This window comes from Sinocyclocheilus grahami, unplaced genomic scaffold, assembly GCF_001515645.1.
Source record: "Sinocyclocheilus grahami isolate Dianchi unplaced genomic scaffold, SAMN03320097.WGS_v1.1 scaffold707.1, whole genome shotgun sequence".
Lineage (NCBI taxonomy): Eukaryota > Metazoa > Chordata > Actinopteri > Cypriniformes > Cyprinidae > Sinocyclocheilus > Sinocyclocheilus grahami.
The window spans coordinates 1,480,443-1,535,454 of NW_015505886.1; the positions used below are offsets into that span (position 1 = coordinate 1,480,443).

Consider the following 55,012-nt stretch of genomic DNA (forward strand, 5'->3'; position numbering starts at 1 on the left):
GGGGGGGGGGGGGGGGGGGGGGGGGGGGGGGGGGGGGGGGGGGGGGGGGGGCGTGACAGTTAAAGGGTGAATATAATTTTTTGTGATTTTAGTATTTTAAACATTTGATTTCAGTTTTGGTTTTAGTCTTCTAATTTTTATTTTCATCTATTATATTTGATTTCAGCTTTATTTTAATAATAATAATTTTTAAAAAACACAATAACAACACTGGTCATGGTTGCATAAAATACTTCTTAATAGTTGTCTTTGCTGAAACCTTGAGCCAAAAGATCCACATCCACACAGTGGACTAAAAAAAGGAAGTGATCCTGTATCTTCCCTCTTTTAGTCTTTGTTCTGTGCTGTAAGCACCAGCTCTCATTTAATACTCTTATCGTAAATGATTGTTTCTCTGAGCTTTGATGAGACATTTTCATGTGACCTCATTGAAGGTTTACTGCAGTAAAATGATTACAGCTGCAGCGGAATTAATCTTTCACCAAAAGCCTTTCAACTATAAACTCATTAATCATTAAGCTTTTCAGCTTGTTTACTTTCCAGCAATCTGTAGGTCAAAAAATGTCCAGGGTTCAGTTGCTCTTTCTGGATGAGAATGAACTCGGAGCATTGAATTAAAGAGTTGGGATGAAGTGGGAATGCTGGGATAACACTTGAGCATCAGGAATGTGGCTTATCTTCAGACTGGACTGTGTTTAGTCAGCAGTAAATGCATGAATGCTTGTGTGTCACGGGAAATCATGTGCTTCTCATTTGTTCTCCATTCAGACAAGAAATGAGGACACCAGGTTTAGTGCTGATGAATAAAATAGTCATTCTATTTGAAATACTTAGCACTTAAATAGTTATTACCGTCAATGTCATTCTTTGAAACACATAAATGTGCATTTGTACTCTCCGTAGAGAAATTACACAAATATCCTTTTATGTAACTTCTCCGAAGTCTATTATAGAGTTTATTAAAGATGGTAAGTGTTTATAAATGAGAGATCTCATGACTGACTCGCGAGTAAATGACAAACAGATACTGGGTTCTTTAGCCCTCAAATAAAAAGGTTTTATTTGAGTCCGGAAGTAGGGGGCGGGACATTCTCATTCTAGAGAGCATTTGATTGGACAAAAAAATAACGATTATGTCATTTATATTTTTAATCGGTCAATTTATATATATATAATTTTTTTTTTACTCTCTGGCAGTTGGTTTACCTGTAATATCAGTGTTTTTCCTATTGTAATTGTATTATATAGTATTCGATTAATTAATAAACGAATAAACACGATTTACCAGGTCCTTAACAGTTAATCTTCAAAATCATGCCGTTCTGTATGAATGGCTTTATTTCTCTCAGCTGTCTGTGTGTTTGTTTGGAGGAGGAGCTCATCGTTCAGCTCCAGCAGATCGCAGCTGGTCTTCAGGTCAGTCAGTGATCTGCGCGCTTGTGCTGGAGATGTTGGATCATCAGTGTGTGTCTCCAGTCATCGAGGTCTTTATTCCGGCTCTCACGAGGGAAGTGGACGAGACGGGAAAGTTGCGCAAAGTAAGTCAAACAGAAACTGCTTTATATTCGTGGTTCCTCGGGGCTGCTCTATTATACAGCGCGAACGTGCGTTTGACGTTTTGCACGTGCTTTTGGAGATGTCATTAATTTTTAAAGCTGATCATTATTATTATTAGTCATTCCGTGAGGCTTCCCAACTTATTATGCTAACCACAGGTGCACCCAAAACACCATACGGTTATTGCTGCTAGCTTATATTAAATGAATGAGATATCAGTCTATAGTTATTTCTATAATGATACTATAGAGACTATACTTTTATTTTAGATTATGTAATCAGGTTATTCTTCATGCAATAATCTCTTAAACATACTGTACGAGTTCTAAGATGCACGGTCAACATTCTGTGACAAAAATGTAAAATGATTGCTTAAATAGAATGTATTAGAATGCATATTCTGTTTTAAATGCATGCATAACAAAAGGTAGAAGCATTTATTCATTTAGCAGACAACACAACAAACATTTATATTGTGGCAATTCTTTTTTTGTACTATTGCAACGTTGGTTGTAACAATGTAGAAATGTAATATGCAAGAGAGCTGTAGCAACATTGCTGCTCTACATTTAGATGACCTTCTGACTAGGGATGGCTAATTTATTGTGCACTTATATTTTCAGCATGTTGTCGTAACGTTGATAGAAGGTTTGATTGCATTGCAGCAATGTTCTGATTACTAGGGACCAAAAAATGAGAAAAATACAAGCTTAAGTGATTTCAGAGTACTGGAACGATAGACAAAGGACTTTTTAAATGCAATAAAGTATAAGGTAACAAGTTTGTTAAGTGCTTCCTTCAAAGGTGTGTCTCCAGCCGATTTTAACGCCTAAGGAAAAATGATGAAATATGCAATTCTAAAGAAGAGAGATGCACTCCAGCAGCTCTGCGCTACTGTCATCACTTACAGGAATGAATAGAGCAGGGATATGACGGGACATGTTCCACGCAAAACCTTTTGAAACATCTCGACTCATTTAAACAAGAGATCTGAATGTTTTTACTCTTGATTCTGGATGATTTGAGTGTTTTACATCATTCATAGCACTGCAAAAGAAAAAGATTACAAAAGTAATTGCACATTTTTTAGATTTAAAATATTTTCTTACTTTTATCTCAGAAATAGCAGTTTATATCTCGCAATTGCAAGTTTACATGCCGCAATTCAGACTTTTTTTCTGAGTTAATATCTCATAATTGTGAGTTAACATCTCCCATTTCTGACTTTTTTCTGAGAATTATGAGTTTATATCTCTCAATTGCAAGCTTGTAATTCACTTTTTTCACAGAATTGTGAGTTTACAGTGGGTACGGAAAGTATTCAGACCCCCTTAAATTTTTCACTCTTTGTTATATTGCAGCCATTTGCTAAAATAATTTAAGTTAATTTTTTTTCCTCACAACTGAATTTTTTCTCCAAAATGTGTTTATATCTTGCTATTGCAAGTTTACATCTCGCAATTCTAACTTTTGTCTCAGAATTGCAAGTTTATATCTCATAATTGAAAGCTTGCATCTTGCCATTCTGATTTTTTTCACAGAATTTTAAGTTTACGTCTCGCAACTCTGACTTTTTTCAGAGAATTGTGATTTTATGTCTTTTCAATTGCGCATTTATCTTGCAGTTCTGACTTTTTTCTCAGAATTGCAAAGTTTATATCGCAATTCTGACTTTTTTCATTGAGTTCAGAGTTTACATCTCACAATTATAACTTTTTTCTCAGAATTTTGAGTTTACATCTTGCAGTTCTGACTTTTTTCTCAGAATTGCGAAGTTTGTATCTCCCAGTTCTGAATTTTTTTCATAGAATTCTTGCAATTTTTTCAGAATTTTGAGTTTACATCTCACAATTCTGACTTTTTTCCTCACAATTTTGTATGTGCATGTAGTCAGGTTAGGTGTCAAAAAGTTTGGGGGGGGGGGAAGAAAAAAAAACTGAATTGCGGGATGTAAACTCAGAATTCAGAGAAAAAAAATAGAGAATTCTGAAATGTGAACTCAGAATTCTGAGAAAAACAAATCACTGAAATTGTGAGTAATAGTCGCACTTGTGAGAAAAAAATTGTCAGAATTGGGAGATAAAAAGTCGCAATGACCTTTTTTTATATTTTTTATTCTGTGGTGGAAATAAGCTTCCATAGATAAATAGTAGAACCAGTGTGTTGCGTGGAGTCTGAGCCAGTTCTGTAGGACTGTCCAGCTGCAACCAAAACCGACCCAGCCAAGAGTGAAGGAAAGAGAGTCATAAAAGTTGTGTAAAAATGTTTTGTGTGTCATCTAGATCAGTGGTTCCCAACCCTGGTACTGGAGGCACCCCAACACTGCACGTTTTGCATGTCTCCTTAATCAAACACACCTGATTCAGGTCATCAGCTCATTAGTAAAGACTCCAAGACCTGAAACTGGAGTGTCAGAGAAAGGAGACATGCAAAATGCGCAGTGTTGGGGTGCCTCAAGGACCAGGGTTGGGAACCACTGGTCTAGATAACATGATGTAGTTTTAGTTCATTTATCAGATCAGATGGAGCCAAATCAACTGACCAAACTAGAATGTGTGCATTTTACTTATTTTACTTACATCATTCGCATCAGTGGATTTGTCCAGTATATTATCAGAAATGGATAACGTGGAGCTGCATGAGGAGTTTTTGTGGTCCGAATGAGAGGGTTTAACGGGAGCAGTTGTTTGTGTGTGTGATGCTAAAAGTAGAACAGCTAGATCACAGCTGAATCACAACCACACGGCAACATGCTGATGTCAGTCAAAGCTGTCAGACTGAGCAGGCCATGAAAACATCTCTGAACACTGAGAGCTGTAGAAGTTCAGAAGAATGGAGGTCAGAGGTCACCGTCGAGAGCGATATGAGTATTACTGTACTGGAGATGAATAGAGAAAGAGAGCTCTTCATCTTAGTGGAAATATCCAGCCCTGAATATCAGCAACAATGAGAGCTCTATAAGATCGAGAGAGGGAGGAACTGGGTTTAAATTGAGTCCTCGTGACCCCGATAAACACGACACAATCTGGTGCCCAAAAGAGACATGTGTCTTCATTGTTAACCAGGAATGCTCTCCACCCGCCTGCACTAACTCACGTTACCCATAAAGCTTGTGAAGCATTCACTGATTTAAAGGGATAGTTCAACTTAAAATGTAAATTCTGTCATTTACTCTGTCTTTAATAATAATAGCTTAAGTAAAAATGGCTTTTATATATACACACACACACACATTTTTTTTATAATGTATATATATATATATAAGCCATTTTTACTTAAGCTATTATTTATGATTATGATATATGTATTATTATACATATATCATTTACATATTATAATACATATTATAATAAATGTAATATTGTAACAATAAATGTAGTATGGAAAAGTCCATTCATATTTAATATATTTTATTTTTTATTAAAATGTATTTAGATGTATAAATATTACTTATGCATTTATTTTAAAAGAATATATATATATATATATGAATACATTTAGTATATGATATATAATATAGTATATAATACACAGTATATAATATATTTAATTAATTTTTTAATTTTATTCATTTTTAATGTTTATTTACATATTTATATTATAATATAAATAAATGTATATTTATATTAATTAAATAGTATATATTTAATAGTATATTTTATTGTATGGAAAAGAGCATTACTATTTTAATATAATGTATTTAATATATTTATTTACATTTATATTTTTAATAAATATATTAATATTTATGAATAAATGTATATTTATATAAATGCACATGAATGGTGTTCAATATTTTCTCTTTCATTTTATGGAAAAGAGCAGTGTGAACATTGTCTAGCATCATCTTTTGTGATTAATGGAAGAAAGGACATCATACAGGTTTGGAATGACATGAAGGTGAGTAAAGGATTTATGATTATCATTTTTTGGGTGAACTGTCCCTTTAAATTCTTGAACAGCTCTTGATTTCCTCAGTTTTTTCAGTTCATAACATTGCATGGATAGTTCCCATCACCATGTTGAGCATGCTTGAGCACCGACTTGTCCAAACATGCTTGAGACACAATCATTTTGAATTCCCTCTCCCTCTCCCTCAACCCAGAAAATATTTGAGGTATTGAGAAGCGAACGATTGAGCTCACAGTGGGAAATATTTGGTGGAACTGAATGTTCTGTGTTCCTTTGTTATGGGTGGAAAACGGGAAACTGCTAATTCTCAGATCCCCCCCCCCCCCCATGCACACACACACACACACACACACACACACACACACACTCACCAAGGTTACACTGGCAAAATAGCACTAACTCAATGCATACTGTGTAGTATACACTCAATTCTGCATACTATGTTTTAAAAATAGTATTTAAAGTAGTACTGGGCAACGATTAATCATGATTAATCGCATCCAAAATAAAAGTTTTTGTTTATATAATATATGTGCGTGTGTGTACTGTGTGTATTTATTATATATACATAAACACACACACACATACAGTATACATTTAGAATATATTGACATGTATTTACATGTGTATATATTTATACTCATATAATTTATATTATATATAAATATATATAAACATAACATATTTTTCTTAAATATATACATGCATGCATACACAGTAAATATACACTGTACACACACATATATTATGCACTTAAAAAACTTTTATTTTGGATGCGATTAATCGGCCAAAAATAGTTATTTTGTAATAGTTATTTCACATTTTTAACATCTCTCCTCTCAGAGTCATAAAGTCAATAAATACTGTAAATGAAGTCAACATCATGTTTTTTGATTCCCAGTCGCTTCTAATTTTCGATGAAAGGTCACTCACATGGAGCTCAGATTTATGACACTGTAAAACACTGTTGTTCTGTCACGTTACATTTCTTTGTGTTGTGGACAATAACGACCCATGAGACTTTATAGAGACACTCAATGCTTCAGGGTGCGATCTAACCTGAAGAAGGCCACACCTGTGGAAACTCATGACCTATATAAGACTAAACTGTTGCACGGTCATATGTGTGTGGGTTTGATGAGGTCATTCACTGTGAATAGTCATAGTATTTCTGAATGATTTTTGGAGGCAAGAAAAATTAAAGTTTGGTTAAATATTAATATCTGCTGTTTTAACCTGTCATGACCATGTTAGAGCTACCTTTATTATAAGGCGAACAACCCTTATAATAACAATACGTTTTATTGACGTCTGTTCTGTGTGTTCTCAGGTTTTATGCCCAGTGTTGGGGAAAGTTGCTTTTAAAAGTAATGCATTACAATATTGCGTTACTCCATAAAAAAGTAACTAATTACGTTACTTTTTATGGAAAGTAATGTGTTACGTTACTTTTGCGTTACTTTTTAAATCTGGACAGGGCTTGCTTGTTTGTTTTTAAAATAAAAAAGTAATATTTTTGGCAAATATAAAAGCCTTTTCACACCAAAAGTGAAATGAATAAACCTCAGGCTGAAGGGAAAGTAAATTTACGTCCGTACAGCATTTCTATTTAAAGAAATTTCAACACACTTCAGCAATAAAAAGAGAGACACAAATGTTTGTCTAGAGTAATTTTTGCTTATTAGTAGGGTTGAACTGGATCATCGAAGGTCAGAAGCAAAGACATTGGTTAATAGAAAACATAAAGGATATTTGTGTTGTTTAACATTTAATTATTGTTTTAAAATAAAAAAGTCATATTTTTGGCAAATATAAAAGCCTTTTCACACCAAAAGTGAAATGAATACGCCTCAGGCTGAAGGGAAAGTAAATGTAAGTCCGTACAGTAGAATGCAGAGGAAGACATTTCAACACTTCAGCAATAAAAAGAGAGACACAAATGTTTGTCTAGAGTAATTTTTGCTTATTAGTAGGGTTGAACTGGATCATCGAAGGTCAGAAGCAAAGACATTGGTTAATAGAAAACATAAAGGATATTTGTGTTGTTTAACATTTAATTATTGCAGGTTTGCGTCATATTCCGAGTTGCATTATTTTTATTCATTTTGAGGAATACTGAATCTGTGTTTTTTTTGTGGGTGAGATTAATGCATATTCATATTTATTTTAGAACTACAGTAACATCTTCTGATTTCTCTCAACATGAGGACAGGAGAGCTGTCAGTAAATACATTGGGGGGGAAAAGTAACTTGCGATACTTATTTGAAAAAGTAACTCAGATATGATCTTGTAAATTAAAAAGTAATGCGTTACTTTACCAGTTACTTGAAAAAGTAATCTGATTACGTAACTCGCGTTACTTGAAATGTGTTACCCCCAACACTGTTTATGACACAAGGTTTTATGTTTTTTCAGCTCTTCAGATTGGAGATTCTCTTCAATGGAAGGAAACACTTTGTTTTGCGGCGACACAGTGAATTTCAGACGCTTCACCGGAAGCTGAAGAAGATTCTGCGAGCTCCTGATTTCCCCAGTAAGAGAAACCAGCACCTGCGAACCAAACCGCTGGAGCAAAGACGACAGGAACTGGAGGACTACATCCAGGTAGAGATGTATTTAGTGTTTATATTATATTGATATATTTTATTATTTTATTGCTATTATATCTTATTGTTTTATGCTATAAAGTATTTATTATACTATTAATTTGAGTATTTATTCATATTTAGCTTTAATTTTTGTATTTTCAGAATACATTTTAATTTTAGTTTAGGTTTTAATCATTTTATTGTGTGATATTTTTTGATTTAGCTTTAATTTATTTATACGAGTAATTTTATTGTGTGATTTTATTTTGATTTAGCTTTCATTTATTTTCGATTTCCATGTTGGTACTTAAACTTGTTTCAATTAGTTGCAACATTTCTATTTTAATTTTTTTATTTCAGCTTTATTTCAATTACCGAAATCAATTTTTAATAGTTTTAATAGTTCCCAATAATATATTTTAAATAGTACTTATGGGGGGGGGACATATTATGGGATACTGTATTGTATCTTTTTGTATAAAGCACACTTTGGTTAGTTTTTAACCTTTATGAAGACCTGTGTTCTGAAAGAGCAAATGTATTTGGAAATCAGAGTATTCAGTATATACAGAAAAATCACACACCAAGCACAGTATATGTACAACATATTGTTGTTGAGTATTATGCTATTCCAAATATATAACCCTTACCCCTCATCGCCTTGTTTAGAATGTAGATTAGAATGTAATTATGTGAAATAAAGAATATTAAGAAATTAATACTTTTATTCAACAAGAATGCATTAAGTTGATCAAAAGTAAAGTAAAGACGCTAATAATAATTTTCAATTTCAAATAAATGCTGTTCTTTTGAACTTTCTATCCATTAACAAATCCTGAAAAAAATATATATCATGGTTTTCACAAAAATATGAAGCAGCACAACTGTTTTCAACTGATAATATTCAGAAATGTTTCTTGCGGCAAATATTAGAATGATTTCTGAAGGATCATGTGACACTGAAGACTGGAGGAATGATGCATTTCAGCTTTGCATCACATGAATAAATTACATATATTTTACATTTCATATATATATATATATATATATATATATATTTTTATATAATATATATATATATATATATATATATATATATATATATATATATATATTTGTACGAAGTATTAAATCAATTTCAGTAAGCGTGTTCAACACTTTTTCCCTGGGTCATTCCATTTTATTACACTGCACTTAATTTCTGAATGAACTTATTTGTTTTGTTTTCTTTGCATGTATGGATTATTTAGGTTGTTACTGACATATGGTGAAAATTTCATGTCAGCAGCAACTTTGGAAATATATTTACTGAGAAAAATGGTGATGTGTTCAATACTTATTTTACCTGCTGTATATATATACATACACAGTGTATATATATATATATATATATATACATTTAGCAGACGACTTACAGTGCATTCAGGCTATACATTTTTTTTATCAGTATGTGTGTTCCCTGGGAATTGAACCCATGACCTTTTGCGCTACTAACGCAATACTCTACCACTTAGCCACAGGAACATATATATATATATGTATGTGTGTGTGTACTCTCTAAAAAAATGCCAACCGCTGGGTCAAAACAACCCAATTGCTGGGTTTGTCCATATTTGACCCAGCACTGGATTGTATTTAACCCAGCATTTTTTAGAGTGTAGTATTGACCTTATCATATTCAACTTGTTAAGTGTGTGAAAGTGTATTCTAATGTATGAAACTATGTTGCAATATATCAATCATCATTTTAATGATTTAATTGAATTAATAAATTCAGTATAATGTCATACTGAGGTTGTAACTTTTTTTATTGGCTGCCAATTGCAGGAGATTCTGTATCGAAATGACGTTGTTCCTCAAGAGCTCCTGGATTTCCTGCAGGTCAAACATTTTCATTCGGCGAGCAAGAACTGCAGCTCTGAGTATGTATTTATCTCACTGGAGCACCATAATTGTAATTTAGCAATGTATCTAAATATTTACTATGGAAATTCAGCTAATGAATTAACAATAACAATAAGTAGTCTACATAGTAATAATATTAAAAGTGCTTTCAGGCTTGTTATTAATGCCCTAATCATCATATTTCAGTGAAAACCAGTCAGATGACTGTCAAGAGCAGGGATACAGGTATGTTCATCCTCATCTCTTTTAACCTGTTCATAAACTTGGAATCAAATTTAGATCAATTGATTCTGAACATTGTACATTGTCTTCCTGTAGTTTTAAGTTATTCAATCAGCGAGTAGTTGGTTTCTCGGCTGACCCTTACCAGCTTGAATCCAGATCAGGTAAACCGTACAGATTACTGTGATTGTCATTACAGAATGTTTTTTTTTTTACACCCAAATGAAACGTTCTATTGTGGTCATTTTCCCATAGACCTCCCTGATATCGTGGTGGCCGGCGTCCTGCAGGGTTTGTACCCCAGAGACGTCAAAGTGAGTTTCAAAAAGAGCTGCGCTAAACCCAGCAGCCTCACCTGTGCACCAGAGCTGCCCGTGCATCCCAAAATCCCCACTATTACCATAAACAGAAGCAATATCAGCTCACTGCCAGAGTCACAGAGAATATGAGTGCAATCACTGCAGTGTTGCCTAGCAACTCCATCTGCTTTAAATGTGCCTTCACATGTTTATATCGACTGAATCTTTTCTCTTTAGGTTTGTCATATTTTATGTGAATCTTACAAAAACGGTCTAGGTCATTGTCATCTCAAAAGCTTAGTTAAAAAAAAATTAAAGACTATTTTGACTGCCAACTTTACCATGCACAAAAAATGGATTTAAATGTAAATATTTAAAGTACAGCTGCAATTATTCATCATTGCAATATGTTGTTCTGAATTTAAATTATGCTAATTTCTGTAGTTTTTTTTTACCATATTAAAATCAAGTTTTTGTGCTTAATTGTAATAGTCACAAAAATCTTAATGGACCTAAACATTTTTTTTTTTTTTGCATTTATTTGGCATTCATTTAATATATTTCTGAAAATGTGCATTTTTTCTAAGAAGCCCTGCCAACCATATAAGGCACAAAAATATTTAAATTTTAAATAAAATCCAAATGCAGTTATACATCATTGCAATATGTTGTTCTTAATTTGATTTATACTTTTTTAAAGTTTTTTTTTTTGTTACCTTACTAGAATCTCATTTGTGCTTAATTTTTGTCATAAAAAAATCTTAATGGTCCTAAAAATATTACATTTAAACTTTTTTTGCCTTAATTTCTTATGCATTCCTTTTATGTATTCATTATGTACATGCTATGTGTGTATATGTATTTTTTTTATTTCAGTGTAAAACAAACTGGACATTTCTTCATGAAATTCACATTGCAATCCCAGGTTGTCACTGATTTTGTTTTACTGTGCCAAGATATTTACCTGTACTATAAAACAACTTAAGCATTTTTGCTAAGGGTATTTCTATTGAATAAAGAGAGTGTCTGATTTGTTCATGGTCAAAAAGGCAAGGCATTTCTTCAAGCAACACAACAGCATTAAGAAAACCTGGGTCCTTTATTGAAGATATGTTTACAAAAGCAGGTTGAAGTGGGTCAGGAATCTGACCCTGTGGAATGCTGGTTGGAACTGGACCCAGGATATGCCGCTCTGCGGATCAGGACTGGTGTGTGACGTCCCGGCGAGGGGGCGGAGCTCCAATAAGCACATACACACACACTCTGCTCCCACTAGCACCCAATTCAATCCCCTTAAACCCAGAGTCCTGTTGTCCCCCCAAACTTAAATTACTCTTTAGCTACTGCGAAAGGGTTTTCCACCTCGATCTTGCCGCAGTCGTGGACAATGACGTCCTTGAGAGGTTTATCTCGCCCATCTGTCTTTGTGCTCTCAATCTTTCTCACCACATCCTGGAAGACAGCAGGACAAGTAGCATAATCACTGGAGTAAATGCACTTCTATGAGTATGAAGGAACATAACTTCTTTTTAGATGAATAAAGTTGAGATACTCACCATGCCCTCCAAGATTTTGCCAAACACAACATGTTTGCCATCCAGCCATGGCGTCTGGATCGTGGTGATGAAGAACTGGGAGCCGTTGGTGTCTTTCCCGGCATTGGCCATGCTGAGCCAACCAGGACCATAATGCTTCAGCTTGAAGTTCTCATCAGGGAAACGGTCTCCATAGATGCTCTTACCTACATAAAGAGGTGGTAGAAATCAGGTAATACTTCTTGAAATAATAAACTGAGGTTTATCGCTCACGTCTGGCATCTGAGAGACCTCAACATACTTAAGAACATTAAGATAAAACATGGTATTCATCTTAAACAAAAGTGTTTTTAGTATTTTGATACCTCCAGTTCCATCTCCGCTAGTGAAATCTCCTCCCTGGATCATGAAGTCTTTGATCACTCGGTGGAACTTGCTGCCCTTGTAACCAAATCCTTTCTGGAAATCAAAATTGCATGCATTTAGACTCATTTTTACTGTGAATCGTGAATACTGAATGGCAGAGGAAGAAGAAGAAAAAAAACTTCACCTCTCCAGTAGCCAGCTGGAGGAAATTTTCTGTCGTTTTAGGGACGGTCTTTCCAAAGAGTCCAATGACAATCCGTCCTGCATCCTCATCACCGATCCTCATGTCAAAGTACACCTGTGAAAACGACCAAATCCAGAGTCACATCACAAATCAGTTCTGCACATGCACTATGGTGAATCCACTTCATAAGCTACCATAAACCATATTTAGACAAATATTGATGCAACACTTTTTGATTAAATTACAAAACATTTGCGTGGTGTTACCAGCCTTTGTATATTTTGCACAACACCAATGAACTTTGGTAAATGCACAATAAAAACAAAAAAAAAAACTAGATGGTTTTCAAGCAAAAACCACTAGGCTACGCGAATCTAGCACGCTGAATCTAAGTGTAAACGCAACATTAGATTCGAACTGGAATTCGAATTATGCTATTTGTGTGCAATAGGCCAGACACGGCGTTGCAGTGAATGTAGAGCAGAGCAGCGTTTTTGTACCTTGGCCGTGACTTTCGGACCTTTTTTCTTCTCATCCGCTTCTGACCCGCTCGGGAAAAGCAGGAAAATCACCGAGCCGACGATCAATGTGACTGCCACCAAAAACTTCATCCTCCTCTCGCAGATCCGCACCATGAACAACCCCCCAAAAAACTGTATGTGTGGCGATGACTGTGTGTTAGGGTTTCAGGGGCATCCGGGGAGGAGATTTGAGCTGCGCCCAGAATTCCGCATCAACCCCGGCGAGATTTGAGCGCTAGAGCTGATCCAGGAACAGTTAAGTTAATCTACTCACTGTGGGAACCTACGACGCTGTGCGCACGATGAACTGATCTGAGAACAGGCGCCGGGAGCGCACTCCGCTCTATGTGACGTGTCCCGACCCATCGGACGCTGATTGGACAAGCGTTTGTCTGTCAAGGAATCAAGAGCCAATCAGAGTTTGAAACGCGTAAGGAATGGACGGAGCCACAGCGGCTTCTGGAGACGCATCAGCATTAAAGGCGCACGACGCGACAAAAGCACAAAGAATGCTCCCTGAAGGAGTTATTCGCCATTAAACAAGAAGAAAAGCAAAAAGGTGATGTTTGTAATTGCTCTCAGACATTTAACAAATGTAATAAAGTTAAAAATGCTTACGACATAAATATAAGTACCTCAGTACAAAACAAAATACATCACAAATAATATATAGGCTACTACAAGTAACAAAAAAAAACTCAATTTCTGTCTTAACATCTGACATGTTGCTTTATTTCAAGTTTTAACACGGTTTTGGTGAATAATATGAATATATAACAACTCATTTCTGTGTAACATTCCCACTTCTATACGAGTATTTTTAGTATTATTTATGAAGCAATGTACTTGTAGGCCTATCCCTCTAAGGTAGTGGAATAACAAATTTATGCTATTCAAATACACATACTACATTCTTAGTTGACACTTTAATGTGTTTATTTTTTATTTATTTGGATACAAACATTCAAAAAAGGACCAGTACATGTACAGGACAAAGTGAACTTACACTTCAAGTAGGTTTAATGTGCTTAGTCTAGACGGTCTAGACCCAAAATACTGCATGAAGATGTCTGGATGGCCCTTATAAAACTGCGCCAGGAGTCGTTTCTTCTCTTTCAGGGAGTATATGGTGTTTTCGTCAATGCTTTTCAAGAGAGAGTACAGCTCATTTTTAGTCGAGTCCTTTATGGTCTCTGTGTACATGTCTCTTGGCACTCGCTGACAAAACGGGGTATCTAACATATTCAGAGAAAACAAATACTTCAAATCACTTGTCAAATTAAAATTATGAAAGTTAAATGGTCACACAATAATATATAAATATACATGACTAAAATTACTAACTGTAATTATTATTTTTATATATATATACACATACATACACACACACATAAATATAAGTACCTCAGTACAAAACAAAATACATCACAAATAATATATAGGCTACTACAAGTAACAAAAAAAAACTCAATTTCTGTCTTAACATCTGACATGTTGCTTTATTTCAAGTTTTAACACGGTTTTGGTGAATAATATGAATATATAACAACTCATTTCTGTGTAACATTCCCACTTCTATACGAGTATTTTTAGTATTATTTATGAAGCAATGTACTTGTAGGCCTATCCCTCTAAGGTAGTGGAATAACAAATTTATGCTATTCAAATACACATACTACATTCTTAGTTGACACTTTAATGTGTTTATTTTTATTTATTTGGATACAAACATTCAAAAAAGGACCAGTACATGTACAGGACAAAGTGAACTTACACTTCAAGTAGGTTTAATGTGCTTAGTCTAGATGGTCTAGACCCAAAATACTGCATGAAGATGTCTGGATGGCCCTTATAAAACTGCGCCAGGAGTCGTTTCTTCTCTTTCAGGGAGTATATGGTGTTTTCGTCAATGCTTTTCAAGAGAGAGTACAGCTCATTTTTAGTCGAGTCCTTTATGGTCTCTGTGTACATGTCTCTTGGCACTCGCTGACAAAACGGGGTATCTAACATATTCAGAGAAAACAAATACTTCAAATCACTTGTCAAATTAAAATTATGAAAGTTAAATGGTCACACAATAATATATAAATATACATGACTAAAATTACTAACTGTAATTATTATTTTTATATATATACACATACATACACACACATACACACTAAAACTGAAAACGTAAAAGCTAATTTAATGCTAAAATAACACTGTAAATATCATACCAGTTTTGGAAGGATCTCGGTGTTTCACAATGTCATCCAGTTTCTCACTGACCAGTTTGTGAAGAGAACCTGGAATCTAATAAAAGCAAGTATGATGCAAAACAGCCACAATTAATTATTTCTGTATTACATCATTATTGACCAGTGCTGTCTTAATTCATTAAATAAAAGAAACCTTGAAGATCTCCTGGTGGTTGTCGAGCATGAAGAGCATCAGCAGGTCTGTCTTTTCTTTCATCAGACTCTTGCTCTGGATGATGGCTCTGGTGAATGTCTTCTTCACAACCATTCGATTTTCAATCTGAAAATCCAAAACAAGTGTAAATAGTTGACAAATGTATGAATAGCACATCACATGCATTATGACTCCTTACTTCTTTGTGCAGCCGGACGTTTGCAGCATCTGCAGCTGTGGCCATAAACTCCAGCAGCCTGCGCAGTTCCTCACGTGCAGACGCAGACAGCAGCTTCAGCGTCAGCTGCAGGACTTCCAACGCTCGTTCAAACTTCCCATTCACTAGATATACAGGTAAACAGAGGAAAAATTGCCACAAAGCATAGTTGTTTATTGGAAAGAATGAATCATTTGAGGAGCGTTATTCACTCAGGAGTTCCATGATCTCAGTGTAGACGTCTGCTATGCTGTCACAGAGGAGAGGCTTGTGCTCCATGTGTCCGTAGTGTTTGTCCAGCACATGGAACAGCAGTAGTTTACATTCATCCATCCCCTGGCCATCCTCTTCCTCACAGGAGAACTTGGGCAACTCTCTGCTCACCTCCACCACAAGCTGATCCGGAAGGAAATCCAGCAGGTCTATGGCTGCCGACAGCCAAACATCAGCTCTGGGTGGAGGAAAGCGAATTAGGTCTATCTGAGCCTCATGGTTTGATTTCTTGAGTTTAAACGAAGATGTCTCACTGTGATTCTTTGAAGGCCTTGAGAACCTCTCGTTCGAGGTAGTTGCTGGTGTAGAGAAGGTCAGGCTCACTATTACTGCCACAAGAGGGGGGTGAAACAATCTTTGCGCAGTTCAGCACTCCCTCCAGCATGGGGAGATCTATCAGCCGAGACAGCTTCCGTACGGTCTGCTCGTGCCACACCACTCTGACCACTGAAGGATAGTTCATAATAATATTGTAAAAGTTGCACCTAATGGTCTACTGATGTTAAATATATACATACATATATATATATATATATATATATATACACACACACCACATGTCTATAATATAGTAGGCATAAAAGCATTTAAATATTTGTAACTATTATTATTTTATTCTCTTTAAAGGGGTCACATGATGCGATTTAAATTTTTCCTTTCTTTTTGAAGTGTTACAAGCTCTTGGTGCATAAAGAAGATCTGTAAAGTTGCAAAGACTAAAGTCTCAAATCCAAAGAGATATTCTTTATAAAAGTTAAGAGTCAGCCACACCTACCTAAAACGGCTCGTTCTAACACGCCCCCACATGTCTACGTCACGATGTGGGAAGATTTGCATAACGCCGCCCAAATGTTCACACAAAGAAAGGCGGCGTAACTTTTATTCTCGCTGTAGTATTGTCGTTGCCGCCGCCGCCGCCATATTGTGGAGACGCTGTTTCGTTGTGAAAGCGAAACTTTGTTTGGTCTTCCAAAAGAGGACACGACTAGAAATCAGTGGTTAAGTTGTATTTACAACACTGTTCCAGAACAGTTCAACCCAAATATTCAGATGTGTGCAGCACATTTTATGGAGGACTGTTTCCTGATCCTGGGAGAGTAGACTACAATGCCAGCTGTTCTGACTGAAAAGTACGTTTTCACTTTTAAAGGATTTGCCACTGATGATTCAAACGTGAGTTTTGAGCAGTGTAGAGTAGCGCTTGTTGTACATTAACATTTCATTACACCAAATAATGTTCTTTTTAGCAACATCATATGACCCCTTTAAGAAAAAAATAAGGTTACACTATGAATAATAATTATGAGATGGATAGATAAGAAATAAAAGTTACAATATAAAGTTTATTTACATCATTCACTGAATTAAATATGCAACATGAAAAATAGTTGGTACATTACAAACACAGCCTTTGTACCTCAAACAGAAGCAGAATCTGAACAAAGCTCTTACCAGATGGAGGAAGACATTCAGTGGGAGGAGAACCGACAAGTCCGGTCAAGTCCAGCTTCTCCATGAGACGATCCAGCACGTGGTCTGGTTTCACAGGTGTACTATGAGAGAATAACAGGATGTCCTGCCTAAAAAGGTCAATAACTCAAATCATTAGAATTCAAATTTAGAATAAAATCATTGAATGCTACACCATAAAACATCTACAGTGATCTGAAACACCTGCATGGTGTGACGTTCATCAAACTCTCTTCACTGGGAGGGAAAAGCGCCATTTCCAATACATCCAGGCATGGATCCTCCATCTTTAGGAATCTGTAGAGACTGCTGCTGCTGTCCTGGAAGCCTGCTGGTTTACTGGTCTTCCCCAAAACTTTGGTTCCCACCACCTCAAACACCTTACAGTCCAACAGCACCTGGCACAGCCTCGACACCATGGCTCTGGAGACCTGGGCATCTCCAAGAACCTTATTCTGGGTCAGATAATCCTGGATAACATCCACTGCATCGGAGCCCAGAAAGCAGTTATCGTGAGATCTCAGATGCTGCCTGCGTTTCTTGACCTTCACTTGGGCTTGTAGAGCAGCAATGACGTGGCTCCAGACTTCTTTCTTTTCAACCTTGTGGGTTTGTACATCTTGAGTTCTGTTGATCAATCTGTGATCTGAACAAACACACAAAAAAGTATTTTACTGTGCTCTTAATTGCTTCAAATGAAAACACATGACCTTAAACCATAAAACAGATGTTACCAAGAGGTGTGTTGTGGGGACTGTAGAATTTCCCCACAATATTTAATACAGCAACTTTATCTTGAACTGAAGCCATGTATTCGTTTCCTCGCTGCAGATGTGGCTCACACTCATCAAGCGTTCTCATTAATCAACAGCAGCTCATTAGCGACCTCTGCATGATTGGCTAACAGTGAACAAGTGAAAATTTGTGCAAAATAACAATACCCAGATGCAACACTAGAGAGCAGCAAAGCATCTTTACATAATTGGCTGCATTTGGAACAGCGTATTATCATACTGTCTACTATATCTGCAGTGTACAGTTTAAATATTGTGCACATTATGCAGATTAGTTGGGATTAAATTTATCTAGCAAATTTATCTAGATTTACTAAATGTGACATAATGTGCAGTATACAATTTAAGCATACTATAGTAGGTTCTGTATGCCTCAATGCAATCCCGTCCACTGTGCAATGATAATAATTGCATTGAATGTAATATCAACCATTATTAATCATTTCTTTTTCCTTTTTTTTCATTATTTGATTGGCTGCTATGATTAAATAAATTTTTACACAAAAGTAGACTTAAAAAATGGAAAATAATTGTTTTATGATAAAATAATGTTTTAACGGTCATGTGACACATGTGACCCATGATCAAACGCTGGTGATATACCATTCTGTTATCTGCGTTTCTCTGGTCACCTCAATCACTTTCTCTCTCACACACACACCCCACGTCTTTCTTTGTCCTTTGTGGTTCCTGCTGTTTTTAATTTGTTAAGTGTAGGGAATGTTTCTGTGCAGAACTTGAAATAGTTGTGGCAAAAACTCTGCCAGATGCCTGAGGGGCTGAAAATACCTGAATGAAACATCTTAAAACAAATCTTTGTTTGATGTCTAGGAGAAAAATTAAACGCAATGTAAGGATCAAGGAAATGCTAGCATATAAATAATTCAGCAGTCCTTTTGTTTGAAATCTTTTTTACATAATTTTTTTTCAGTACTGTCAATCACACAATACAGGTTAGAGAGGGAATCTAGTAGAATTTTTATCAAATACATTCTATACATTATGAGAATTATTTTGCTTTTAAATGGGCTGACATAAAAACAAAAGCTTGAATTTAAAACATTCAAAGAATCAGAATTGTTGATTCAAACATTTGGATGATCTGAATTTGTTTGCAATATATTAAGACACATGATGCTCTTGGCACTGCTGAGCTGAATAACTGTGACCTACACATGCATTTCCACCGCTAGGGGGCAGTTTGTCTCTCATGATACCTGATTCCAGGGTGCATCTGAGGCCAAGTTTCATCTGAGATGCAAATCTTGGAGCAACACACATGCACACAGTTACTGCTGGAGTCTGAAATCCGCTGCCCGACCGCTCACCACAACACAGGACCGTCCAGATTCCCAGTGCTCTCCAGATCAAATAAAGACAAACGGCTCAGTCTGGAGTCTGTTTGACTCAAACTTCCCCTCCACCAATCGGTGGCTAAATTACACCATGCAGGATCCAAACAGAAGCAAACAAAAGAAAACAAAGCTGATTGGCCGAGGCAGAATGTGCAGGGTGAGGTTTCAGGCATGTCTGACTGCGTCTGAGCTGCAGGCGATGCATTCTGCAGTCAGGAGAACAACTCAACTGCATCAGGAATATTTAATCTGTACATCTCAGTTTGGTTATTTCAGGTCAGCTAAACTTGGTCAAAGTTTACTGGATTATTTATGAGGGCCATAACCCAAGACATGTGGCAACATTTGGCTCATGAACAAAGCTGGAGGCATCTTTGCCGCTTTAAATCATTAAATACAATAGACCTTTGCTTTTGGACCTTTGAATGTTTATTCAAATGAATCTGACTTCATGCTGAACAAATGAGCAAAACAGTTCTTATGCAAATTAATTTGCATCAGAGCTCAAGTGCTCCATGCATGTTGATTCAGTTTTATATAAAAAGGCAAGAACTCCCAAAAAATCAATAAATAAGTAAATAAATACATAATGCTGAGAAATAAAAATGTGAAAAATACAGAGGAATAAAGTGGCAAAAATTAAAAATTATAGTTTTTATTTATTTAAAATAAATAAATACAGGTTTTGCTTGACTTAAAGTGATTGGAAATTATTTTATTAGAAATAAAACGGTAAAATTAAAAAACAAAATCTTAAAATATTTTGCTTTTGATTATTTAAATAAATGTTTATTTTAAAATGAATTAAGGACTGGCTTAACTTAAAGTAAATGGGGCATTAACTGGACATGAATTATAATAAAAAAAAATAAAGAATTAATAAAAGGGGGAGCACCCCCCCCCCCCAATAATTAAATGAATAAAATAATTTAAAAAAAAAATGCTGAGAAATAAAAATGCAGAGTTATAAAGAGGCAAAAATCCAAATGAAAATAAATGTGTGTATAGTTTTTATCTAAATAAATAGTTATTTTAAAATAAATACAGGCTTTTCTTGACTTAATAAAAGAGATTGGAAAACATTTTATTAGAAATAAAACAGTAAAAATAAAGAAGAAATCTATATATTGTAATTATTTAAATACATTTTTATTTTAAAATAAATTACTGGCTTAACTTAAAGTAAATAGGGCATTAACTGGGCATTAATTATAATAAAGAAAATAAAGAATAGGTAAATTAAAGTTAACATGTGTATGGAATTTATCTTTTTGTAACTTTTTATCATTTTATTTTTCATTAAAAAGAAGGAAAAAATTGCATGTATAGTATTTTATGTTTCTATCAGAATTAATGCCCCAGTATTAATTATACAGTATTAACCTGTATTATTATATAAATATAATATAAAAATAATTTATAAATATAATAAATACGAAAGTGTTACTAGCTATCTAATGTGCATTTTAATTCAAATACATTTCAACTATTAAAATATTTGTATTTAATATTAATATATCTATATATATAGTTTATCTATTCTATATTCTGTATGATATTCTCTGCATAAAGTCTCAGTATAGTGGGTATTAATATAAAAATGACACTTTACCTTTCTGTTTTCCCTCTAGTAAAGCAGAATCAGAGAATCAGCAAAAATCAGTCACAGAGAGAGAGTCTGAAACACACACATACACACACTGTGACTCCGCCCCCTTCGTCTTTATTCAGTGCTTCTCAGCCTGAAGGACAGAGAGAAAGAATCACAGACCAGGACACCAGGAGGAGAGACGGGCCGAACACACCGAATCATGGCCACAGCAGACACGAGACCGCAGCACATCCTTCCGTCCGATCCCCGCGCACCGAGCCTCATATCACGGATCACCGGCACCAGAACCGAGCTGACTGACACCACGGCGGATCCGCGGCCAGAATGAGGGTGATTTACGTCCAGAACGCCGGCGTGGTCGCTGCTTTCTCACCTGAGATTTTCTGCGGTAGATTGAAACAAAGGAATAACGGAGAAATCATGATCGAACGCGCCACGGGAAAGAGAACACGTCATAACGGAGTAGGCTACGTCATAATGGTATAGAACGCGTCATAATAGAATAGTGCACAATAGATACATTGTCGTTCTAATTGTGAATGATACATTGTAGCAGTTTATAAGTGCCATAAAACCACATGGCACGTGTTCATTAGTTTCTTTTTAATAATATGCCTTTTTAGTCCGTTCATAGCCCTGTTTTATCGTTCATAATTAGACTGGGATTATTATTTTCCTTTCGATAGCCTACCATAGCCGGTTATAGGTAGAATAGATAGACACCTCATTAAAATATGAGTCATTATTGACAATCATAAATTACTTTATATGTTAACATAATAAACCTTTGCATTGTTTTTTATTTATGTATATGCTAATTAGCTATATTAATTAGGTCTTATATTAATAATATTTCAAAGCATTTAGTCAAGACATTTAAACATAGAGGGAGGTGTAAAATATCATCCTCCCACATGATGGAGACACAAAGACCAGGTGACCCGCCGGGCCCTTCAGTGGTGGCGGAGGTCCCTGAGGGCCCCGGTGAGGTCAAACGCAGCAGCTCTGGTGTGAAGAAACATCATCACAAACACAACCTCAAGCATCGCTACGAGCTGCTGGGGACCCTGGGGAGAGGAACGTACGGCAAAGTCAAGAAGGCCATCGAGCGCCATTCTGGAAGAGAGGTGAGAGCTTCAAGCATCTGATAAATAAATCAATCTAATGTAGTGGTTATACATCTGAACTGCTATCCAGAAGGTTGCAGGTTCAATTCCCGCATTAACCTCTAGCTGAAACATACTGTGGTGGTACATAGTAATATCAGATGGAAATGCCATGATACATTGATATATATACCAGTGATTGAACTTTTGAATCAAAGAATCATTTGATAAATGAACATAGAACTGGCCTGGATCTTGGGCCGGCTGTAGTTTGTTGTTTAGGGTGTCAGCTCTGCTATAAAATCTGTTGTTGTGTTTGGCTCATTTCGGTCCATCTCATAGGAATTCCACCCCACGCGTGTGCGCCGCATGCGTTCGCTTGTGCAAGAGCAGATGTTTTAAATCGCATGTAAAGTTGCTCTAAAAGCCCCCAATGAAACGCATCACTCTTCAACCAATTGACCGTTTCTGTTGCAGTTGGGTTCAAAGGTCACTGCTGACCACTCGCCGTAAATAATAATGCGACTAGTGCCAAATGTGTTAGAGAACTTGAGTTCTGAAACCTCGGGTCGCTAATGAACTCTGACTTAGATGCTAAGTTCTGCTGTGGGGATTTAGGTCAGGCAGGGCTTTAGTGTTCGTTTGTTCATTAATCAAACATACCGCATTCGTTCGGCACGCTTTGGCACGTGGCTATGGTTGTTGTTTAACGCTGTCCTCTAAATGGCTCAGTCACCACAGAACCTAGAACAGCTACTAGGAGCAATGAATTCTTTCCATTCTGCTAAAGTTCCACCAAAAATGTAAATTTGGTAATTTACTCATCCTCATGTCCAGTGTTCGAACTATACCGTGGACTTTGGAGGAGCCCACTTGTTTTTTTGTGCTTGCGCGTGCCTCAAAAGGGGGCTTACAATGACTTACAAAGATACATAACAGCTACAAGTGTGTGCACTAATTGCTTTATGCAAGCACTATATAGGATAAATCACTATACAGGATTTACCCTATTATACTTTATCGACACGAATTGATAGGTGAAACAACAAACAGCCACCCACAAATAGTCTATATACAAAGCATCAGGCTTTCTTTGAGTTCACATGAACAATGGCCATAATTCCTCCGTTCAATTAGGCCTAAGGCATCGAGAGTCACGCAGACCTATAACAACCCAGCCACAACACATAATTGTGAATAACATGCCTTACCTTAACACAGAATCGACCACAGAGTCCAACATTTATATTTTTTCTACGAATCTTTGAGTTAACGTACTAAACATGAGTGGAATTTGCACCGCAGCGCCCCCACACCTTGATGCTCATGACAAGAATAGCATGTATAGTTATCTTTATTGAAGTGAATTAGGTTTAAATCGCGGTCATGCATGAATTAATTATATTTTTGCAATTTTACACATAATCCACGATGATCACATTACACAAAACTGAAATTGCACATCAAAATAACACATTGTCAATATTTTTTGAGACCCCCCAAAATTTCACAAATCACGTTTTCAGGGGAGCCCATGTCTTATTAAAGGGAGCCGAGCTCCCCCTAGCTCCCCCGTAGTTCGCACCCTGCTCATGTCAGTCTTAAAAATGTCTCAGTGTTTTTGGTCCATTCTCTGAAAGTCAGTGGTGTCCAACTTTGTTCAAAAATTTGATTGGATGTACAGCTTTTGATGACAAAAGACACAGGAATAAGCTAACTATGAACGACTGTATAGTTAGTTATGTTTTGTTATTAGCATTTAGCTTTGTTTTTTACCTCAAGAATAGATCTGCAACCCATTCTAGCAGTTGAAATGCCCTCTAGTCATGTATATTTCCATGGAAACACTGTTGTTATGGGCTGTAAGTAGATATATAGCCATCTTTTAGTTTAATAATTTACAATCCAGGCTAGTTCACAACACATACAGCCATATAAACACACACACATGTCTAAGTGTATTGGTGGACAGAGTGCCATCAGAGTGTTGGCAGGCTGTTGAAGAAAGTATGAGTGCACGCTAACAGACCTAAAAATAAAACGGCGCACATACTACACAACACATACATGTTTTTTCATTTACCTCAAACTCCGACGCATGATAAAACATAATTTGTCATGCCTGTTTGTGGGCCATAAACAAAGTCACTCAGGGAGACATGCGGTGTTGTTTTTTTGGCATGAGTTTAGTGTGCTTAGCAGGAATTAGTCAGAAAAACTGTTAACCGGCCGGACACGCTGTCTGTAAAGAGTTACAGCACAGATGTATACAAACATACATAAGTATAACAGACGTAGAAACCACTGATAATGAAACATTAGTCATCACAGAGTCTTAAAGGGGTCATATGATGCTTTTTTAAAGATCATTATTTTGTGTATTAGGTGTAACAGAATATGTTGACATGCTTTAATGTTCAAAAAACACATTATTTTTAAAATACTGTACATTATTGTTGGTCCTCTATGCGCCGCCTCTCTCGCAGAAAAATTTAATATTCCTTTGTGTCATTATGTTCAACTCATATCATATTTAGTGTAGTTCCTCTAGGTGATGTCCCTTGCTAAACAAACAAACTGAATAACTTAATAAAGCTTTACTGTTTGTTATCATGTACACAGACAAACAGAATGTTCTGACTGTTGATATAAGCAACAATCCAGAACGGCATATTCTTGACCTCTACCCCTAAGGCACAGATAACCAAAGACATTGCGTAACATATTCTTCTTTATGGCTTTACCAGCCTCAGATTCACCATATTGACCTGAGCAGACAGACAGATAGCATGAGTGTGTGAGCTCTCGCACGTATGAGCTCGGGTTTGCATTGCATTTGTGGGTATCTGAATCAATGTACAAACAAGATCGGATGTCCACATAACGGTCAGCATTCCTTCCACAGTGTGTGATGAATGGGTCACATGTCCGTCTGAGTGTGTGTTTGTCTGTGTGTGAAAAGGTCACTGTAACAGTGCGAAAGCAGACGGACACTTGAAAGGCCATCTTGAGCAGGAAATGAAAACGTTGTGGAGAATTAATATCCTGTATGGGGGCCAAAACAGTCTGATAGATTGTAGTGGCTTTTAAATTCTGATCCAGGGTCAGTTAGACGCTCATATCTGAGTCTCGGTCATCAAAGGTAAACTAAACAGATCTCTTGTTCATAATTTGCTTTCAGATGTTTTCCGAAGGGCGTGGCGACATCTAGTGGCTTCAGCTGGCAGAACAGTTTATTTCATGAGAAGAATTAGCAAATATGCTATCAGATGCATTGTTGGTGGTTGCTGGAATGTTATGCAGTGTTTTTGTGTGGTGTTAGAATGTTGGATGATTGGTTGGTGGTTGCTAGGATGTTTGGAATGGTTGCTAGTGCTTTTGGGGTAATTGCTAGTTGGGTTTCAAAGAGGTGTATATTTCTGTAAACTTTCCAAAAATTCTGGAAATTTGCCAGAAATGTTCCGCCCCTTTGCAACCTAAATTGCCAGGTGGTTGTTAGGGTTTTGGGTGGTTGCTAGGTCATTACTAAGGTGGTTGTTAGGGTTTTGGGTGGTTGATAACTGGTTGCTAGTCTGTTTGTTAGGGTTTTGGGTGGTTGCTAGGTCATTACTAAGGTGGTTGTTAGGGTTTTGGGTGGTTGCTAGGTCATTACTAAGGTGGTTGTTAGGGTTTTGGGTGGTTGATAACTGGTTGCTAGTCTGTTTGGGTGGTTGCTAGGTCATTACTAAGGCGGTTGTTAGGGTTTTGGGGTGGTTGCTAGGGCATTCAGGGTGGTTGCTAGGGCGCTAGGGTTGCTGGGTTGTTACTAGTGTGGTTGTCAGGGTTTTGGGTGGGTGCTAGGGTGTTTGGGTGGTTGCTAGGTCATTACTAAGGTGGTTGTTAGGGTTTTGGGTGGTTGATAACTGGTTGCTAGTCTGTTTGGGTGGTTGCTAGGTCATTACTAAGGCGGTTGTTAGGGTTTTGGGGTGGTTGCTAGGGCATTCAGGGTGGTTGCTAGGGCGCTAGGGTTGCTGGGTTGTTACTAGTGTGGTTGTCAGGGTTTTGGGGTAGTTGCTAGGGCATTCAGCATAATTGCAAAGTGTTTGAGGTGATTGTTAGAATGTTAGGGTGGCAGGGGTGATTGCTAGATAATAGCTAGGGTATTTGAGGTGGTTGCTAGGTATTTACCTGGGTGGTTGTTAGGGTTTTGGGTGGTTGTTAAGTGGTTGCTAGGGTATTCACGCTGATTGCTATGTGGTTGCTAGGGTGTTAGGGTTGCTGGGTGGTTACTAGGGTGATTGCTAAGGTTTTGGGGGGATGATAGCATGTTTGTAGTAAATTGTTTTTTAAGTTGTTGATAAGTGGTTGCTAGGCTATTTACGTTGATTGCTATGTGGATTCAAGGATATTCACGGAAAATGGCTAGTTTTGTGTTAAGGCATTTTGGGGTGGTTGCTAGGGCATTCAGGGTGATTGCTTGGGCATTTGAGGTTGTTGCTAGGAGGTTGCTATCAGTTTGGATGGTTGCTAGGTGGTTACTAGGGTTTTGGGAGGTTGCTAGGGAATTCAGCATAATTGCAAAGGTGTTTGAGGTGGTTGCTAGGATGTAAGGGATGATTGCTAGATGGTAGGTAGGGTATTTGGGGTGGTTGCTAGGTATTTAGTTGGGTGGTTGTTTGGATTACGGGGTGGTTGCTAGGGGATTCAGGGTGATTGTTAGAGCATTTGAGGCGGCTGCTAAGAGGTTGCTAGGGTATTTGGGTGGTTGTTAGGGTGTCCGGAATGGTTGCTATGTTGCCTGAGGAGATTGCTACATGCTAAAAATTTTTTAAATTTTATTTAATTAAAAAGTAGCATACCGCTACACAAGTTTTGAGGTTTCAATCATGTTACATGACAAAGTATAATACTTGTTCAAATCCCTCTCTTTGCAAACACCATTAATGAAATACAAAAACTCGTCTGCACTTTTATTGATGCTGTATTCTGTTCATTTGGCTCGCAGACGGATAAACAAATAAAAAGTTCCGCTGGTCAGAATCCTGTTACTACCTCTGTGGGAACGCTGTGATTTTTTCTCTTCCTGGAGATTATTTTAAACTCTTGCTCCTGCTGTGTTTGAACAAACTGCAGCATTAGTATTCCTGCTGTCTCCAGCGGACCTGGTGGGAGGTGAATACCTTCAGCTGCACATAACTTCATGAGCTCATGGAAAACACTCGCTGATGGCTTTCCAATAAAGTGCTGGGTTTGCCCATTCTTCTTTTAGAGAACTGGTCCTGGTTTCTGGATTTGTTTATGTCTTTTTATTCCACATAATCAGTTTTGAAGCATTCCGCTAGGGCTTTCCTTTTATGGATATAGTCAGTGATTTACCTTCAGCTCCTCAGAAACATGTGGTTTTGGTTTCTCCAAGAAACACGGTAGTCCGCCTGCTCGCTCACCATTAATGAGAAGACACGGGCTGTTCTGAGAATGGAGGAGTGGATAGACATGTTATAGGGACCGTCATTGTGGGTATGACATCACAAAACAAAAGGAATTGACAAAGGGCTTCCTCTTTTCCATCTAAGCTTTGTCATCAGCTCACTCATTGTTCCAGTTGTTCTTTAAATGGACGTGTAGCACACGCCTGGGAGTGTGCGATAGGACAGAAATAGACAGGAAATCACTACCCAGATATAATTTCCTCTTTCCTCCCCATGACATCACAGCCAACAGGGCATCTCCTCTTTGCCCACATCACATTTCCTCCAGTTCTAGAATGTTCGTTCTAAAGTTCTAAAACTCCAGAGGAACTGAGTGTGGAACATCATGGCCTTTATTTTTTTTAACATTTTATTTGATTTATTTTTAAACAATACAAAAGGGTATTGTTCAATTATTTCCATGAATTTTATTAATGTGAGTGATGAAAACTTTTTTTCTCAGAATTGGATGATATAAACTCGCAATTACGAATTATAAAGTTAGAATTGCATGATATAAAGTCACGGTTGTGCTATATATTCAGAATTGCGAGATATAAACTTGCAATTCTTAGAAATTAAGTTAAAAATGAAAAAGAGGTAATTGTTACTTTATCTCACAATTCTGAAATTTTTCTCGCAATTGCAAGTTTACGTCACAATTCTGACATTTTTTTTCTTGCAATTGTGAGTTTATATTTCAAAATTCTGCCTTTTTTCTTGTATATCTGATATTTTTCTCGCAATTGCAAGTTCATATCCAGTCAATTATGATTTTGTAACTCATAATTGCGAGTATATCTCTCAAAATTCTGGGGAAAAAAGAATTACGATGTCAAAATTACATCATGTAACCTGCAATGGCGAAAAAAGTCAGAATTGCAGCGTAAACTCACAATTGCAAGGAAAAATGTATTATAATTAATTCATAATATTAATTATATTATAATTAAATAAATGCAATTATTATTTTTTTATTCAGTGGCTGAAATGGGGTTCCATACATATTGGAGCCTGTTCAGGTCATGTGATCATATAGAGACATCAGTGCAGTGTCCTCAGGGCCCACAGAGCCGAATAAACACATGAGAGAGCTTTCATTCCGCTTCCAAACCCTGCACCCTCATTCCCCCCCCCCCCAAAAAAAACATCAGGAAAATTACACCGCACAAGGCTGAAAATATGCTCAGCCGTGATGTGTGTTTATGGGATAATTCTGTGTGCGTGTGTGTGATAGGATGATTACACCTCTCTGTCTGAAGAATCTACTCAGGTGTTTTTCTGACATTCAGAAATAGAATGTTTTTATCAGAGCCATGGCTAAGTGGTTAGCTATCGGTGTTTTTCTGGCAATGCGAGTTCTAAGCTAACTTGAGTTGTTTCCTGTCAAAAAAGTGGCATGAAGTTACTAAGATAATCATACCATTTTTATTATCTTTTGACACAGGAAAGATTGAAACTTAATCTCTCTCTTCTCTTCAGGTTGCCATCAAGTCTATCAGGAAGGAGAAGATTAAAGATGAACAGGATATGGTTCACATTCGACGAGAAATTGAGATCATGTCATCCCTTCGCCACCCACATATCATCTCTATATATGAAGGTATCTATCTATCTATCTATCTATCTATCTATCTATCTATCTATCTATCTATCTATCCATATATCCATATTTTCAAACTCGGCAATAAATAAAACATACAATTCTAGTGAATAATTAATCATCTTTCATTAATTATTAATAGAGTTATGTTGTGAAAGACAGTAAAAGCTTTATGTTTTATTCATGAAATAATATTCAAATTAAACTGGATCAGCCACAATGTAAATGTGACTTTCCCCACTCCTGACCAGCATGTGTTTCAATGGTTAAGATCTCCAGTGAAACTCTATGTTGATGATTTCTAAAGACATTTTTGCTGCCGTCTGGTTTCTTCTGCTGAATCTGTGCCACGGTGGGCCTGGCGAGCTCTCGGCACGCTGAATCGACTTTTTTCGACTCAAAGTCCGTCTGGGTTTATAGGGCAGTTTATTTTTAAAGAGTTGCCGTGTTCATTTTTGTTCTGTGTTGTAGTTGGCCCGACTCAAAGAGGGGAGAACACCTCTTTAAATGAGTCTCTGGAGTTACCAGCTCTTAATGAGTCTTTGGAGACTCTCTTTTTTCCCTTCTCGTGTCTGGCTTTGTCTTTCATTGCTCCAGTGTCAGAGTGTCTTTCTCTTTTAATTTTGTGTGGTTTTAAATTATGTTTATGGGTTTGGGCTGGTCGTGGACATTTTCAGATAGAGGAATGAATGTGAATTGCTTGCGTAGCAGTTTAGCTGCGTGAACTTTCCCAGAGGAGCATTTTTATTACTCAAAGTTAGCTCTCTGATTGCTCACAATATTTAGAGTCACAAGTATCAAAAGTTTCTCAACTGTTTGTCTTAAAATTCCACACAAATGAGACAATTGTTGACATGTGCTAAAAAAATAAAGCTATAAAATTGGATGAGAAATCTTCAAGCTCATATTGAGATCTCAGTTTGAGACATTTGAGGACTTTTTTTCAGGAGAAACATCTGAGAAGCAGGACACTTGGGCAAAGTCTCCTTTTAGTTGCATTTGAGCTCATCGTGATCTATGAGAAACAATTGAGATGATCTCATTTGGGATTTTCCTTTCCTACAGGCTGCATATTGATTTTATGGTCGAATTTATGGCTGAGCTCCGATATTTAGCATTACTGTGAGAAGAATAATTTACTCTCTTTGACACAGTAAATCTGTGTTATGTTAACTCTGTTACCCCTCCCTCTTTAAACTGTATTTGCACAATCCCAGAAGGCCTTGCGCTTGCATTCCCTGCTGTTCTGTGGAAAGCGATGGCGGACAGGAGAGACTCTGTAAAAAGATGAGGACCGATTCTGGACGTGTGACAGGAGCCGGCGGCAGCGCCAAATGCTTGGGTGGGGTGATGCGTATGAGGATTTTTGGGGTTTTGCAGAAACAGCCACTTTCTCCTGCGTCAGACTGTAATTTGCTGTGTTTGTTCCTCTGGATTTTTTGGCTTCTCCCGGTCGTTAACGGATTCTGCTGTGACCCGCTGAACTTTCTGGACTGGCCATTACAAAACAAAGTGTTTTCATTTTTATGCATCCAGTAGTTTTGTACTTGTACTTTTTCATTGTCGGTTGCATTCTGAAGAAACAAGGCGCCACCGTACATGTTTATTTTTGACTAGATGCCTCCCTGTAGAAGCCTTGGTCTGTGTAAACTAGACATGGGTCACGTTATCCAATTGGTCAATTACTGAGGTCTACAACTTTATCTAGATTTTTTCTTAAAGGGGTCATATGATGTTGCTAAAAATATATTTTTTTGTGTATTTGGTGTAATGAAATGTGTTTATGTGGTTTAAAGTTACAAAAAACACATTGTTTCCACATACTGTACATTATTGTTTCTCCTCTATGCCCCGCCTTTCTGAAACGCGTAGATTTTATCTTCACAACATGGCGGCGGAGGTGGCAGCAACAATAAAGTTACACCGTCTTTCTTTGCGTGAACATTTGGGCGGCGTTATGCAAATCTTCCCACATCGTGACGTAGATATGTGGGGGGCGTGTTTGAACGAGGCGTTTTAAGAGGGTGTGGACGAGTCTTAACTTTTATAAAAGAATATCTATTTGGGTTTGAGACTTTATTCTGTGCAACTTTAGGGATCTTATCTATTCACAAACAGCTTGTAACACTCCAAAGAGAAAGGAAAATCTGAAATCGCATCATATGACCCCTTTAACTTCTATATAGATAAGGGGTGGGCAAACTTGGCCCTTCCAGGTCACTTCCCTTCAGAGTTTAGCTCGAACTCTAATCAAACACACCTGAACCAGCTAATCATTGTCTTCAAGACTACTAGAAAGCTACAGGCAGGTGAGTTTTATCAGGGTTGGATCAAATCTCTGCAGGAAAGTGGCCTGGAAGGGCCAAGTTTGCCCATTACTGATATAGATACTTACTGTACTTTCACCTACTTGTGGAATTGCTTAATAGGAAGTAAAGGATAAAAGTACTGGACAATATAACAGCTTTATTGTGAATTGTATTGCTCAAAAACTCAAAACTGAAATAAAACTAGCATTTTTATACTGATTCCAATCTGGTATACAAATCATTAAATAAACATTTTGAACAAACATATATGTATGAAACATTATGAATAAACATACAAATTATAAATCAACTGATCAGATTTTCATGATATTGTTTTATTCTGTAGTGTTTGAAAATAAGGACAAGATAGTGATCGTCATGGAATACGCCAGTAAAGGTGAACTCTATGAATACATCAGCGAACGCAGACGCCTGACTGAGAGAGAAACCCGACACTTCTTCAGGCAGATCGTCTCTGCTGTGCACTACTGCCACAAGGTATGCACCATTCTTATCTCTCTCCTTTCTCTTTCTCAATCCCATTCTCTTCTCAGAGAGAGCCTCGTGTTTCATTAGGGTTTCCCGCAGAGCTGCAAATGCAGTTATTCGATGAAATCAGGCCATGCAGTGCGAGTCTATTATCTTTGGCTCTTGTCAGATTGGGAGGAATCTTGGAACAGACAACTGATGTGAAACAGCTTTGCATCATGGGTCACACATTTCAACGTTTAGCAGAACTGTCGATGGAGTAATAAAGCACCCATTTGTAAATTTCCTTGAAGTCTTGTGCCTGTGTAAAAGGGCTTTCCAGTTTCTTACTATTGTACTGTTTTCAAGTCTTTTCAAGAGTTTCAAACTCTAATTCAGGATAACTGGGACATTTTTCCCAGTCATCTCAATGGCAAAAACTGTCCCAATTAGCTTGAATTCACTCTATATTTATAATTGACATGTCTTTTGTTTTGTCCACCATTTTTGGTAGGATTTACTGTCTCTGAGCTTGTTGCAATGCATTATGGGATTGCATTCCCATACCTCCGTGCCTTATTGAACAACATCAAAATGCTGTCTAATTAGGCAGATGACTAGGTTTTGAAACATAGCCAGAGTTTCAGATAAGACAGTCCCATTTCCCCATGATGCACTGCTTGGAATCAATCATGGTCCCTGTGGGCCTGCACTGGGTGGGTTGGTTTGCAGCTGAAGATGACATGATGTCATATCTCAGGGCAGAGGAGCTTCCAGACACTAGAGGGGAGGGTGATGAGTCATCATCGCCATGGGCAACCACAATGCGGGGGGGGATTTTTGGGTGGGGTCGGCCAGACGACATAAGAAAGCAGCCTGTTAAACTGTTGATTTATAGTCCCATCTGCTAAACGCTGTGCATGCTGAACACATGCATCTTTCATGGTCATCAGACATCTGTAACGAACCCTCTCAGATCCTAAACCCCTTGTGGCTGGGTTTCCGGGCATGCTGTAACCCGAATGCTGTTTGTTACTTTAAAGGAAAAAAGAGAACTAACTGCGCAATCATGTTCCAATCAAAAACTGGTGTCTGAACAGAACTGGAATTACAGAGAGTGTTTGTGGAACAGATGTCAGTGGTTAATAATGATTCTGTTGGCTATGACAGTAATACCTCAGTTCTCTGAAGTGCATTCGGACTCTTTCTTTACAGAATGGTGTTGTTCACCGGGACCTGAAACTGGAAAATGTGCTACTGGATGAAAACTGTAACATAAAGGTGAGAATGCTTCTGAAACTGTGGCTACGTCCTAGTTCACATCCTATATAGTGTACAACATTAGGATAAGTGCGTCCCACAAAATAGTACATGGAAAAGATTCTGTACTGATTCCAATAGATTTTCTCCACCTCAGTAGTATTTAAATGCAAGTATTTTACTTAAAAATTAAGAAAAGGTGGGCTTCATTCATGAAATATGAGCAGAACGAGCAGGACATTGGAAAAATCACTCCTTCTAAAAACAAATACATACTCAGGAAAAGTTAACCAGGAAAATAAACTTTTTGTTTCACATTATTCCTCTAAACCAAACACTGACGTATCTGTCGTTCCTTCAGATTGCTGATTTTGGTCTGTCCAACCTGTATCATAAAGACAAGCTCCTCCAGACCTTCTGTGGTAGTCCACTGTACGCATCCCCAGAGATCGTCAATGGCAGACCGTACTGTGGTCCAGAGGTAAGGCATGCTCAGATAAAGAAGGCTCTATAAGCTGCTCTTTATGTTGAACTTCTTTCCAGGGTCATAAAAACATGCTGGAATGGTTTACTACAGGCCTACATGACGTGATGCACAGACATAAACCCTTGAGGTTTGCATCATCGTAAATGAAACACCCCACAGTTTCATTATGCTGGTGTGTGAAATCCACTGTGAGCGGCTGTGATTTATCAGAGACAGTCTGTGTGGTTAGTGAAGTTTTATTCTGCTCTTTGATGGGATTATCCTTCTACAGACCACTAGGAACAGGCAAAAACACGCCTTGTGCTTCCCTAACTGAACATGGGGAGCAGCTGGAGTTTCTTTCTCCAAGTATCTCTGTTTATACATGTGAAACCTCTTTCAGAGTTGAAAGGTTCTTTAGAGCTTTACATGTGCCTCTCTTGTGGTGTATAGCTCAGGGCGTTTCAAAATAGAAGTAGTTTAGTGTGCCTTATTGACTTTAGTGTGCCATAATTTGCTGCAGTTTTCCTCAAGGGTACAGAAAGCACTACAATGTAGAGGATGTAATCAAAATGGTCAAACCCTTTTGAGAAAAAGCCAAACCTTGCAACCAATGAAAACAATGAAAGTCTCCATTTCATCTCACCCTGGCGGCCGCCTTGAGCAAAACAATTACTTTGGTCTATAAGTGATTTCCTGTGAACTGACAACTCATGAACCTGGAAAAACCATCCAGCCTGCTGTGGAGATCATGAGATTTTTGGCCTACATACCTTGCCCTTTCAACCCACCCTTCACAGGACTTACATAACTGACTGCTTAAGGTGGTATGTTGTGTAATAGAACGTCTCAGAATAGACTGATTGCATATAGAGTTGAAGCTGAAAAACAGCCTGAAACCAACAAGAGAGGGAGACTGTACCCTCTGAGGCCGTTTCTGCTTGCTGGAGACTCCAAAAAGTCATGCCATCAATAGATTGTTGCATAAAAGCACAGCCAGCACTAAACATCCCAGTCTGGTCATGTGATTTCTATCCCCCCTCCATATGACAGGATATCTTAAGTGTCATTGATTTAACAGGTAGCAGTAACTCAATGTTCTTTTAGAGTCAGCTGACATCAATGCCATCCATGATTTGCAGGTGGACAGCTGGGCTCTGGGGGTGTTGCTGTATTCGCTGGTCTATGGTAGCATGCCATTCGATGGAGGGGACCACAAAAATCTAATTCGACAAATCAGCAGTGGAGAATATCGAGAACCATCCCAGTCATCAGGTACTGGTCTTGCACAAACTCTTTTAGACAAAGTTCAGAATGCCTTTTGTATATAAAAATGTGTACTGGTATATGCAGGCAAAATTGTCTCTTGATCATGATAAACAAAAAGCTTGTTTGGTCTTTTGTTTAGATGCTCGTGGTCTTATTCGCTGGATGCTGATGGTCAACCCTGAGCGGCGAGCCACGGTGGAAGACATTGCCAATCACTGGTGGGTAAACTGGGGTTGGAAGACCAGTGTGTGTGACTGTGAATCACAAAGGGATGCTGGCTCGCCCATGCTGGCTCGTCTCATTGACTGGCAGAACCGGACCGAACCTCGACCCACTAAAGCCATCCGGTCTGAGCCATTCCTGCTTGTCCGTCAACGGCCCAAAAAGTCCAAGAAAGAAAATGATGTCAGTGTGTCCCACTGTAATGGAGAGGACAGCCTGGGCCTCAAGAGACCAAAGGGCATCCTGAAGACAAGGTCCTCTGAAGAGCAACTCTCTCCAAGTCTGGAAGAAATAGAATCCAGTTTGGGAACCCCAGAGAAAGAATCTGGGCCTGAAGGTGAAGAGGGCGAGGAGGAGCAGGGGCTAACAGGCAACTCTCCTACCAAGGCGGTCTCTATCCTTACGAAGAAGGGAATCCTAAAAAACAACCAACAACGGGAATCTGGGTACTATTCTTCCCCAGAGCGCAGCGAGTCCTCTGACCTGCTAGGTGGCAATATTACACCTCTCGCCGCCAGCTCACCACCAAAGCGAGCGGTTGGTAGAAAGGGGATCTTGAAGCACAACGGGAAGTATTCTACATACAGCAGCGCTCCTCCTTTGAGTGTCCTTGGGGAACCAGCACCTGGCGATTCCGGTTTATCCCGCAGTCAGAGTCGCCCATCTAGTATTGTAAGGGAGGATAGCGACACCATCACCAACAGTTCCTTCAGCGGCACTGACTGGCCCCCACCCAGAGCCCGCCCCAACATCAGAAGCTGTGCGTCTGCAGAAAACCTTCTCCAGCTGGCCAACTTTAAAGGTCTCCAGGCAGCTCCTCCCCTACATAGTGGGAAATTCAGCCGACGAACGCAGGGCTCTCCGGGGGATAACAGCAGCTTCTCTCTACTAGGAGATCTTGATGATATGACTCAGGTGTACCAACAAGCTCTGGACATCAGCAACAACCTGTCATAGGGATGGGGGCCAGTAGAGAGGGGCCTAGAAAGAAAGAAGGTGGAGCAAGTGGAAGGTGTTTGTTTGGCATGTTGTTGACGACCAGTGCAAAACTGGGATTCTATGAATGTGAGTCCTTTTTCAATAGGATGATATTGGAGGTTGTACACAACCAAACCTTAACCTTAACTCCTAACCCTTAACCCTAATCTTACCCTATCCTACTTTACCTTTACCCAACCCAGTCTTGTACACAGTTAAAATTTGTATCAAATACAACTTGGGGAACTACAGCCTAGGGGGATTTAAGGTTTTGAAGTAAGTAACATTTAAGTTGGTACTCTGGGACATTTCTCCCCCTACAGGCAAGAAATACAATTAAATGTTTACATATTAAGTATAAGGTGAGTTAGTATCACAGTAAGGCATCATGTAACGGCAGCCTTGATGAAACAAAAATAAGAGCCAACTTGAGTTTATCAAGCACCTTAAAACTCTCACAGAGCACATCGTCGTTTGTGATTTTTACTTCCAAAAAAGAACCAGGGTCTTGCTCCAAATGAACTGTTGTTGTGTATTATTTATTAATATTTTTTGTAGATTTAGTGATACAAAACTGGTGTGGTCTGGCAGTACTGGAAGAATAAGAAACTGAAATCTCTCGTTGTCCTTGTTTGGAACTGACATATATAATTGTTATTTTACTTTCTTGGTTATTGTGCTATGTCATTTAAACTGCATATGTAACGATCAAACTCGTATTGATCCTATGAGTCGAATCATACCTATGGAATTATAGAAGTGCCTCTTTGTTTGTTTGTTTAAACTTTTTTAATTCATATTAAATTATGTATGTCATTTCCTTAAGGTGGAGAGAGATGCCAGAGGAAGCTGTCATCAGATGAACAGCGTTTTATTATTTTTATTTTATTATTTTATTTTAGAGTTTGTATTGAATGCTTAGAAGAGCCCCAGGAACTCTGAGCACAAAGCCTACCCTACAGAGATTTCAAGGTTAAGTTTGCCCCACTACTGACGAGAGGCCAGTGCTTTACAGTGCATTGTTCAAGAAGAAGTATAGTCAGTCCATGATCACCTTGAAAGGAAGTTTATTTTCAGAAACCACTGGGTAATTCAAGGTTCCAGCATGCTGGATTGGTTGTTTTTGATTGAGTCCTGACAGGAACATGTGTGTGTGCACCATGTGTTTCTCTGGAATGGTACTCTTGTGGTTTTTTGATTGGGTTAGGTGACTGTTAAGAGTTCTGGACACCTTCACCTTAACAAAGTTTAACTCAAGGTAGAAATGTCAGACACAATCTCAGCTCCAAAGAATGTTCAGGCAGAGACAAGCTTGTTTGACTGTAGGAACATTGTCTCTCCTGGTGTTTATCTGTTGATGCTTAGGGATTATAATTCCTCAGCTCTAAGAATAGGTTCTCTGTTGAACTTTGATGTCCAAAACACTCCCGTTAGAGCTAAAAAAAAAAAGCAGTGTTTCAAAGCAGTGATGAAGCAGCAAATTCCAAAGGCTCTTTAGAGGCATGTTTGGACTAGATCTTAACACCATGACCCAGAGAGCTTCCCTGTGTTGTAGGTTTAATGGGACAGAAGCTTTATTGTTTCAGAATCTTTAGTCCTTTGTTTGTTGTCTACCTGCAGAATTTCAAGTGCAATTTTAGTTTTAAGGCTGATGTCTAAATGTTTTTAAAAGGTAAGTGTGAAGTAGCTGTAGTAGAAGGAGAGGTTTTAACAAGGTGTTTATGTTCATGAAAGTATTTATGGATGGAGGACACTTTTCCAGTAAGAGGGACACATTGAATTATTCACTGGAAAGGATGACGTAGCTTTTTATTTTGCTGCGTGTGAAGAAAGACTAGAGTAAGTGTAGAAATAGTGAGATGAAGAAAGTAGATGAAAGGATAAGGGAAGTATTTTGTACCAAAGAAGGCACTTATGGTAGAAATGTCAGAGATTCTAAGTTAGCTAATTGGCTATTAGCATTAATAAAAAAAATTTTTGCACCAAACATTTCAACAGAAACTGATCATGGGAGGTATTTTGTTCAAAGGAGGTCCTGGGTAGATATTATAGACACACCTAATGTGTATCGTATCATACTGCATTTCTGTATTGCATTGTATTGTCAACTGGATTCAGTGATCAAATTATACTATGTTAGTATTTTTATGTTATTGCGCTTCTGTTTTTGATTCTCCAAAATATTATTATTGATTTACCTTACAGAAGAACGTTGTGTGTATAATCAACGATCTCTCATGCTCTCTACAGGTTTTCAAGTGCAGACATTCAGTGCTAATGCTAATGTCTAGCATTCGCATAAACAGTCTATCAGTCACAACTACTGCATTTTCATCAGGGTCATTTGTGTCAGAAATGTCAAAAGCCGCCTCACAGATCTGACCCAATATTTGGTGTCACGATATTCACTATCAACCTTATTTGTCTTAATACTTTAGGACGAAGTTGAGCATCCACCCAAATGTGCCATCGCTAACCATAGTGCCATCGCAAGTGAGATTAACAGAGGCGGCCATTGCGAATCAAAATCAAACTTGCTTTCAGTCAAACTGGAAATACCTGGTGCATATTAGCCAGAATCAGCATAGAGGAAAACTTGACTGGATATTGTTTATTGACAGTACTGAAATGGTAGTATTATTATGTTATTTATGCATTATTTTATTCTAATTAATTACTTTTGTTGGTCAATGCCATAATCTTTTTTGGGGGTTTGGTATCAGTTTGAGAAACAAAGACTGCTAAGGTATTTTTCGTTCAGTGCCTTTGCTATCTTTTATGATTTTTGTTGAAGTTTTTGATAATAAAATTATTACAATTGCATTTTTATACTCTATTTATTGGTGGTGAAGCCATTTCATTTAATAGCAGTCATACAAATGTGCATGTGTGAGCGTGTGTCTAGACACAAACAAACACTGCAAGACAACTGGAAGAGCAAAATAACAGAGAGATGGTGCATTGCGGTCGTGTGGTTGTGTTGTAAAGCTTTGGTTGTGTATTCAGCTGCTTTGGTTGTTGTTAAGTGGATATATCTCGCTAACCAGCAGTGTTTTGTACCACAAAACAAAATCTGTGTAAAACCAACTCAATAAACGAATCATTTCAAAGGAGGTGATATCTGTGTCTACTTTGTTTGACTGCACTAAAGGTTTATTCTTGCATGCATAAGTCAAGGAATATCCTGCATCCAATATTTCTCAGTTAGTAGACCTCAAATCTTTCAATGAACCATTTGGATCATTGATTTGGACCCGCTCTTGTGTTAAACAGGTTTATTACGACATGAGGGTGAGTAAATGATGACAGAATACTAATTCTTGGGTGAACTATCCTTTTAAGCAGGCCAAAGATTTTACACCAGCCCAGAGTACGGAAAAGTGTGCATGAACGAGAGACAAGATCTGAAGGGAGAAATATATAAAGGAGAGGCTGCTGTCTTTGCCAGCGTTCATTTGATCCAGAGCTGCTCTCCAGGGCCCACGGAAACAGAACAAGAGAGCGTTTCAGCCACGTGCCAGAGTGAGAAAGAGAAATTTAGCAGACCTGCTGCACAAACCAGACCGACCCAAATACAGTTGTGCTACTACTACAGACCTTGATTTTCTGTGTTTAAAAGTCCTTCGGTGTGTCTCAATCTGTTGTCTACTTCAGTAGTACAATTCCAAGGGAGTCCTATTGCCAAAAAACTTCCCAGAATGCACTTTAAAAACCATTGGGCATCAGCTGCTCACTACATTTACTTGCTGGATATGTCTTCTTAAATCTGCTTCGATCTTAAAAAAGTGGAAATATAGCTAGACAAAAGCAGTATTCAAATGAGAATTATTTTATAAACTACAATTAGCCTACTAGCAATTATATGCATTTATAGTCTCCCGATCGGTACTCTTGTGATCAGCAGGTGGCATGGATGACCTGGCTTTTGCTCTGAACTTGTTATTTGAAGCTGTAATACCGATCCAGGAACTGTGAGAGATTATGACTGATTATTATTGCTAAATAGACCACACACAGAAAGACGAGTCATCTCACGCGCGCTAATCAATTCAAGATACTTTTAAGAAGTCCTGATCGCACTCGCTCATATTCAGACTTACTGTAGTTCACAACAGAAGAACAGACACATCTGCTTTCTCCTTTCCTCTCCCCCTCCCCACGGACCAACCTCTCACTCGCTTTCTCTCTCTGTAGTGGTTTGAGAAAGTTCCAGACATTCCTGAAAGGATTCCGCTCGGCAGCAGCCAGTCAGCAATGAATTCCAGAATAGCAACACAACGGCTAAAAATAGAGACGAGGAGGCTTTGATGAAAGTAAGAAAGAAAAAAAAGTACTCTGGCGGTACCATGGTACGAAATGGTTTAATGATAATGATAATTCATATAAAAAGAAAAGTAGGCCTACCAAATAAAAAAGTTTTTTATTTTATTTTTTTTTACAAAAAAAGTACCATGATACCATACAAATATTCCAAAAAACATGGTGGTACCATGTATGGATACTGTGGTACTGAAAATAATACCACATTGGCTACTATAGTATGGTAGGCTACTTTAAATAATACCATGTCCAAAAACCATAGTACCACGGTACTTTTTAATACTTTTATGTAAGTATAATACTAAGTGATTAGCATTCACATGATACTCTATGGTACTTTTGAGAATACCACGGTATGGTGTATGCCCAAAAAAAGTAGCACTGTGTTACTTTTTGTTAGTATAATACTGAATGATTATTACATTTATACCAGTGTATTTACATGTTACTTCAAGGTAATTGAACGTATGGTATTTCTTTACAAACATGGCATTACCATGTTACCATGTCAAACATTTCCCTTATAAAAAATACTGTGATGGTATCAGATAGTAATTCTGTGGCACTTTAAAATATACAGTGGTACTTACAAAAAAAGTACCATGATACCATACAAATATTCCAAAAAACATTGGTGGTACCATGTATGGATACTGTGGTACTGAAAATAATACCACATTGGCTACTATAGTATTGTATGGTAGGCTACTTTAAATAATACCATGTCCAAAAACCATAGTACCACGGTACTTTTTAATACTTTTATGTAAGTATAATACTAAGTGATTAGCATTCACATGATACTCTATGGTACTTTTGAGAATACCACGGTATGGTGTATGCCCAAAAAAAGTAGCACTGTGTTACTTTTTGTTAGTATAATACTGAATGATTATTACATTTATACCAGTGTATTTACATGTTACTTCAAGGTAATTGAACGTATGGTATTTCTTTACAAACATGGCATTACCATGTTACCATGTCAAACATTTCCCTTATAAAAAATACTGTGATGGTATCAGATAGTAATTCTGTGGCACTTTAAAATATACAGTGGTACTGAAAGTAATACCATGTTATATGGTATTTAGATTGCACTTCTAAGAATACCATGGTAATACCGTACATGTCCAAAAACATGGTAATACAATGGGGCCGTTTGTTAGTTTCTTGTAACTGCAATGCTGAATGTTTGCCATGTTCAGATACCACGCTTTTTGCATGGTACTCCAAGGTAATTCAATGTATATGTCCACAAAACATAGTATTAGCATGGTATCATGTTAAAAATCTTCAAAACCAAAAGGTACTGTCATGGTACAATGATGGTATCAGATGGTAATACTTATAGTACTTAAATGTAATTATATGGTATTCCGTGTTTCTTCCAAGAACACCAAAATATGGTATTCTTTTAAGTGTATTAAATAATAATGATATTACCATCTGATAGTTTCAACAAACCACAGTAATACAGTATCTTTTTTGTATGTTCCAGCATGTGGCTAACTGGCTGTGATTCAGTTTTTGAGCTCCTGCTGTGTTTTAACCAGTGCTGTAAATGCTCAGTAAGAAGTATCACACCACCAAAATATTTTCAGGAAGACATCTCTATCCCAGGATAAACTCCCATCCATCAACTCAAAAGCTCTTTCCTCTGAAGCTCTGCACCTCCTGGGGCTGTTTTAGCACTTATTGAGTGTTGAGAACTTCTGTGGAATTTAGGGCAGATCTTCTGTGGATGATTGTTAGTTTCTGTGCAAGCCTTAATTTCCTCCTGCCGACCGTTTGCGCTACATCTTTTGATATCCTACTTAAAGCTGCAGGAAACACTCACTGATGCATAAAGAGCTTCATGTGTCTCAGTGGCGGAGGAAGAAAGAGTTTTTGGAACATCTGCCCTCTTTTTAAGAAGGAATGGAAACAGTTTTAAAGCAAACACTTGGAGTTGCAGCTGTGTTTTATTTGAGAGTCAGTGATTCAGTACGAAGACAGAGAGGTTTTAAAAATGGCTGTGCAGATCCAACAAACTGATTCACAAATTTGTGAATCAGTTTGACCAAATGAACAATAAACAAAGAACAGTGTTTTGTTTTAAAGAATAGCTGAGTCTACAACTGTGATGAGATCAAAAAGCATCTCCAAAACCCTATTGGCACTTGTTTAGTGCTGTTTACTTGTGATTAGATCACTTGAGACAAATATTAATACCATATGGTCATAAATATACGTTCTGTAAATAAATACTTGAAGTAGATGAACTTCTCTTTTCTTCTGAAAATGCATCCCCTAGGTTCTCAGATTTTTCCAGTGCAGTTTTCTGTGATTAAAGCTTCTTTTATTCCTCTTTCCATTCCTCTCGCTTTCTCTCATTCAGCCTCCTTCAAATAAACTTTAATGTCTGAATCTGAGAGGGGAAAAGCGTTTATGCCGAGAGCAGTTTGGAAAGGGCTGTGAGTGGAATCTTTAAGATTTTATTTGTGGGAAAGCGCTAAAGAAACTGCTGATGGATTCTACATGCCGTAGATTTAAAGCCGAAGCCGAAAGCGTTTGGCATGTGAAGACTCTAGTTAACCTTCATTCAGGCGGGATTACAAGCGTGGCCTGATTTCAGCCTAGCCCATGATAAACTGGGAAATAGAGAGAGTTAGCCATAGGAAAATAAAATGTGTGACTGATTCGTCCTGTAAAAAGTGTTGGATTCGGTTCTTTAAGATCTCACTAAAGTCTCAGAACACTAAGAACCAGACTGAAGCAGTTTTTCATCTCTTTTCATCCCTTGTTCATCATCCCAGCTAAAAGAATGTTTTAAGAATATTTTGCTAACATTTAATTTAGGTTTATGCCCCAATAAGACAGAAGCAGAAGAGAAGAGAATAGAAAAAGGGATGGGATTCAAGGACACTCAGCTCAAAGCCAGTAGGTCTTTGTGTTCGTGGTGGTCTCTACCTGTCACAGTTGAAGGTTTATGATGCCAGATCTGGCCCTTGTGGTTCACAGTTCTCGTAAACAAATCTGAGGTCACCTCTCTCTCTCTCTCACACACACACACACACACACACACACACACACACACACACACACACTTTATCTATTTTCCATGAGGACAAAACACAAATGCATAATCAAGAAAAAAATCAAGAGTGTTTGCATCTAACATAGTTTAATAAATGGTTATTGTTTAAGCACTGAGCTTGAGTCAGTAATTTTAAATTTTAATAGACAACAGTCTGATAGAATGGAAGCCAATTTTGATGGTTGGAAATACTATAATTTATACAACTGTAAACCCACTTAAACTCTGCAGACCCGGCTATGGGTCCAAAATCACAAAAAATGTTTATGCTTCATTTGCAAAGCCTTCCTTATATGGTATCAGCCCATATATATGGTATCATTTGAAAGCTTAGAGTCTCTTCTTTACAAAGAATACCATAACTTTTGGTTTTATGATACATAAAGCAGTAAAAGGAAGCTTAGAAATATTTTCGTCCCACACACGAATTTCCGCCTAATGATTGCGCAGAATTTTTACGAAATATATCAAGTCATATACCACAAGAAAGCTCTCATTCTCAGGAATTTGACTATGTAATTTATTATGGTATCATTTGAAAGCTTAGAGTCTCTTCTTTACAAAGAATACCATAACTTGGTTTTATGATACATAAAGCAGTAAAAGGAAGCTTAGAAATATTTTCGTCCCACACACGAATTTCCGCCTAATGATTGCGCAGAATTTTTACGAAATATATCAAGTCATATACCACAAGAAAGCTCTCATTCTCAGGAATTTGACTATGTAATTTATTACTCATTATTTATTATTCATTGTGTGACAATCACAGATCGAATGATCTTCAATAGAATCGCAATGTGAAATTTGATACCTCTGAGGAAACATTCAGATGCGTCACATTCCTACTCGCACTATTGCTTCAGTCAGCTGCAAACAGCCAAAAACGATATTACTATATTACTATAATACAATTCTATATTATCTTTTAGATTAGAATCTCTTCTTTCAAACGAGTCCATTTTCACGTTTCTGTGTGCTCGCATTGGTGAGAAATCCACTGTTTTGTCGCAGAAGCACAACAGAGGCACACCAGAGAAAAAAAGATGCTCTTTTGGCAAACACGCGCTCTCCAAATCATAGCAGCTCCGGCCAGCGGCTCTTATGTTCTACAACTCTGGGGTACTCTGGGCTGCTCAGTGAGCTACAATAGGTAAGATTACACGCCACTCAAGCGCGCCGGCCACTCAGAGCCGTGAAATTTGACACCTCTGGGTCAATAGACAGGAGGAGGGGAGAGAGGATCGGGGTCAGCACTGGAGCTGTTTTGCGCTCGGGATTTGTAGTTTTTTGGACTGTTTTGAAGGCGATAATGGCACGCTGAAAGGCTGACGCATCGACGGCACGGATAAAAGCGATATTTGACAGTAAAACCAAACGCTAAAGATGAAGAAGAACGTTCAGCGGCGCTGTGGAGAGGAAAGGACTCGCGTCTGGTGAGCGCATATGAGCGCTTTTGCTCCGCTTTTGATAGAATCATTATCAAAGGAAACTCACAAAGACACTTTTAGCCGCAAAAAAGGGACAATTTTACTCCCTTCAGTTATAATTCAATAACTCCTGTTTAGAAGCTGTTATTTGAAATATTTTTCTGGTACATCTTGGCACCTAGTAGAATCAAACAATATAAGTTGCAGAGAGCTGGAGCAAATAGAACAAAAAAATTCTGAAAAAAAGCGCCTGTTTTTTTAGTGTTTATTGTAATATTTAAAACATATATATTATGTTTTTTTATGAAGAATTACAATCATATTTTGTAGTTCAAAGGGTTTTGTATACAATGACACCATTTTATTTGAATTTCCTCCATTGTATGTGTATTCTTTCAAACGATATGTTCAAACACAGATTCATTCAGAAACCAAACAAATTACTCTGTCTGGTCCGCAAACAACATTTCACAACCAAATGCACGCGAGAAGTGATAAGGAATGTTGTGGTCTATAACTCCTCCCCGAACTTCCCACTGCCCTGTATCTTGCTCTCTCATTGGCTGTAGGTTATCACCGATGTATTTTTCAGTCAGAACTCATTTCACACAGCAGGATTTTGAATCGTCGACAGGTCCAGATTTTTAGCATGGCAAATATTTCATGGGCATCAGCTTAATGCCGAGTTTATACTGCACGATTTTGGCCCGATTTTCACTTACCGACAGGTTTTGCCAAATCGCTGACAAATGCCTGAAATCAGAGGCAAATTGATGCTCGTTCACGCGAGTGACAATCACGCAGTGTGAATTATTAAAGACGTGATCTGAGAGAATCACAGTTGTCGACACCTGTCAAATATTTGGCATGCTAAATATCTGGATACCAGATGACCTACAGCCAATGAGAGAGCAAGATACACAGTAGCCCCTCACTGCAGAACACAAGATCCAGGGGGCGTGGTTGGATCCACATCTAGGGGGTGGAGATTGGTAGGTTTAGGGGTGGAGATGGCTGAGGTTATGGATCAGGGGGTGAAGACAGGTAGGTTTAGGTATATGTAAGGTGGGAGGAGTTGGATCTGGATCCAACCACGCCCCCTGGATCTTGTGTTCTGCAGTGTGTATTCTTTCAAACGATATGTTCAAACACAGATTCATTCAGAAACCAAACAAATGACTCTGTCTGGTCCGCAAACAACATTTCACAACCAAATGCACGCGAGAAGTGATAAGGAATGTTGTGGTCTATAACTCCTCCCCGAACTTCCCACTGCCCTGTATCTTGCTCTCTCATTGGCTGTAGGTTATCACCGATGTATTTTTCAGTCAGAACTCATTTCACACAGCAGGATTTTGAATCGTCGACAGGTCCAGATTTTTAGCATGGCAAATATTTCATGGGCATCAGCTTAATGCCGAGTTTATACTGCACGATTTTGGCCCGATTTTCACTTACCGACAGGTTTTGCCAAATCGCTGACAAATGCCTGAAATCAGAGGCAAATTGATGCTCGTTCACGCGAGTGACAATCACGCAGTGTGAATTATTAAAGACGTGATCTGAGAGAATCACAGTTGTCGACACCTGTCAAATATTTGGCATGCTAAATATCTGGATACCAGATGACCTACAGCCAATGAGAGAGCAAGATACACAGTAGCCCCTCACTGCAGAACACAAGATCCAGGGGGCGTGGTTGGATCCACATCTAGGGGGTGGAGATTGGTAGGTTTAGGGGTGGAGATGGCTGAGGTTATGGATCAGGGGGTGAAGACAGGTAGGTTTAGGTATATGTAAGGTGGGAGGAGTTGGATCTGGATCCAACCACGCCCCCTGGATCTTGTGTTCTGCAGTGGGGACCATCTCAAGGCAGTGGGAAGTTCGGGGAGGAGTTATTATTTTTTCACCTATTCGAAACAAGTGACCAAGTGTCAATTATGAATCACTCATTCATAAAGATGATCACTTGAATGAGCTGGTATTATTGTAATCAGTTGAATGAATAATTTAGTGATTCTATCATTTATCTGAGGAGTGTCTTAATAATAGAATCAATGAACCATTTACTCAAATGATTCATACAACAACATCGATTCATTCAGGAAAGAAAAAAAGCGACTGTCTTTATGAATGAATCATTGAGTCATTCATTCAACTGATTAGTTCAACAATCAGGTGTGCTGTAATGGGGAGAAGCTTAGGACGATTCCAAGGGCCCGGCGAGGGAGAGGGGGCCTGGGACATGTTTTTTTACCCACCCCCCAAGTGGGTAAGTCCCAAGTCAATGATGTTCAGGGGGCTCGGAAACCATACCAGTGCCCCTGTCAACAACACCAATTTATTCAGGAACACCATTACTTGTGTGTAGCTTGAAAATGCAGATACCTGATTATGGTTTGATTTAATTTAGAAACAATAGCAGAGCAAAAAAGAATAAAACAACCAGCAAAATTGTGTGTAAAATGTAAGTTATACATTCTTAACGTTTTTGTTTATGGAACTGTTGTTAACAAGGATTATCTCTCAAGATCATTTCCAAATATCATAGACGGAGTGGGATCGTTTGATCATTTGGGGAACCTAGCAAACTATTTTCCTCCAGTCTGAGCGTGTGAGAACAGCTATTTTGGGAGGGAAAGTGTAAGATACTATCTTCCTTAGCTGTCACGAAGGGAGGAAACCTCCTGATATCAAAGCTAAATTGGCCTGACTAAAATATTCCTTTTTGACGGATGGCCGTCTGGCCCCTTTTCCTCTTAAAAGGGAGGGATTTTACTCTTTACTCTTCTGTAGAACAGCAAATGAAATGTTGCCGGGAAAACAAATGAAGAGATAGTACTTTGAAAAGCAATCTCTCTCTCAGCGGTCTGACCTCCGTGTCGCTTGTGCAGCTGATGAAAGATTCCCTCCTCCTTCCCCTGCTTCCATCGCACGCAACTCGCGGGAAAACCTCAGGGGTGGAGAACAGGGTCGGGACTTGGGAAAACAGATAGAAGAGGGGAGCGAGACAAAAGAGGACGGGAGATGAGGAGTAAGATGTTTTTAAGATAAATATAAACAACAGGTCACCAAACAGTACTGCAATAAAATAAAATTAATGCCTGTTTTCAAACGGCTATCTATTAAATCAGATTGTTATTTTCATATTATGATATTTTGATTAGGCTTTTTTCAGATATATTGTTAAATTAACCAATAATTTTAACAACGTTTGTGTAACCATATACCTATTTTGTTAACTAATCAAAATATAATTACAACAAATCTTTTTTCTGTTACATGGTAAATCATACTTTTTCACAATATTTTACTGTAAAATTAGATGTAATTTTTTGTAAGAATATATGTAATTTTGACTGTTTATGTAAGGCAATTTACAGTTAATTTTAGTTTCAGAGTTACATAACAAATATATACAAATATATATATATACACACACACACACTCACACAATTGGGATATCTATTTATCTATCTATCTATCTATCTATCAGATTCTTATATTTGTATACTATATATATATATATATATATATATATATATATATATATATACATATGGGTCATTCCACGAAATCGGTGCCTTTTGCGTCCCTAAGAAATAATCAAACATAGATTAGAATATAACAACGGATAAATTTACAATTTAAAAACACAACAATACTATGTATTCTTTCATCAATATTACATCAAAAAAAGTCGACTAAATATTATTTTAAATAACTTAAATAGCATTTATGCTGATAAGGGTAAGGTTTTTGGCCTGTCCCTCAGTAGAATTTTATTTTTTTAGCAGGACTTTTAATTTGCAAAGTGACATAAAAATCACATTTGCATATTGTTTTAAACATAGTCTCATTGTTAAGCAATGTTTTTGGCATAAAGTATGCATTTTTTCTATAAAATATAAATAATTTTATTGGTGTCCCCTGATTTCATGTCAGCCCTGTTACCCTCATCAAAAACCCTTGTAAAATAATGTACATTTAAGTGTTTCATCTCTCAATCAGGATTCCTACACTTAAAACACAAGCATGTTACTCTCTCACTTCTATAATGTTTTTTTTTATTATTATTTATGAAGCTTGACTGGGGGGGGGTCACTGCAGTGTCAATACTGTTACCATATTTAAAATGTACATTTAAACAATTATCTATTACATTGAATATAATCAATATCTACAAGTAAAATCCTTTCAATGTGTACAACATGTGCTTTTGTGAACTCGACTTCTAGCTATAAATTAGCAAATTAGTTTGAAATCATCAAACCTGTTACTGTCAGCCCTGTTACTTTTCAGGGTAAAAGGTTTTGACCTGTGGGTAACAGGGATGACATAGATTAGGTGTCACCCTGTTTTAAAAGGTTGTCTGTGTAAAATTCAAACATTTTAAAGGTCACCGTGCATGTATTATTGAGCTAATGCCTCATCTCATTCAGTGGCATATGAGCATCAGTTACATTTTTAGTTATTGTTGATATTGTTACTATTATTGTTGTTAATGACCGAGATAGGATGATCAGTCTCAATAAAAATCATTTTGTCCATAACTCATTGTCAATAATGCATCCATGTAAATTCAATTACAAACAAGACCTTCACCCCAGTCCTGCAATGTTCAAGAAAGTCATGATCTGATCATCTTCCTTGCCTAATAATTAAACCAGATCAGTATATTTGAAGTTCTGTGAGGGGACACAGACAAACAAATGGACGCATTATCTAATTACAATACTGTTAAAAAATTAGATCTCTTAGAAATGTAATGTGCTTAATCAACAATTAACTAATTTTAACTGAAAATCTGATTGTTTACTATTGTCATACAATTATGCCAAGTAAGCGCAAAACAATATATTGCAATTTAAAATGGTAAAACTTTACAGTATCATGTAAACAAATATGTGCAGTGTGCTGAAGAATGTGCGTCCTATCATCCCTGTTACTCTGGTCAGTCCTGTGACTATGACGTCAATCCTGTTGCTGTCATTAAATTCATAAAAATTGTAAAACTTATATTTGATGCAGCCTTCCAAGTTTTTCCATTGTAACTTGAACTATGTTTTATTTTGTAAAAACCCTTTTTTAATATCTCTCTTTTAAAAATATATATTTTTCTTAATTGACATGTGGTCACCCTCCAAAATCAGGATGTTCTTTGTCATCTGAATGACAAATATAAAAATATTTCTTTAAAAATCCATATTTTGAAACAATCCAAGTGAAAAGAGGGACTAAAATGCTGCTCATATATGTGAAAACTATCACATAGTTCTAATTAAACTATAGTATCTAGTAACACCTGTGCCAGTAACAGGGTTGATAAAAATACCAAAACATGACGTATCTCAATAGTCATAAAATAATAAATGACATAGTTTGAGATGGCAATACAATTTCTTGTCATTTTAAGGTGTCTTCTTTTCATGGATATTTAAAAACAAAATTGATTAAACTTATTTTATTTTTTAATTTTTCCAAGTGGAAAAGGCACCTATTTCGTGGAATGACCCATACATATAGTAATATTGTATATTGTGTATATTATTTAATAAAAAAAATAACAAATCATAGGCCTGCGGGACATATTTATGGCTAGTACATTTTCTCAATCGATTGAAAAGTTATTTCTGAACTCTGTTTATTTTTATCCAGCTGAAGGTTCAAATGCTGTCTCTCCACAGAATGAAGGCGTGGATCTCCGCCAGCTCTGCTTCTCAGTTGATTTATGCTGGTCTCTATCAAAACATGAGTGCTGAGAGCTTTTGGGCTTGTCTTCGCGAGCACCTGCAGGCTGCTTTCTGCCTCTTTAAATCTTTGAGCAGCTAAATGTTTAAGCATTTTAGTCATGAAAACATCAAAGCTGGTAATGAAGGGCTTCTCGCTCTCCAAACAGCCATCAGTTGCATTGTAATCACAATCCTGCAAGTGTGCTGAGCGGCAGAGATTAACACACTGCCTCACATTCCTTACAGCTGACTTCACCTCAAACTTTACCTTACAAAACACAAGCTGCACAGCTCTGTGGCTCTCTTTCAGTGTTCTGTTCTAAAACCTAGTAAGTGGCCTATGTGGACAGCATTTTTAGGCATCATAGGTGCACACCAGATGTGAAATGTATTCCAAACAGTAGTCTGCCTTATACCTTGTCTTGACTCAAATCTAAAGAAGGCTTACATGTATCCTTCGTGAGTAAGACAAGACCAGAATGCATTGAATTGGATGTTGGCATCCAAGATGTCAGCGTTCGAGTAGCGTGCGGTTTTAGAGTATTGAGGTGTTACCATAGCAATGGGTTAATGGCCAACCCTTCAAGTTATTCAGAACCAATAGTTTGATGTCTATCGTAATGACAGTACGATACCAACACTACGCAACTATGCAAGGCGTTTTATTTGAATCTAACTTTCTAACCATAGATAGATTTGGCACTTGTGCACTTAAACTTTGTTTTATTTTTTTTTTTTGTGGCCTTTAACCACCTTTAGTCCCTTGCAAATCTGGGCCTGCATCTACAATTTTTGGGGGGGCGGTGTATTCACTTTGAAAAAAATAATGGCACCTGTTTCTGGATATTGATTGAGCTAAACTACTAGTGTAGATATGTAGTAATATTCAGATGCAATGAATAAAACGGGAAAAACACAAACACGAAACTTGTAAATAAAATAATTTTATTCTACCATTCAATAACATATAGCCTATTTTATAAAATAGTAAAATAGCCTACAGGAAGCGCTGTAGTTTAGCTGTATATTATAGCTCCTAAAATATGAAAAGTACAACACACAAATAATATTGTAAGTTATTTTCGTTTCTGAACAAAGAAAGTAGTAATTGATGTCATAATGTTTGTTTTAATTGTCACATAGCACGCATAAGTTAAAAAAAATCACAGACATTTGCAATCAAGACTGTGAAAAAAAGAATGCCAGAATGAAGCTACAAGTGCTATAAGAATACTAATGTAAATTGATTAACTGACAGTAGGAATTCTTAACCGATTAACTGCCTACACTGTAAAAAATAAGTGACATTTTAACTGTAACATTTTTTTAACAGTAAGTTCCCGTACTATATACAGGGAAAAACTGTAAAATATCTAACCAGACATTTCATGTAATTTTACAGTAAAATGCTGTTAATTTTACAGTTTTTAGATGTAAAAATAACAAATCAATGTATAATTTACAGTCAAAACCAAAACCATGTTACCATGATGGTGTTTAGTGTTTGCATGAATGACTCAGTATATACTTCTGCTTGTGGCGAAGCTAGCTTTGATTCTTCTGGCTTTCTCTTTTACCACCTGCATTATTATGGTGGTTGTCAGTATGTTAAAGGTACAAAACAGATTTTAATAGCAGTGTGCATTGTTGAATTTACTGGTTTACATTCAAATTTTCTTGTTTGTAAATTACAGTTTTATACTGTAAATGTAAATGGCCATAAATGTGTTTACAGTTTTTCTGTATTTTTTACAAAATCATTCTGGCAACCACAGCTGCCAAAATTATTTTTTGTAAAAACTACAGAATTTTTTTTACAGTGTACTTTCATTCGCTGCATATTTAAAAAAACACACTAAATATAAATGTTATGTTTTTGAGAGGAAAAATAAAACAGATAAATCATAAGTTGCATTTTATTACATTTGGAAATAATATTCCCGGCAGGCCTACATACTGTAAAGCGTAATTTGATAATGTGCCAACACAGGCCACAACAAATCCTTTAGTTAACCTTATACAGAATGTATTCCAATGAATAAATATAATATAATTGCACTATATAATATAGGCATAGCTATAAACAAGCCAAAACAAATTAATTTAAACTAGAACTGAAAATATTATGTATTATGTATTAAGTATGATGTATTAATGCATATATAGTGTTCGCATGGGGCAACGACGCAATCAAACAGCTAAAACATAGGCCTATACTCCGTCATTTTTGGTCATACAGTAAAGGCATAAAAGCAAAGTGGCAAAGTGTTAGCAGTTTTAAGATTCAAAAATTTTCGCAAAGATTATTCGAATTCTTTAAAACAAACACTGTTCCATTCTCATTTCACTTTGGAACCTGAACGAAAAAAATATGTTTGCCAATAACGAACAGAAATGAAAACATTTAGCTTTTAATCCATGTATTTGACAGCCCACACCCACCCACTCCCCATGTCAGTGGGAGATCTTCCTAGGTCAGTAGCCTGCCTCACAGCTGGCACCAGAGGGGGCACAGTGAACGAGGTGGCTGGGCCGTGCCGCGCCCCCTGAGGCCCCCCTTTGTCACCGACGCTGGGCATGACTCACACTCTCTAGAAGATAAATGGAGAATTTATCAGAAATCAAATTTCACTTTCACTCTTTATTTAATATAATATTAATTACTTACTGTATATGAAATATTTTAGTTTATTGTATTATCATTTTGAAACTATATTGGCATTTAGCTTGTGGTCATCTCACCACAAAAGTGTGATTTAAACTTTTATGAAGTTTCTGTCTCTCACGCAAGGATTTTTTTTTTTTGCTTGCACTCCATAGTTATATCTCATCGCCTCCAGTGCTGTTCAGTGGGTGTTGGTAGTTTCACTTTTTTTTCTTTTTTTTTTTAGTGAAAGTGAACAAAAAAGAAACCTGACCTTTGTTTTTTAAGTTCTTGATCTTTTCTATGTTAAAAAAAAGAACAATAATAATTCTAATAATTGTAGTTTTCAATTTTGATAATTTTGTTTTAAATTTGACTCTTGGTACAGTGTTTTGAAATCAGAAATTCCATAATCATTTCCCCCAAAGTGTCAGAAGTGTCTGTTCTGCAACTCAGTAAATCGCAGTTCTTCTTTATGATAGATAAATAATTAGTGTAGTGAACATACACATTTAAATTTGACCAGTGATATTAAACTTTCATTCTGAATAATTATTTAAGCATGGAAGCTGATTTATTTTGCTCAGTTTGACTTTTACTGAGACAAAAAAGAGAAATTATATTATTATTATTATTATTATTCAGAATGATCAGTTTATTTTAATGTGATTAATACAGAAGATTGAGCTTTTATGTACATAATATATGGATGTAAAAAGTCAGTCTGAATTTTGATTTATATTCAGGTCATAAAAAGCACACAGTTCTTGTAAATAAGAGTAATTCTTACAGAAAGGATTAGATAAGAAAGTGAGTCATTTAAAATGAATGTGTAAAATATCTCCGCCTCCTATAGAAAATATAAATTCCATAGCATGTTGAAGCTGTAAGGTCCGCGCACCTGGCCCAACGAAGGTATCCAGTGGCGGATGAAGGTCTCTTGCGTGTTCGGTCTTTTCAGCGCGCAGAGTTATTCAATTTAGGTTTAACTCAATCTGACTCCATTTTAGTATCTGAATTCTAATTTAGGTTGAAAGGCACATTGGTTGTTTGTCGGTCTCTGATTATTCTTACATTCGATTATTCTAATTAACTCTTTACTTTGTATTTTTTTCTCGTTCATTAGGAATCTATGTCGCTTAGGATGCCTCACGGCGGCCGCTATGCGTGGGCTCCACGATCACAAAACTCGCCAGTTTGATCCTTATTCAGAGGTTTATGGCTAATACTATTTACTTTAAATAGTAGGTTTGTTTAGCCCCCTACAATTACCCATGTAATGCTCAAACAATAATCAGCGGTTCTTCTAGACCCTTAGTCTAGACCCCAATAGTTATTATAACTACGTACAACTTAATTAAAGCTGAAATCATACACATGGTTAACGTAACTGAGTACAACTTAAACTAAGGTCAAGCGGTTAGTCAGAAATTTAGAATCTCACCTGATGCGCCCATGCTTCATCTCCTGAGAT

General features: G+C 37.3%; 4 protein-coding genes across 4 annotated transcripts; 2 read left to right on the plus strand and 2 right to left on the minus strand.

Moving 5' to 3' along the window:
• The first annotated feature begins 1,355 nt into the window (after nucleotides 1-1,355).
• Nucleotides 1,356-10,997, plus strand: snx22 (sorting nexin 22). The gene is made up of 6 exons (XM_016244081.1): nucleotides 1,356-1,538; nucleotides 7,886-8,074; nucleotides 9,886-9,980; nucleotides 10,150-10,188; nucleotides 10,282-10,349; nucleotides 10,441-10,997. Exons 1-6 carry the CDS (start codon nucleotides 1,449-1,451, stop codon nucleotides 10,632-10,634), a joined length of 675 nt encoding a protein of 224 aa, XP_016099567.1. The 5' UTR covers nucleotides 1,356-1,448; the 3' UTR covers nucleotides 10,635-10,997.
• A 567-nt stretch (nucleotides 10,998-11,564) lies between these two features.
• On the minus strand, nucleotides 11,565-13,291 carry LOC107560023 (peptidyl-prolyl cis-trans isomerase B). Its single transcript, XM_016244082.1, has 5 exons — nucleotides 13,070-13,291; nucleotides 12,570-12,683; nucleotides 12,385-12,478; nucleotides 12,041-12,225; nucleotides 11,565-11,936 (listed from the first exon to the last, which is right to left on the minus strand). Exons 1-5 carry the CDS (start codon nucleotides 13,202-13,204, stop codon nucleotides 11,814-11,816), a joined length of 651 nt encoding a protein of 216 aa, XP_016099568.1. The 5' UTR covers nucleotides 13,205-13,291; the 3' UTR covers nucleotides 11,565-11,813.
• A 310-nt stretch (nucleotides 13,292-13,601) lies between these two features.
• On the plus strand, nucleotides 13,602-39,446 carry LOC107560024 (NUAK family SNF1-like kinase 1). Its single transcript, XM_016244083.1, has 8 exons — nucleotides 13,602-13,649; nucleotides 21,225-22,332; nucleotides 29,241-29,361; nucleotides 32,017-32,168; nucleotides 33,354-33,419; nucleotides 33,760-33,879; nucleotides 35,007-35,139; nucleotides 35,273-39,446. Exons 2-8 carry the CDS (start codon nucleotides 22,120-22,122, stop codon nucleotides 36,310-36,312), a joined length of 1,845 nt encoding a protein of 614 aa, XP_016099569.1. The 5' UTR covers nucleotides 13,602-13,649; nucleotides 21,225-22,119; the 3' UTR covers nucleotides 36,313-39,446.
• depdc7b (DEP domain containing 7, paralog b) lies at nucleotides 14,778-18,335 on the minus strand. Its single transcript, XM_016244084.1, has 9 exons — nucleotides 18,179-18,335; nucleotides 17,649-18,090; nucleotides 17,427-17,554; nucleotides 16,229-16,421; nucleotides 15,914-16,152; nucleotides 15,684-15,826; nucleotides 15,485-15,610; nucleotides 15,310-15,385; nucleotides 14,778-15,093 (listed from the first exon to the last, which is right to left on the minus strand). Exons 1-9 carry the CDS (start codon nucleotides 18,303-18,305, stop codon nucleotides 14,861-14,863), a joined length of 1,707 nt encoding a protein of 568 aa, XP_016099570.1. The 5' UTR covers nucleotides 18,306-18,335; the 3' UTR covers nucleotides 14,778-14,860.
• Nucleotides 39,447-55,012: the final 15,566 nt, after the last annotated feature.

Excerpts from the sequence above, each read along its gene's own strand:
- depdc7b (XM_016244084.1), bottom strand. The coding sequence starts at position 18,305 with ATGAGAACGCTTGATGAGTGTGAGCCACATCTGCAGCGAGGAAACGAA. Across the intron at positions 16,153-16,228 it reads AAGGCCTTCAAAGAATCACA|AGCTGATGTTTGGCTGTCGG; the intron begins GTGAGACATCTT and ends TCCTCCACCCAG. Across the intron at positions 15,386-15,484 it reads ACCACCAGGAGATCTTCAAG|ATTCCAGGTTCTCTTCACAA; the intron begins GTTTCTTTTATT and ends TGCTTTTATTAG.
- LOC107560024 (XM_016244083.1), top strand. The coding sequence starts at position 22,120 with ATGATGGAGACACAAAGACCAGGTGACCCGCCGGGCCCTTCAGTGGTG. Across the intron at positions 29,362-32,016 it reads TATCATCTCTATATATGAAG|TGTTTGAAAATAAGGACAAG; the intron begins GTATCTATCTAT and ends TTTATTCTGTAG. Across the intron at positions 33,420-33,759 it reads ATGAAAACTGTAACATAAAG|ATTGCTGATTTTGGTCTGTC; the intron begins GTGAGAATGCTT and ends TCGTTCCTTCAG.
- LOC107560023 (XM_016244082.1), bottom strand. The coding sequence starts at position 13,204 with ATGGTGCGGATCTGCGAGAGGAGGATGAAGTTTTTGGTGGCAGTCACA. Across the intron at positions 12,684-13,069 it reads GTCCGAAAGTCACGGCCAAG|GTGTACTTTGACATGAGGAT; the intron begins GTACAAAAACGC and ends TCGTTTTCACAG. Across the intron at positions 11,937-12,040 it reads GCAAAATCTTGGAGGGCATG|GATGTGGTGAGAAAGATTGA; the intron begins GTGAGTATCTCA and ends GCTGTCTTCCAG.
- snx22 (XM_016244081.1), top strand. The coding sequence starts at position 1,449 with ATGTTGGATCATCAGTGTGTGTCTCCAGTCATCGAGGTCTTTATTCCG. Across the intron at positions 8,075-9,885 it reads AACTGGAGGACTACATCCAG|GAGATTCTGTATCGAAATGA; the intron begins GTAGAGATGTAT and ends TGCCAATTGCAG. Across the intron at positions 10,350-10,440 it reads CCAGCTTGAATCCAGATCAG|ACCTCCCTGATATCGTGGTG; the intron begins GTAAACCGTACA and ends ATTTTCCCATAG.